Source organism: Oncorhynchus mykiss, chromosome 18, assembly GCF_013265735.2.
Source record: "Oncorhynchus mykiss isolate Arlee chromosome 18, USDA_OmykA_1.1, whole genome shotgun sequence".
In the NCBI taxonomy this organism is placed as follows: Eukaryota; Metazoa; Chordata; class Actinopteri; order Salmoniformes; family Salmonidae; genus Oncorhynchus; species Oncorhynchus mykiss.
The window spans coordinates 23,232,895-23,304,983 of NC_048582.1; the positions used below are offsets into that span (position 1 = coordinate 23,232,895).

At 41.4% G+C, this 72,089-nt stretch overlaps 2 protein-coding genes across 5 annotated transcripts; one reads left to right on the forward strand and one right to left on the reverse strand.

The window, feature by feature from the left end:
- Nucleotides 1-16,145: 16,145 nt before the first annotated feature.
- Nucleotides 16,146-32,193, reverse strand: LOC110495846 (zinc finger protein 664). 4 transcript variants are annotated; one of them, XM_021571316.2, is made up of 3 exons: nt 31,727-32,193; nt 23,870-26,817; nt 16,146-18,373 (listed from the first exon to the last, which is right to left on the reverse strand). In XM_021571316.2, exons 2-3 carry the CDS (start codon nt 24,060-24,062, stop codon nt 17,376-17,378), a joined length of 1,191 nt encoding a protein of 396 aa, XP_021426991.2. In that variant the 5' UTR covers nt 24,063-26,817; nt 31,727-32,193; the 3' UTR covers nt 16,146-17,375. The 4 variants fall into 3 exon arrangements, with proteins under 4 accessions (XP_021426991.2, XP_021426993.2, XP_021426992.2 ...); XM_021571317.2 differs by lacking the exon at nt 31,727-32,193 and adding an exon at nt 30,620-31,330; XM_036952287.1 differs by lacking the exons at nt 23,870-26,817; nt 31,727-32,193 and adding an exon at nt 19,426-19,477.
- A 3,787-nt stretch (nt 32,194-35,980) lies between these two features.
- LOC110495847 (gastrula zinc finger protein XlCGF46.1) lies at nt 35,981-41,038 on the forward strand. Its single transcript, XM_021571319.2, has 2 exons — nt 35,981-36,264; nt 39,574-41,038. Exons 1-2 carry the CDS (start codon nt 36,126-36,128, stop codon nt 40,875-40,877), a joined length of 1,443 nt encoding a protein of 480 aa, XP_021426994.2. The 5' UTR covers nt 35,981-36,125; the 3' UTR covers nt 40,878-41,038.
- The last annotated feature ends 31,051 nt before the right edge of the window (nt 41,039-72,089 follow it).

Below are 72,089 nucleotides of genomic sequence, written 5' to 3' on the forward strand. Positions count from 1 at the left end.
ATCTGGAGTCAATCTGACTTTTGGTTCATGAGAGTATTTTTAGCATTAGCATATGTGCTAACGTGCATCTAACAGTGTGGGCATATTTGAATGCAGCAACAATTGTTTTATCAAAACCATTAAACATGGATATAATGAGTCTAAATACAACATTTGGAGTGAATCTGAAGTGAGGTTCATGAGGAAATTATTTTGAGTTTTAGAGTTACATGCAAACAATGAGTTGTTACTCGTTTCCTTGTTTTTTTTATATATATCAGTAACAAATTCAGTGTGGTTCATGTTAGGTATGTCCATGATAGTTATGACAAGTTTCAAGTTCATAGATGACTGCGGAGTGGATTTACAGTGGTTTAAATGGGCACATAAAATTGGACTCAGACATCTTTTGACCAATCCCTTAGCTTTTCTCAAACTAAGTTAAGACATATACCATGGCCTCCCGAGTGGTGCAGTGGTCTAAGGCATTGCATAGCAGTGCTAGCTTTGCCGCTAGAGATTCTGGGTTCGAGTCCAGGCTCTGTCGCGGCCGGCCGCGACCGGGAGACACATGGGGAGGTGCACAATTGTCCCAGGGTTTGGGAAGGGTTTTGCCGGCAGGGATGTCCTTGTTCCATTGCGCACTAGCGACTCCTGTGGCGGGCCTGGCGCAGTGCACGCTGACACGGTCGACAGGTGTATGTTGTTTCCTCCGACACATTGGTGCGGCAGGCTTCTGGGTTAAGTAGGCATTGTGTCAAGAAGCGGCTTGGGTTGTGTTTTGGAGGACGCACGGCTCTCGACCTTCGTCTCTCCCGAGTCCGTACAGGAGTTGCAGTGATGAGACAAGACTGTAACTACCAATTGGATACCACGATATTGGAGACAAAAAGGGGTAAAAAAAAAGACATGTACCATTTCTTCAGTAAAAAGTCTGGGTTCTCTTCATTGCACACAACCCTGCATGGTGGAGATTTTCTGGGGTTCTGTCCCTTTCTCTCTCTATTTTATCTTTTTCTTTGGACTGACCAGGAGGCAGCAACAGTAACAGTGGCTTGACCTCGGCTGGCGCTGCCTTTCTGGTCAAGCGGGAAAAGGCAGAGAACACCTTAAGGACTGGGGAAGTGGAAGGGTAAGAGTGGCTTGACCATGACCCGACCTGACTCGCCAGTCCACTGACCACCCATAACCCCCCGGCATCCGGAACCAGCAACGGACCAGCTGCCTGAGGAGGAGACGACGGACTGCAAGCCTTGAGGCGAGTAGAGTGCTGCCAGGGTCAAGCCTTATTCTCTCTACCCTTGGCCTGCAGCCCTCCTCCCCTGCCGTTTTTTACCCATCTGCCCTCCTCAGGCCACCAACACCGACCAGACCAGGACCAGCTGACCGCCAACCACCCAGAGCAAACCAATCAGCATCTCTTCCAGAACCAGAAGAGCGGAGGAAGAACCAAAGACACCAACCTACGCCTGGAGTGAGCAGGCCACAGTAGAGTCCCCCCCCATTGACCTATGGGTCACAGGCTTCCAGGTGTGTCTGCCTGCTGTGAGGTCCTTCCTCCCTCTGCAGGATCACAGACCTCCCTAAACAACACCACCACCCACCTGAACAAGATGACCAGGATAACCCCAGGACTGATGTGCCACTACAACATGGTGAGGCTGATGCTAATCCCCAAGAGGAGACTGTAGAGTATGGAGCCAACAAACACCGGGGAGCAGCAACAACAACCGCCAGACCAGAAACCATGGATTTCAGCAGGGTAGTTCTCCAGTGAGGTATGGGATTTGTGCAGTCTTACCTGAACTGCCTGATGAAACCCCCAGGGCCACAGTAATCATTCAAAGCCCTGTAGTTACTAGAACAGTTTTGGTCTAAATTCAGTATAAAGACTCAGCACTGTTTAACAAACTCAGAGCCTTTCCGACACAGAATCCAAGGTACAGTGCCTTGCGAAAGTATTCGGCCCCCTTGAACTTTGCGACCTTTTGCCACATTTCAGGCTTCAAACATAAAGATATAAAACTGTATTTTTTTGTGAAGAATCAACAACAAGTGGGACACAATCATGACGTGGAACGACATTTATTGGATATTTCAAACTTTTTTAACAAATCAAAAACTGAAAAATTGGGCGTGCAAAATTATTCAGCCCCCTTAAGTTAATACTTTGTAGCGCCACCTTTTGCTGTGATTACAGCTGTAAGTCGCTTGGGGTATGTCTCTATCAGTTTTGCACATCGAGAGACTGAAATTTTTTCCCATTCCTCCTTGCAAAACAGCTCGAGCTCAGTGAGGTTGGATGGAGAGCATTTGTGAACAGCAGTTTTCAGTTCTTTCCACAGATTCTCGATTGGATTCAGGTCTGGACTTTGACTTGGCCATTCTAACACCTGGATATGTTTATTTTTTAACCATTCCATTGTAGATTTTGCTTTATGTTTTGGATCATTGTCTTGTTGGAAGACAAATCTCTGTCCCAGTCTCAGGTCTTTTGCAGACTCCATCAGGTTTTCTTCCAGAATGGTCCTGTATTTGGTCCATCCATCTTCCCATCAATTTTAACCATCTTCCCTGTCCCTGCTGAAGAAAAGCAGGCCCAAACCATGATGCTGCCACCACCATGTTTGACATTGGGGATGGTGTGTTCAGCTGTGTTGCTTTTACACCAAGCATAACGTTTTGCATTGTTGCCAAAAAGTTTAATTTTGGTTTCATCTGACCAGAGCAGCTTCTTCCACATGTGTGGTGTGTCTCCCAGGTGGCTTGTGGCAAACTTTAAACAACACTTTTTATGGATATCTTTAAGAAATGTCTTTCTTCTTGCCACTCTTCCATAAAGGCCAGATTTGTGCAACATACGACTGACTGATTGTTGTCCTGTGGACAGAGTCTCCCACCTCAGCTGTAGATCTCTGCAGTTCATCCAGAGTGATCATGGGCCTCTTGGCTGCATCTCTGATCAGTCTTCTCCTTGTATGAGCTGAAAGTTTAGAGGGTGACGGCCAGGTCTTGGAAGATTTGCAGTGGTCTGATACTCCTTCCATTTCAATATTATCGCTTGCACAGTGCTCCTTGGGATGTTTAAAGCTTGGGAAATCTTTTTGTATCCAAATCCGGCTTTAAACTTCTTCACAACAGTATCTCGGACCTGCCTGGTGTGTTCCTTGTTCTTCATGATGCTCTCTGCGCTTTTAACGGACCTCTGAGACTATCACAGTGCAGGTGCATTTATACGGAGACTTGATTACACACAGGTGGATTGTATTTATCATCATTAGTCATTTAGGTCAACATTGGATCATTCAGAGATCCTCACTGAACTTCTGGAGAGAGTTTGCTGCACTGAAAGTAAAGGGGCTGAATAATTTTGCACGCCCAAATTTTTAAGTTTTTGATTTGTTAAAAAAGTTTGAAATATCCAATAAATGTCGTTCCACTTCATGATTGTGTCCCACTTGTTGTTGATTCTTCACAAAAAATACAGTTTTATATCTTTATGTTTGAAGCCTGAAATGTGGCAAAAGGTCGCAAAGTTCAAGGGGGCCGAATACTTTCGCAAGGCACTGTAGTTACTGTACAGTTTCACAATGAATGCATCCAGGACTATGACATACAAGTTTGGTTAAGCAGGTTCGCCACCCTCAAGTCAGTGGCTAGGTGGGTCTTGGACGAAGACAACGATTGGACAGGGGCACGAAAATGGCTAGTAATGTTGAGACCGGATCCAACCAGAGTGGGCAGAGTCCCCAGCACCATAACGCTGGGAAACAACAGATGCTCCGTCCACTACTACGGCATGCCCAAACTGTGCAGGAACTGCGGCCAACTGGGCCATCTGGTCGCAGCCTGCCACCCCATCATCTGCAAGATCTGTAAAGACAATCATCCCACCTCAGACTGTACCCCCACACACCCCTGCAACCTGTGCGAGAAAGCGGGACACTTCTTCAGAACCCAGTTCCTATGCCAGCAGGAAAAGGGCATCGTCAGAACCCTCAGACTCAGCACCATCGACTACACTGTGCCCTATTCCTAGGACACCCCCGCCCACCAACCAGTGCCTTCAGAAAGAATTCAAACCACTTGATCTTTTCCACATTTTGTTACATTACAGCTGTATTCTAAAACGGATTAAATAAAACTATTTCCTTCAGCAATCTACACACAATACCCCATTAAAAAAAAAAACATTTGGAGTGAAAATGTATTCAAAATAAAAAACAGATACCTTATTTACATAAGTATTCAGACCCTCTTCTATTAGACTCGAAAATGAGCTCAGGTGCATCCTGCTTCCATTGATCATTCTTGAGATGTTTCTACAACTTTACTGGAGTCAATCTGTGGAAAATTAAATTGATTGGACATGTTTTGGAAAGGCACACACCTGCATGTCAGAGCGAAAACCAAGCCATTAAGTCAAAGGAATTGTCCGCAGAGCTCCGAGACAGGATTGTGTAGAGGCACAGATCTGAGGAAGGGTACCAAAAGATGTCTGCAGCATTGAAGGTCCCCAAGGTTCTTCTGACAGAGCTCTAGAGTTCCTCTGTAAGGATGGGAGAACCTTCCAGAAGGACAACCATCTCTGCAGCACTCCACCAATCATGCCTTTATGGTAGAGTGGCCAGACAGAAGACACTCCTCAGTAAAAGGCACATGACAGCCCGCTTGAAATTTGCCAAAAGGCATCTAAAGACTCTCAGACCATGAGAAACAAGATTCTCTGGTCTGATGAAACCAAGATTGAACTCTTTGGCCTGAATGCCAAGAGTCACATCTGGAGGAAACCTGGCACCATCCCTATAGTGATGCATGGTGGTGGCAGCATCATGCTGTGGGGATGCTTTCCAGTGGCAGGGAGACTAGTCAGGATTGAGACAAAGATGAACAGAGCAAAGTACAGAGAGATCCTTGATGAAAACCTGCTCCAGAGCACTCAGGACCTCAGACGAAGGTTCACCTTCCAACAGGACAACGACCCTAAGCACACAGGCAAGCAACGCAGGAGTGGCTTCGGGACAAGTCTCTGAATGTCCTTGAGTGGCCCAGCAAGAGCCCAGATTTGAACCTGATCTAACATCTCTGGAGAGACCTGAAAATAGCCGTGCACCAACATTCCCCATCCAACCTGACAAAGCTTGAGAGGATCTGCAGAAAAGAATGGGAGAAACTCCCCAAATACAGGTGTGCCAAGCTTGTAGTGTAATACCCAAGAAGACTTGATGCTGTATTCGCTGCCAAAAGTAAAGTGTCTGAATACTTATGTAAACGTGATATTTCAGTTTTTAAATTTTAATAAATTAGCAGAAATGTCTAAAACCTGTTTTTGCTTTGTCATTATGGGGTATTGTGTGTAGATTGATGAGGGAAATAAAACTATTTCATTAATTTTAGAATAAGGCTGTGACGTAACTAAATGTGGAAAAAGTCAAGGGGTCTGAATCATTTCCGAAGGCATTTTACAAGACGTGGAGAGATTTCGCTTTTAGGACAGGTATGCCCACAACTGGGCTGGCATCCTGGAAGTAGAAGGACATCATGGCCCACAGCCGCTCTAAGAACACCATCGCCCACCTGAGCCAGCTCAGCCGTAGATCTGCAACAGGTATGGTTAAACGTCAATCCCCACGGCATCACAAACAAACAGAAAGATATATCATGGATGGCAGTTCATGGTTGCCTACCCATTAGGGTATTAATGTATAGTCGGTACATACCATGTACAGAGAACTGCCCCCACGGATGCACTGACACTGAAAACATCTACCACCTGTTATTTGAGTGCACCGTGGCCAGGCGGCTATGGACCCTGTTTGTTCCCTCTGTCTCCCCCAACAGTTTGCTAACCCTACCTCGCTTGACGGCGAAGAACAATTAACTAGGAAGTTGGGGCACCAAGGAAAATCTTCAGATTACTAAGTAAAAAAAAATCCAACTAATAACTTTTCAGATATTTTAATATCTGATCAATTAGTCTTCTAATTAATGAATTATTATTTACCTCACGTTAGTCTCATTCCAAATTGTTGGTTATCTGCACAAACCCAGCCTTCACTATGAATCATCCATACATCAATTGTGTTAATCATTTATTTACTAATTAACTAAATAATCACAGAAATGCATGCATAAACAATCAAAGTAGATATGGTTACAAGGAAATGATAGGGGATGTGCCCTAGTGGGCTAAACCGATATGACGCTTGGTAGACAAAGGGACTGAGAAGGGCGCGAAAGACAAAAGTCACTTCACAGCTGATAATTATAATAATTGAAATGCTAATCCTTTGCACATGAACGCTCACTCATTCGGGAATAATTGCAATCAATATATATATTTACGCTCAGTGTGTCGTCATGATCTCTGTTGTTCATCTGAACTTCTCTTTGCATCCCTGGAGTCTTTTGTGGTTAGAATGGATATTTCAGAGTCCCATTCAGAAATGTTTTTATAGAATAAATTCTAGCTGCAGACTAGTAATTAGTATCAAAGATTTGCTCTTATTCTGTCGGTATCGATAGTCTGAGTTTAACCATTTCCACCAGTGTAGCCAATGCTCCGTGGTTTGGTCAGGAATTCAACAACCGAGGAATGCATTGTCTCTACTCAAACCTTAGCCCTCTTGGTAATCGAGGTACGCTTGGTCTCTACTCAAACCTTAGCCCTCTCGGTAATCGATGTACGCATGGTCTGAAGTGGGCTTCTCCAGATGGGGTTTATATTCGGAACAGCAGAAAAGGGCTGTCCCATGATGCCAGATCAATGTCTGTGCTCATGGGGCGGGCCAATGACTCAGTTAAACTTTAAAGGGAATTGGATTCTCTTTCATTAAACAGTTTAAAATCACATTACATAATTTCACAAATAGTTTAATCTTTACTTATTCATTTTATACAATAATAATATGCAAAACTCATAACGGAGACTCTTGTATAAACAGAGTTATGGTAATGTGGCTGTATTGTCTCATGAGGTCACAAACATTACACAAAGTGGATTCTCCACCGAAGTTTACACATTCTCCAAAACATGGAAATTGTTCAGTTCTCAAGTTCTGTGAGGTAGAAGTTCCTTTGTTCTACTGTGAACCCTCTCTCTATATTGCATGAGAGTCTCCTCCATGAATTTACGACCTGAGATAACAGAACCTAGGTGTAAGAGGGAGAGCGGGGGAAGGCACTTGCTATACCCAAAGAGGGCCACGTCATGACAGGGGGCTTAAACTGGACACTGCCTGGGGTCTCCAAATCACTAAGTCCGCCCCTGGGTGCCCCAGCGTACTACCAATATTATTAAGTTATTTCTCGTGTAGGCTACTACATCCGTTTTTTGTCTTGTATCGACAATGGTCTATTTCTGTGAGATCCATTTGAGGTCATGAGGATGGTTCATTAAAACTTCTTCAGGATCGGTGTCCCGTCTGTGGGACGGTTGACCAAACATAAGCTAATGTGTTTAGCATGAGGTTGTAAGAAACAAACAAAAAAAGATTCCAGGACATAGACATATCTGATATGGGCAGAAAGCTTAAATTCTTGTTAATCTAACTGCACTGTACAATTTACAATAGCTTTCCTAGTGAAATAATACCATGCTATTGTTTGAGGAGAGTGCACAATTATGAACTTGAAAATGTATGATTAAACCAATTAGGCACATTTGGGCAGTCTTGATACAACATTTTGAATATATATGCAATACTTCACTGGAACTCTGAAACTTTGCACATACAGTGCTACCATCTACTGGCCAAAGTCTAAATTGCACCTGGGCTAGAATAATTATGTCCTTTCTCTTGCATTTCAAAAATGGTAAAAAAATAAAAAATAAAAGTTATTTTTCTTCTTTGCATTATCTTTTACCAGATCTAATGTGTTACATTATCCTACATGCCTTTCACATTTTCACAAACTTCAAAGTGTTTCCTTTCTAATCGTATCACGAATATGCATATCCTTGCTTCAGGGCCGGAGCTACAGGCAGTTAGATTTGGGTATATCATTTTAGGCGAAAATTGAAAAAAAGGGTCCGATCCTTAAATTAAGGAGGCATTAGGAAAGGTAGAGTTAGTCAGAGTGTCCAGGAGTGGTTGTGTTTCAATTTTCAGTTTATCAAAAGAGCATAAGGAGAAGGCATTGTGGCTGTCTGTATAAATGATCAGGAAGTGGAGAGTTTGGATTTTCGGAGCAAAGCACCGATAAAAGCTCTGGAGTCTCATTGGACATTGTGACTAGTTATCTGACAAAGCAGATTCCAGGAGTGATTGGAGCAGATCGTCTAAACCATGTAGTAGACAATAGTGTAAACATACTTTAAAGTATTAGTTAAGTAGTTTTGGGGGGTATTTGTACTTTAATATTTATATTTATGACAACATTTACTTCACTATATTCCTAAATAAAATGATGTACTTTCTACTCCATACATTTTCACAGACAACCAAAAGTACTCATTACATTTTGAATGCTTAGCAGGAGATGAAAATATTCCATTTATGCACTTAAGAGAACATCCCTGGTCATCTCTACTGCCTCTGGTCTGGCAGACTCACTAAAAACAAGTCGCATTTGTAAATTATGTCTCAGTTTTGGAGTGTGCCCCTGGCTATCCATAAATTACAAAAACAAGAAAATAGTGCTATTTATACTTTTGCTACTTAAGTATATTTTAGCAATTACATTTACTTTTGATATTGAAGTATATTTAAAACAATACTTTTTAGACAAACTTTTACTTAAGTAATTTGCTATTATAGTATATTGACTTTTACTGAAGTATAACGATTGGGTACATTTTTTCCACCACTGGTAGTAGATGGAAAGGAGGAGGAAAGTCAATTCATAAGATTCAAAAGACAAAAGTCAACTCAAGATATGCAGTGAGAACGTTTGTGAATAAACCTTTGCAGTGTCTTAATTGAAAAAGTTATGGTCATGTATCAAGTGTGAGCCGACGGAAGCAGCGTTTCCATTCAACTGTCTTGTCGATAAAAACCGCTGTGCGTAATGACGTCACACAAACAATTTTCGCAAAACCTGGGTCTTTTCTCAACTAGATTATATCAACTCCTCCGTCCTCCTTTAGAAAAAGGTTAAAGGTAATCGGAGAGGCGTCGAGGACAGGGAAAATGGACTTGAATGACTCTGCAGAAGTCAGGGCATTCATACTTCTTGCGCTTCGTTGAACAGTGCAGAGCTATTGTGAAGGAAGTGAGTGTGTGTTCATACAGGACCTCCCGCCATCTAGTCATGGCAATGCGGAGCGACACGAAGCCCTCCACATCGTTACAACATTTGAGAGGTCCAGTGAGATGTGGTTCAGAGCTCAATTTGGCCTCTGCGTGCCTTCGTAGGCACCGCGTTTGTTTCGACCACATTTTCAGATCAAGCATACATTGGCTCATAGGCTCCTTTAGTCCATTATTGTGTTAATGTCTCCGGTCTCCCGCAATAGCCAGCATGGATAAAATGCATTAATTAACTAATATCTGCCAAATAATTAGCATGTTCCAACGTATCACCATTGTTTTAAAAACCATGACTTAATGGACAACTTTTAACATTTAAGATATTTTTAATACATGCTGTGTGAAACTTGCATCCAGCTAACCCGAAAAGCAAGGCCGAACAATTCAGGCATTCTTGAAAGTAAGGATAAGGCTGGTTCTGCAAATATTTTTTTTAATAGTTGAACAAAATATATATTTAGTATGCAGTAGGCATTTAGAATGAAATATGCACTGGAGCTTTATAGTTACGTGAAGACATCACGTGCCCTGCCTACCTTCTGCAAATATAATTTTTGAAAAACTCAGTTTCCATCATAATTTGTCGCAATAAAGAATGTTTGACAAAATAACAATCCACCCGACAATTGCCTCTAAGGAGCGTTTCCAAACAGCTGGAGTAATGAAGTGACACAAAAAAAGTTCTCAAAAAGCTAGAATGTCGAAAGAAAAATGTGATTAGTGTTTCCATGATCCATTTAGGCAAATTGTGCACTAATAGCCAACATTTGCAACAGCATGTATGCTTACACTATATGTACAAAAGTATGTGGACATCCATTCAAATTAGTGGGTACATAGCCACACCCATTGCTGACAGGTGTATAAAATCGCGCACACAGCCATACAATCTCCATAGAGAGCTCAGCGACTTTCAATGTGGCACCTTAATAGGATGCCACCTTTCCAACAAGTCAGTTTGTCAAATTTCTGCCCTACTGGAGAAACAACGGCTCAGCCACGAAGTGGTAGGCCACACAAGCTCACAGTATGGAACTGCAGAGTGCTGAAGCGCATAGCCCATAAAAATTATGTCCTCGGGTGCAACACTCACTACCAAGTATCAAACTGCCCCTGGAAGCAACCTCTGCACAAGAACTGTTCATCTGGAGCTTCATGAAATAGATTTCCACTCAATCCTAAAATCACCATGCGCAATGCCAAGCGTCGGCTGGAGTAGTGTAAAGCTCGCTGCCATTGGACTCTGGAGCAGTGGAAATGTGTTCTCTGTAGTGATGAATCACGCTTCACCAACTGGCAGTTCAACAGACAAATCTGGGTTTGGCAGATGCCAGGAGAACCCTAGCAGCGCCAATGCATAGTGCCAACTGTAAAGTTTGGTGGTGGAGGAATAATGGTCTGGGGCTGTGTTATCATGGTTTGAGTTAGACCCTAGTTCTAGTGAAAGGAAATCTTAACGGTACAGCATACAATGACATTCTAGACGATTCTGTGCTTCCAACTTTATTTGAACAGTTTGGGGAAGGCCCTTTCCTGTTTCAGCAAGACAATAACTCCATGCACAAAGCAAGGTCCATACAGAAACCGTTTGTCGAGATTGATGTGGAATAACTTGACTGGCCTGCACAGAGCCCTGACTTCAACCCCATCAAACACCTTTGGGATTAAGTGGAACGCCGACTGTGAGCCAGGCCCAACCTCACTAATGTTCTTGTAGCTGAATGGAAGCACGTCCCCGCAGCAATGTTCCAACATCTAGTGGAAAGCCTTCCCAGAGGAGTGGGGGCTGTTATAGCATAACAAATGGGGACCAACTCCATTTAATGCCCATGATTTTGGAATAAGATGTTCGAGGAGCGTGTCCAAATACTTTTGGCCATTTAGTGTATCTGCTTCATGTCTCAGGTAGCCTCAAGAGCGAGCATGGATAGAACGCAAGAATGTACTAATTTATAGTTAGATTAGTGATGACATCACTTGACCTTATTACCTTATTAGGCAATAATTTATTTGAAAAATGCCATTTCCATAATAATTTGTCGCAATAAAGTTAGACAAAAGAAATATCCACCCCTGTCGAACAGATACAATTTGTGTTTATCTTTTAAAAAAATACCCTATAGCTGTGTATTTTTTTGTGTGACATTGAGTTTGCCTAAAACTCACTTGATTATGGTGATTGTGATTATGGTGTCGTAAAAATCTTAGCTAATGGTTAGCAATTAGCATGTTTGACATTTCTTTGGAAATACTACTATTATCGGCTAGCCTATTTCATCGGCACATGGTCCCAAGTTAGTGGCCACCTTAATATTTTCTTAAATAACGAGATATATCCGTTTTAATTTAGTTAAAAAAGAGACATGAACCTCTTCTCTAAAGTGCTTCCTAGATCGCTGACTAGTTGGTTAGCTTTCCGGTAAAAACAATTACTGACCCGTTAACTTTTCATTGCATACCCTGCTGCTTCCCGTGGACTTGTAAAATGGGTTGTATGGATCCTGAATGCTGATTGGACGAGCAGCGTTCCAAGCCGTGCTATATTCGCAGACACAGGCACACCTTTGCCTGCTAACAGTTCCATCTGAATCCCTGCTCTTCCACTTCATGAGATCATGCTGCTGTCTAAATTATCTCTTGAATGTATCTCAACTCGCACGTTATTTCTCCTTGCTTCTAAGCTACCATTTGGTTTGTAACAGCGGGGGTTACTATAATGTTGCGTTCACGTGCTAGTCGGCACTAAGAAACTCAGAAATGTCTGACTTACTAACTAATTGTAGAAAGACGAGTTTCCCAATTGGGAAGTAACAGATTCAACCAATAGGAAGCTCTACGCAAAAAAAGTGTCAGTTTTAACTCTGAGGTTCCAGGTTTCTGAAAGCACGTGAACGCGGCATTTGCCTTGCTGTCTGACCTCGGAAAGGATGTTTCACTCTTGAATTGTGATTTCCCCTGTGCCAAAAACAAGTGATGTGTCCAGACGAGACATACATTTTTTTCTGAGCCAGGCGAAATCACGCATCAACATTATTATGGATATATCCAAGTAAATGCCAATAGAAAAAAAGCTAAAACAAACTAAAATGCGACTGACACGCACACGTCTGTAGCATTGACAACCTGACCAATATGTTGGTAATTGTTTTATAAAGCAATAAGGCATGCGAGTCAGTGCTATTTAATGACTACATAATATATATATATCGTTCTATATAATGACTGCTTCGGCGTGAGGCAGAACAACGCCATGTACCTATGACTATATTCATTTTATAGCACTGCCGCGTATGCCTTATTGCTTAATTAAAACATACTTCCTCACCCACTTTTTGTGTGTGCTGCAACCAAATGTCTCATTAGTTTTACAGATGAATCATATGTTTTGAAATAGATTTATGATATCAAAAATAGATGATGGTTTTTAAATGATTGAATTGGAATTTCAGTTGACTTCTGGAATTTACTGTCTTAAAGGGGCAATCTGCAATTGGTAAAAAAATATAAAAAAAACTTTCAAATTAATTATACACTGACTGCACAAAACATTAGGAACACCTAAATTATACACATTTTCATGACATAGATTGACCAGACAAATCCAGGTGAAAGTTATGATCCCTTATTGATTTGACTTGTTAAATCCACTTTATTCAGTGTAGATGAAGGGGAGGAGACAGGATAAAGGATTTTTAAGCCTTGAGACATTTGAGACATGGATTGTGTATGTGTGCAATTGAGGGTGACTGGGCAAGACAAAAGTTTTAAGTGCCTTTGAACTGGGTAGTAGGTTCCAGGGCTTTTCACGCTCAACAGTTTCCTGTGTGGACATCCAGCCAACTTGACACAACTGCGGTGGAATGCTTTCAACACCTTGTAGAGTTAATGCCCTTACGAATTGAGGTTGTTCTGAGGGCAAAGGGGGTGCAACTCAATATTATGAAAGTGTAACGGATGTGAAACTGCTAGCTAGTTAGCGGTGGTGTGCGCTAAATAGCGTTTCTATCGGTGACGTCACTTGCTCTGAGACCTTGAAGTAGTGGTTCCCCTTGCTCTGCAAGGGCCGCGGCTTTTGTGGAGTGATGGGTCGATGCTTCGAGGGTGACTGTTGTTGATGTGTGCAGAGGGTCCCTGGTTCGGGCGAGGGGACGGTCTAAAGTTATACTGTTACAAAAGCATTTCTAATGTTTTATACCCATTGAATCTTGAAGAATATAACTAACCCTAATATAATGCATCATAAGCTTACTTCAACTGTCGTACCCCATCAGACCCCATAAGCTTGTTTTACCACAGAGTTTCTAAATAATGTGATTGTTATCAAAACTATAGCCTTAAAACATGGTTAAAACTATCATTTTTAATGAGCCCCATCCCTCAGCTCTAAACCAAAACAATGACGGGGTGTCGGCTTTGTTATTGTTTGAACTGCAGATTGCCCCTTTTAATTGGAATTCGCCCCAACCCTGATGTGTAAAGACTGTATAACCTATACTCCTCATCTCCTTCCCTCCAGACTTCCTGCAGCTCTCTCCTGCTGTCTCTGAAGAGGAGGTTCTCCCTGGGCACTGTGTGCAGGAGCGGAGCCTTCGTCTAAGACAGGAGAACACTGAGCCCACACAGATTCAAGAGGAGGAAGTCGGGACCAGTCAGGAGGAAGAACCGCTTCAAGAACTCTTTGATACCAAATAATCCATATTCGCTCCTCCCTGTGTGACAAGTGAATGTGATCAGGAGGACCCACTTCAGTCCTTGATTCCTCCTCAAATCCAGACTGTGGAGAACGGAGTGTGTGACCCTAAACAAGTGAATCTCACACCTTTTGGTACTGTGACTCCGCTTAAGGCTCTCAGCATTCCCGGTGACCCTCCAAATAATCAAAACAATGCATCCAGCCACAGCACAGCCGAAAGCAGTGACTCAATAGGACTCGACAGCAGCCCAACATTAGATCCCAGCCCACCATTTGATCACAACTCACATTGGAGAAACACTGTTCCAAACCCAGCAACACAGCTATAAAAACTCTCCGGTGCTGTGACTGTGGTGAAACGTTTTCTCTAAAATCTGACCTGCAGATGCTTGTGACTCTTGCCAAGAAGAGACCCAGTGAATGCCAATTCTACCTGTAAACTGAAGGCCCATGTCAGACTGTGTCTCAATGGGAACCTGCACCTGCCCCTTTTGTGGCAAGACCTTCAAACTCAAAGTAGATCTTTCCAAGCACATGATGATTCACACAGGAGAGAAACGATTTAGCTGTAGTGTCTGTGGGAAAAGCTTCTATCAGAAGGGGCATCTATCAGAAGCGGCATTTATGGGTATTCTGAACGCTTTAATTATATGCTACGACATTTCCTGTTTCCTACTATTTGTTTTCTGTCAAATGTTATTCGCCGCTATATAGGTAGTGACCGTCAGTATTAACCACACTTATTTAACCCTTTTAGTGTTAGTTCCCTTTAGTTGGTACATTACATTTCGTATAATTCCTTTTATTGTTTTAGTTTAGCCTACCTTAATATGTTTCCTCTGTAAACTCTGTCACGTTCTTGTGGTTTTTACTGAGGGTCGCTAGTAATAGTGGATGTTATTTAATGAAGGCCTCGTATAAATCGGGAAAACAATAATGGAGTGCAGACCTAATCGTTATAGTTTGAACTTTACATGCAGCGCACGACTTAGTTCCATGATCAGTGCGGGCAATCAGGGTTAATTTATATCCTACTAATGTACACACCATAGTTTTATTTTATGCATAAAAGCTCTCCAACCCTATTTTTTTTCCCATTGAAGTAACCTAGGATTCATGAATACTTACTTTACCATAAATGTGTAATATCAGAGGGTTTTAATCTACCCATGGGATCTGAAACAGACAAATATTCCTTTGTTTTCATGGCTATCTTTCATTGATCTCCATATTCTGAACGCATTCTCTGTAGGCTAGATTAGTCCTCTGCTGATGAAATTCAAATTAAAAAGGTACACATTATTTAAAGGGATCGCTTTAGATACATGAACAGACATTTTTATTTAGAACACATTACATGATCAATTCAGTCTGCCACTCAGTGGGTGTGCTTTCTGGGGTTGAACAAAATGTATTCAGTGCACGCAAGGGAGCCACACCCACAAATCTCATTGCTCACCTACATAAGGTTAGTCTGAATACCAACTACTGAGATGTGCATAGCAAAGGCCTACATTTTTTAGGTGAATCGGCCCCTAAGTGAATCAAGTTTGATTTGAATTATGTAATTATTAAACAGTACAGAGTACAGTAGGGCAGGGTTTGGACAACTCACGGCTCTGGTTCCAATTCTGTTTTCACATTATTAAAAACAGGGATTCCGGTTTGTTTTGGAACTTCTCTCAGGGTGATTAGAGAATCAAAATGATGTTATTGATACATTGAAAATACATACTTTCCAGATAATAGTGCCTTTCTTCTGTCCAAGACTATTTCTCATTCATTTTGACCTAATGCTGTTCATTCATGATATTGATTGAATCTTTTGGGAAGTAAATCACCAAGTCAGCCTTCTTCCACCTCAAAAACATATCACGACTGAGACACTCTCTTACTGACCCCACTGCTGAAATCCCCATTCACGCCTTTGTTTTATCCCTCCTGGACTACTGCAACACCATTTTCTACAGACTCCTTGCCAAAACACGGGACAGATTTCAAAACTCTGAACACCCGAGTCTGCTCCCCTGGCATTGGCCTCCCCATCATCCCTCATTCCAGGCTCTGCTTCATGGGTGACCATGCTGTTAGAAGTGCAGCCCCCCCCCCCCCACACACACACATTCAAGTTCACACAGGCTTTACTGTTGTAGCTTTTATTTCCTGTCTAGTTCACTTCAAATGATTAGTCTGTCCTTATGTTGTGTTGTTTACTTTTTTAAACTTGCTGATTCTCTCTTTATGCAACTAATCAGTTACATTACCAGCAAAAATATTGTAATCAGATACTTCTGAAAAACTGGATGACTTTTAAATTAAGAACTGTGGCGTGTCTCCACTCAACAGGTAGAAGTTACAACATGTGCCTCAATCTTCTGTGATGGCCTTCCCCCACACAGGACACAGTCATGTTTCTCTCCATGTGTACTCTTAAGCCCATGATACAGTAGCAACATTACCTCAACAAATTCCAAGTGTATCATGGCCTTGAAGGCTCCAATGAAGATGTCAATGTGAAAAGAGACAAGTCAGGTGGTGGTCATCATGTTCAGAAAACGTATTTAATGGCGCAAACAGTAGGCCTACTGGGAGATCGCTCTGCAAAGTCAGCAACCTCTTCAAGATACAACTGCTAAAATGGCAAATGGCTAAAAGGCAAATTATTCTTCTGAGTGACAAGAACAGTAATTCTGAATGAGACATACATGCATCATCATAGACGATGGGTGATATTTAACAATGAAGCACACAAAATGGTTTCTGGAAGAGACGGGCTACACAATTAACCACAAGTTCTGATCTCAGTGGAAAAATAGTTTCACACTTAATGAAAGTTACTGCCAATACAGAATGGAAAATGACAGGTTAAGCAGAACATCTTTGTTTCAAGGATCCAATTCCTTTGTTCCAAGGCATTTTTTGAATTGTTATATACTACTGCACGGTTGGAGCTAGGAACAAAAGCATTTTGCTACAATCGCAAGAACATCTACTAAATATGTGTATGTGACCAATACAATTTGATTTGAATAGAGATCAGGCTTCAGGGCTACCAGAGTAAAGGTCAATCAAGTGTGTCCTCGGGTGAACCTTTAGGCTTTGAAGGTTGTTCTTCGCTGTGTGTTCTCTGATGACTATTCAATGCACTTCTGGCACTAAAGCATTTTCTACAGAAAACGTGTAATGTGTGAATGTCTCATACGCAGTGTCAAATAAAAGGCAGTTGTGAACGATTTGCCAGTTATGGTATTAATTTGGTTCCTCCCCTCTGTCTCCCCAGACTATTCAGATTGGAATGAGTGAACCATTTACAACAATCCTGACAGCAAAATAGTTTATTGCTCATCTGATTATCTTAATGTGCACTCATATACATATATACATTGTGCATATGAATATGACTGTCATATGTGACTGCCAGTAATTAAAGATCTGATTATCTTAAAGAACAATTATCTGATTTTCCTCGTGTGAATCCTCATATGCGCTGTCAGATTACCTTTATGACGAATATATTTGCCACAATAATGACAGTTACAAGATGTCTCTGTGTGATTCCTCATGTGATAACTTAGAGAAGTCTGCTGATTATAACATTTTCCACAGAACTGGCAGCGATATGGTTTCTCCCCTGTGTGAATCCTCCTGTGAATATTCAGATCCATACATTTATAAAAACATTTGCCACAATCGTGGCAGCGATGCGATTTCTTCTCTGTGTGCGACCTCCTATGATAATTCAGGGACCCAGTGTTAGAAAAATATTTGCCACATTCACCACAGCAATAAAGTTTCTCCCCTGTGCGATCCTTCAACGTGGTCAAGGAGGGTTCGAAACGGTCAGACTGAGTGAATATTTTGCCACAATTCACCCTTGTGTGAATCCTCATATGAGAATTCAGATATCCCCACTGAGCAAAACATTTGCCACATTCATCACAGCGAAACTGATTACCTCTGGAGTGTATCATGATCCTATGAGAATTCAGTTTTCCCATCTGAGTGAAACATTCACCACAATCACTACAGCAAAATGATTTCTCTTCTGTGTGACGCCTCCTTTGCACTGGTGATTTCAGATCCATTGATTTTCTCCTCTTGGAGCTGATAAAGCTTTTTCTATTTTCTGTCGGTGTCCTCCTCGATTTGGGCTGGGGCCAAGAGCCACGGGTTGGCTTTGAATAATCCACTCCCTTAGGTTTTGTTCTGTCTTTGTACTCTTCACTTTGGGTTTGTGTGGACTGAGTTGAGTACTGATCATAATCACTTTTCACCCAGGCAGGAGTGAATACAGAGTCTTCCTCCTCCTGGATGATACTGAATTCCCCCTGTTCCTCTTTAATCTGTATGGGGTTCCAGTCATCTTGCCCCAGATCGGGGCTCCACTCTTGTTCAAAGTGCTGCTGCTCAGGGGGAAACTCCACTTCAGAGACAATGAACTGCTCAAAATCTGAAGGGAAAGACAAAAGAAGAGTTAGAATTCATAAGCTGATGAGATAAGGGGTCGTTGCATCTTATGTCAGGCAGCGCTTCATCCTCAACTGACAGTGTAGATAAATTCTGACATAAAACAATGGGGTTCCTGTTGAAGTACAAGTTCAGCCTTTCACAATGTAATATTAGTTGGTTCTTCACCTTGAAAGTAGTCTATGGGCCAGGGGAGTCTTTAAACAGCCACTACGAATGTTGGCAAACTTCAGCCACAACTAGAAAAACATCTATGGAAGTGATAAGCAACTGTGCAATGTCAAATCAAATTAAGGCTGACCCCAATTAATGGACTGGTCGATTGTTTGGTCGTTAGGCTGTTGGTCGACCGAGATTGTTTTAGTTGAGCAGTAATAAATGTATATTTGCGCCAATCTCTGTGAACTAATCCATTGCGGCAGCCTAGACTAAAAGCCGATTTAAGCTTGATTCTAAAATGTGGTCGGAGGCTCCATATGGAGGGTGTGACAGAGGCATGCAGAGGCCAAATCAATCTCTGTACCGCATCGCCATGCGCCTCCCAAGTTTTGTAACAATGCGGAGGTCTCTGTATAGCTCCACATTGACATGATTGGTTGACAGTAGGTGGGGGCGGTACATCCTGTATAAACACAAACTCACGTCCTTTATCTCTGCACTGCTCTGGGAAACGCAAGAAGAATGAATGCCCTGACTTCTGCTGAGGCCATATCACCATAAATGATGCATGGCCAATGCATACGTCAGATTGAACATGCGCCCAGACCAGAATGCGCCCTCTCCTGCCAATTTGGGCACAGTCATTGTTTCATAGCTTAGTGTGAATAGTTTGCTTTTGATTGTTAGTGTATATCAATTCCCCATTACATACACTACCGGTCAAAAGTTTTAGAACACCTACTCGTTCAAAGGTTTTTCTTTATTTTTTACATTGTAGAATAATAGTGAAGACATCAAAACTATGAAATAACACATACGGAATCACGTAGTAACCAAATCAAAGTGTTAAATCAACTTAAAAATTGCTTTTCCAACCGTCTTGAAGGAGTTCCCACATATGTTGAGCACTTTTCCTTCACTCTGCGGTCTGACTCATCCCAAACCATCTCCATTTGGTTGAGGTCAGGGAATTGTGGAGGCCAGGTCATCTGATGCAGCACTCCATCACTCCCCTTCTTGGTCAAATAGCCCTTACACAGCCTGGAGGTGTGTTGGGTCATTGTCCTGTTGAAAAACAAATGATAGTCCCACTAAGCCCGAACCAGTTGGGATGGCGTATCGCTGCAGAATGCTGTGGTAGCCATGCTGGTTAAGTGTGAATTCTAAATAAATCACAGACAGTGTCACCAGCAAAGCACTCCCACACCATAACACCACCTCCTCCATGCTTTACGGTGGGAAATACACATGCGGAGATCATCCGTTCACCTACACAAAGACAGCGGTTGGAACCAAAAATCTCCAATTTGGACTCCAGACCAAAGGACACATTTCCACCGGTCTAATGTCCATTGCTCATGTTTCTTGGCCCAAGCAAGTCTCTTCTTATTGATGTGTTTTAGTAGTGGTTTCTTTGCAGCAATTTGACCATGAAAGCCTGATTCACACAGTCTTCTCTGAACAGTTGATGTTGAGATGTGTCTGTTACTTGAACACTGGAGCATTTATTTGGGCTGCAATTTCTAAGGCTGGTAACTCTAATGAACTTATCCTCTGCAGCAGAGGTAACTGTGTCTTCCAATCCTGTGGCGGTCCTCATGAGAGCCGGTTTCATCATAGCACTTGATGGTTTTTGCGACTGCACTTGAAGAAACTTTCCAAAGTTCTTGTAATGTTCCGTATTGACTGACCTGCACGTCTTAAAGTAATGCTGAACTGTCGTTTCTCTTTGCTTATTTGAGCTGTTCTTGCCATAATATGTCCGTAGCCCTATTTGGTAAAAGACCATCTTCTATATACCACCCCTACCTTGTCACAACACAATTGACTCAAACGTATTAAGGAAAGAAATTCCACAAATTAACTTTTAAGAAGGCTCACCTGTTAATTGAAATGCATTCCAGGTGACAAACCTCATGAATCCGGTTGAGAGAATGCCAAGAGTGTGCAAAGCTGCCATCAAGGCAAAGGGAGGCTACTTTGAAGAGTCTCAAATATAAAATATACTTTGATTTATTTAACACTTTTTTGGTTCCTACGTGATTCCATTGTTCTGATGTCTTCCCTATTATCCCACAATGTAGAAAATAGTAAAACATTAAGAAAAGCCCTTGAATGAGTAGGTGTTCTAAAACATTTGACCGGTAGTATATAAATCACCAATAGTACATTTACCATTAATTCTTATAATTACTCATCTACAAATGATTGTTACTTTGGTTATGGTCATTTATTTTAATGCATTTAATATTATTCATCCAGTCTTCCTGTTCTCATCATCAGAGTGGACACATTGTTTGCAGTGTGCAACCTACACTACACTTGTGAGAAACAAGTTTTGGTTTAATTCCATTTGAGTTCTGTCAATTTAGTGAGTCATTGTGTTTTATTTGGAGTGCTGCTGTCAATGTTGAGTAAGAATGCGCATGCTGAGAAGTAGTTCTGTAGGCTACCTGGCCTGCGAGCAAATGTAGGCCATTTGGAGGTCTGATAGTATTTCTGATTGGCTTAATGCACCATCACTAATGACCTGTGGAGCTTCTCAAAGTAATGTTTTCTTCACCTCAAACAGCAAGCAAACACAGTCTGTTCTTACATCCATTGAGAATTACAAAATCTTCCAGCTCTCTTTCGATAACCAACTGGGAAAATGTCATGCTCTGATCCTGTGGAAACCTCATAAAAATAGGCTTCTTATTAGTGCTTGACTTGGACTGAAATAGGTTCCAGTACTCATTTTGGGTCATGATACTGCTTATATTTAGGTGCAGGAGCTCCACAATACTTTTGAGCTAATATTCTATAAGAGGAACAGGAGCTCAAGCAGTAGAACATTTGAGGTATTGGTACTCAGCTCTGGTGAGCTCCTGCCAAAGTCAAGCACTGCTTCTTATCCCTTGTGCAAATAGCCTACAGCTGTGTCTGTCCCGAGCTCACTATATTTTATACAATGTTACAAGTATGCTTGCACAAGCCTCCAGCTGGACCCAAGTTAATATAATGGTTCAAGTTTATTGCAGACAGGCAAAACGTAGCCAGTGTAATTCATTTCATATTTATTTTTAAAATCAGGGTATTTTCAACCTGTAGGCTGCAATAGTTTTTCCTTTGTTGGCTTTATGTAGGCTATTTTTACATAGTTGGCAATGGAAGTTACTTTTTAGGTTTATCATTTTCATTTAGATAGAATTTAGTTGTCATGTAGTTAATGATTAAGATATGAAGATGTTATTTTAAATTCAATTAAACGGTTTCATGAAAATGTGCATATCAAAAACATAACTGGCACGCAGATCCGCAGAAATGGTAAGATAAATTGGCAGTCCACATGAGAAAGGTTGCCGACTCCTTGTGTAGCCTATTACCAACAACTTCAAGAGAGTTATGGCAAAATCTGCAAAAGCCAGCAGGAGCTGACAGGGAATAGTTGCGTCAGGTTAAAGTTTTTTCTTCTGGTTATCTAGATCTCTGACACCCTCTTGGGGCATCAAACTGTGAGCTTAAAGCAACCGTTGACTTTATTAAAACACATGAGGTGTGTCTATATATAGAAAAATATATACTTTTAAAAATGTTGAGCAATGATTTGTCAAAAAACATAACTTTTGGTCAACCAAGATTTTTTTTGTCAGGGACAGCCCTAAATCAAATAATTGTGTTGATTTCAGTTGATTTGGCTATTAACTGGAAAGGTGCTTTAATAAGACAGGCATATTCTGCCCGATATTTGCCTCTATCCCTTTAAGTTAGTAAGGAGGAAACTGGCACCTTTTGCAGCCTGAATGGAGGATGTTTAATGTAAATCACTGGTAGCAGGGAAATTAGTGTGTTAGCCAAAGTACAATGTCTATTCAAACGATAGCGGGAACGTCAAAAGACAGAAACAGCGATTACTAGCGGCTGTTCAGGCTAGAAATGATGCAGAGGCAGGCTGCTAGTGGAGTCATGGCAGAGGGGAAGAGGTGAAGTGAGAGGTTTTACTCCACCCCAAATCTGTCCAAATTAAGCAGGTCATTAATTATTAAGTGAGGAGTTTTTGCATGGGGGGAAATTAGTGTTGAATTTAGTCAATATAAAAATGTTTTGCCATTTTGATAAATTAGGCTTTTCGTAACACTTAGGTTATTACAAGTGTACCACAGGAGGCTGGTGAGGGGAGGACGGCTAATAATAATGGCTGGAGGGGAGTAAATAGAATGATATCAAACATATCTTGATCATTTTCCATTGATTACTAGTAGCCAGTCCTCCCAAAGTATGGTGCTACTGATATAAATATGATGCACAGACATCCTGGTAAATTTGAGGAAAAAACATTTTATATCGTAGTTGTCCCTGTTGAAATTGGAGACTTCAATGCATATTCTGAGGATAGCATAGCATCTCATTCTCCATTGAATGCAGTCCGTTGACTTCAAACCCCCTCGTCAAATATTCCAAAAATTATTAAAAATAACGAGATATATCTACCAATCCAAAGAGAGGAACAGCCAGGCGCTTGACAGCCCGCCGTTCTGCTCTGTGGACATCAAATCCAAATGTTAGGGAGAAGACAAGCATCTCCTCATACAGTTTATATGGGGCGTTTTCATTACGGAAACCGTTCACCGTTCTAAAAACCAAATGAAAGCAAACAGAGCAAACGAGAGTTTCTAATTGAAAAATTCTGGTAGGTCCCTCCCCATTTAATTCGCTTCTGTTTAATAACTGTTTTGCAACAGAATAGCGCGTAATGAAGATTCGTATTTGGTGTGGTTTATCGCCGGTTGGCATCCAACGTCATGGTGCATTACCGTCATCTACTGCACTGGAGAAACTAAAACCTATCTGCCAGCTCCGTTGCTCTTAAAAAATATATATATTTTAGACTATATCTAATGACGTTCTACGCAATATACGCGTTAAACTAATTTCCTGTATCCCTTCCTCACTCATTCGAGATCTCTGCCTCTCTTCCCCTCTGATTCTGCAATACATGCTCCACTGTCTGTGTCAGTCATAAACCCCGCCTTTTCTACAATTTGTATTCTTAAAATCTGATTTTAAACCTAACCACAATGCTAACCTTATACATAACCTTTAATACCAAAAACAAATGTTTGTTTTCATTACATTTTACGATAGAGCCGAGTATGGCTGTGGTAACTAGTGACAACCCCTGGTCATGTGTAACTGCAACTCAACATGGCTGCCGAGTTTGCTAGCTGTAGGCACATCAAAGGTTTTATAGCCACGTTACCTAAGCTAGCTTCCTGCTGCATTGAATTAAATTCCCAACATTGCAAATGTTTATAAAATGAATACGGAGAAAGTAACAAACCTGCTCTATACAACTTTATCTCAGGTTTCAGGATGACGTCAAGCAGCCCCTGTAGACGGCCGTTGTCCTCTTTCGATAGATTAACGTTGTCCTGGTACTCCGATATCGTTTTTGCAACGGCTCTGAATATCTCATCTGCAGCGCCTGTACATCGTTGGTTAAAAATCATTCTCAACAACTCCAATTTAGACATTTTGTCCCCAGAGAATGCCAATGGCTGGCTAGCGTGTGTTGTGTTCCGTCACCGGTGAAGCCAACAGTAATGAAGAACTTCCGGGGCAAGGTTTTTTTTTATCCTTCAAAGTAAGAGTAATGTAACATGAAACTGTAAAATGAATAACCAAGGCAAAAATTATATTATACTAGTTATAAAACACATGGATCGCTTGAAGTAATTGTGATATGTTTTTTTTAAAAACAGGGTTCCCACTCTTTTCAAGAAATCATTCAATAACTTTTCCATAAAATGTTTTATCATAACTTCAAAAGGAAGAAAGTACTCAATAGTGGGTAAAAAGTGACCATCCAAAGTACAAACTTATTTTTATGCTCTCTAGAGAACAAGATGTTACTTAGTTTTCAGTACTAATTTTAGGTCAATAAAGTTTTTCTGCAATACAATGAAGGCAGACTGAAGTTCAGATAGAGCCTGGTCAACAGGGTGGAGGCAATAGCATACACAACAGTATCATTGGCATACAAGTGCAGGTTACAATTTTTTACAAACAATTTGATATTGTTAATATAAAAAGTACAGGACCCAGAATCAACCCGAAGGACACCTTTTCCTAATATCCAGAAAACCTGATTTAACACCATCAGGAGATATACATTAAGTTATATCTGTCAAGTAACTTTTAAACCAGTTACATGCAGCCTGGTCTAGGTCAATTGAAAGCCTCTGTATTAGCAGTGAGTGATTAACAGTACTGAAAGCCTTTGACAGGTTAATGAAGAGGGCAGCACAATGTTGCCTTTCATCTATACAGCTAACCACATCATTTATAACTAGGGATGGAGCAGAGATAGGGCTATGACCTGGTCTAAAACCCGACTGATGTACATTTAGAAAACATTTCAAAGATAAAGTTCTTAGCTGAGAATTAATCAAGTATTCTAATATTTTAGCAAGGCAAGAAAGTTTAGAAATAGGCCAATAAGTATTTAGGTCACAAGGGTCACCATCTTAGTGAAGGGGGAGTACATGGGCCGCCTTCCAAACTTTAGGGGTAGTACCAGATATATAATCGTCAGGTTAAAAATATGGGTTAATAATACAGCAATCAGGGGGGCAGTGAGCTGCAGCAAAAATGTATCAAGAATATCAGTCACAGGTTGTTTTTTTTAAAACATCAATGTTAAGAAAAGGCATCTAGCACGTCACAGATAGTAAATTGTTGAAATGAAAACAAAAAGATTCACTAGAAGTTGACAGGTTAACCATCGTGTCAGCTAGAGGCTGTAGTGGACTAAATTGCCAGTCCACTACAGAGTCAGTTTTCCTTGAATTGGCCCAGGTCCGACTTCTAATCTGAAAGAGCTAAACTGAAAGCCAAGGGTTGGATCTATCTTTGACTTTGAATAGTTTAAAAAGGGGTGTGTGTGTATCTGCCAGAGGAGTACAGTTGCAAGAAAAAGTATGTGAACCCTTTGGAATTACCTGGATCTTCCTCGAAGTCACAACAGTAGACAAACACAATGTGCTTAAACTAATAACACAAATTGTATTTTTTCTTGTCTATATTGAATATATTATTCTAAACATTCACGGTATAAGTTGGAAAAAGTATGTGAACCACTAGGCTAATGACTTCTCCAAAAGCTAATTGGAGTCAGGACTCAGCTAGTCCAATCAATGAGACGAGATTTGAGATGTTGGTTAAAGCTGCCCTGAAATAAATAAAATACTCACAAAATGTGAGTTTGCTATTCACATGAAGCGTTGCCTGAAGTGAACCATGCCTCAAACAAAAGAGATCTCAGAAGACCTAAGATTATGAAATATTTGCCAGTCATAGTAGCATGTGGTTCCTCACCTCGGTCTCCTCATATTCTAACAATTAGAGAAACATTTACAACAATCCTGACAGCAATATACTTTAAAAATGGCTCATGTGATTATCGGCAGTGGTGAAAGATCTGCTACTATAGCGACAAGGTGATTTTCCTCGTGTGAATCCTCATATGCGCTGTCAGATTACCTTTATGACGAAAATATTTGCCACAATAATGACAGCTGTAAGATTTCTCTGTGTGAATCCTAATGTGAGACCTCAGATTACTAGGACGAGCAAAACATTTGCCACAGACCTGGCAGCAAAGCGGTTTTTCCCCTGTGTGAATCCTCATATGAAGTGTCAGATCACCAACTCGAAAGAAACATTTGCCACAATCATGACAGCGATGAGGTTTCTCCCCTGTGTGAGTCTTTATGTGATAGTTCAGATACCCAACTTGAGTAAAACATTTGCCACATTCACCACAGCGATGCGGTTTCTCTCCTGTGTGAGCCTTCCTATGAGCATCCAGTTCTCCCATCTGAGTGAAACGTTCCCCACAATCACTACAGCAAAATGGTTGCACTTCTGTGTGTCTCCTTTCCACTGGTGATTTCAGATCCATGGATTTTCTACCCTTTGAGCTTTGTCCTTTTTCTGTCCATGAATCATCTTCCTTAGGTTCTCTTTTGATCTGTTCAGTCGAGTCCATTCTGTCTTTTTCACTTTGGGTTTGTGAGGACTGAGTTGAGTACTGATCATAGTCACTTTTCACCCAGGCAGGAGTGAATACAGTGTCTTCCTCCTCCTGGATGATACTGAATTCCCCCTGTTCCTCTTTAATCTGTATGGGGTTCCAGTCATCTTTCCCCAGACTGGGGATCCACTCCTGCTTACAATGCTGCTGCTCGGGGGGAAACTCCACTTCAGAGACAAAGAACTGCTGAAAATCTGAAGGGAAGGAGAAAGGATGAGTTAGAACTGAAATGCTGATTAGCTGGTTTTAGCAACGCTAGTATTTACACACCAGCAAGTCTAGGAATTAGATGAAAATAAATAAATAGAAGTCTGCCAGAGGACAAATTTTTTTTTTAAAATCAATTTAAACGTACTCTGTCGATTGTCTGTAGGCTTGACCCTTATGCATCTAATAGAACATAAATTAAACAGACTTTCCAAGAATGAGTCTGTTGTAGACACACTTCCTCTTCACTTAACTCGTGTAAAAATAAAAGTCCTTTACCTGCACCATACCTGCACAAAAAAAGCAAGAAGTTGTGGGGAACCTTTATTTTGACATGAGGTAAGCAGAGAGGAACTGACCTCGCTGAGGAACTGCATCGGTCTACAACAGATCTATGTTTGGAAATTCTGTTTAATTATACAGTACCAGTCAAAGAGTTTTTCTTAATCGTTTACTATTTTCTACATTGCAGAATAATTGTGGAGACATCAAAACTATGAAATAACATATGGAATCATGTAGGAACCAAAACAGTGTTAAACATAAGGTAGTCACCTGGAATGCATTTAAATGAACTTCTTATGGGCAGGTGGGACGGTAGTGTAGAGCGCAAGATTCAAACGACAGTATTATAAATATTTAAATTTCATAAAATCACAAGTGTAATACATCAAAATAAAGCTTAACTTCTTGTTAATCCAGCCACTGTGTCAGATTTCAAAAAGGCTTTACAGCGAAAGCAAACCATGTGATTATCTGAGGACAGCACCCCGCATACAAAGACAATGGAGTGGAAACACTACAGCCGAAATGGGAGCCACCTAGAAAACTGCAATTTCCGGCTCATTTTTCCAAAAACTGCAGTTCCTAGGGCTTCCACTGATGTCAACAATCTGGGAGGACCTGTGATAGCCATTGAAAATAGGGGTAGACTGATGTTTTTTTTGGGGGGGGGGGATTATACTGTGTTATACTCACAGACATAATTTTAACAGTTTTAGAAACTTTAGATTGTTTTCTATCCAAATTACATGCATATCCTAGCTTCAGGCAGTTTACTTTGGGCACGCTTTTCATCCGGACGTCAAAATACTGCCCCCTACCCAAGAAAGGTTAACAGGTGTGCCTTGTTAAGTTAAGATGGAAAGAAATTCCACAAGTTAATGCATTTGAGCCAATCAGTTGTGTTGTGACAAGGTAGAGCTGGTATACAGAAGATAGCCATATTTGGTAAAAGACCAAGTCCATAATATGGGAAGAACAGCTCAAATAAGCAAAGCGAAATGACAGCCCATCATTACTTTAAGACATGCAGGTCAGTCAATATGGAACATTTCAAGAAGTATAAAAGTGCAGACTCAGAAAACGTCAAGCGCTATGATGAAACTGGCTCTCATGAGGACCGCCACAGGAAAGGAAGACTCATGCTGCTGCAGTTACCAGCCTCAGAAATTGCAGCCCAAATACATGCTTCAGAGTTCAAGTAACTGACACATCTCAAAATCAACTGTTTAGAGGAGACTGCGTGAATCAGACCTTCATGGTCAAATTGCTGCAAAGAAACCACTACTAAAGGACACCAATAAGAACAAGAGACTAGCGTGGGCCAAGACACACAATCCATGGACATTAAACCGGTGGAAATCTGTAATTTGGTCTCATGAGTCCAAATTTGAGATTTTTGGTTCCAACCGCCGTGTCTTTGTGAGACGCAAAGTAGTTGAACGGATGATCTCCACATGTGTGGTTCCCACCTTGAGGGCATGGAGGAGGTGTGATGTTGTGGGGGTACTTTGCTGGTGACACTGTCAGTGATTTAAAAGTAGAAGTCCATCCTTAACCAGCATGATTACCACAGCATTCAGCAGCAATAGGCCATCCCACACCCCCAGGCTGTGTAAGGGCTATTTGACCAAGAAGAAGAGTGATGGAGTGCTGCATCAGATAACCTGAATGCCATGCCAAGGGTGTGCAAAGCTGTCATCAAGGCAAAGGGTGGCTACTTTGAAGAATCTCAAAATAAGAATCTTGAAACTACATTTCGATTTGTTTAACACTTTTTTGGGGTTACTACATGACTCCATATGTGTTATTTCACAGTTTGGATGTCTTCACTATTATTCAGCAATGTAGAAAATAGTGAAAAATAAAGAAAAACCCTTGAATGAATAGGTGTGTCCAAACTTTAGACTGGTACTGTACATTCCATTAAATAAAAATCAATTTATTCCTCCATGCATAAGGACCAAGCCTACAGACAAGTGACAGAAAAAGTAGAAGTTGAATTTTATTTCATTTATGGCTTCTGGTGGACTACTCAGCTTTTTAGCAAGTTAATTTCCATCAACGTGTAAATACTAGCGCTGCTAGCACAGCTACACACTGATTAGATAGCGCATATAAGCACCTATCTGACATAACAGGGTCTAGGATAGGATAGCCCATGATTTTCTTTACAAGATAGCCCATAGGAGAGTTCAGGATTTTGCACTTATGTGTACTGTTGTCGATTGACCAAAACAGTTGTTGAAGTGTAGATTAATGGGCAATCATTTTACCAGCAGTCGCAATCTGACTTGACTGATTATAATGGAAACAGTATAGCTCAATACTGGTATAAACACCACCAATGGTCCATAAAAAATAAAAAAAACTCTGATCAGCTGCTCGATTAAGTTCTGGATCCACACATGTTAATTAAGAGAAAATATGAAGATGCTAGAACAAGGAGCGGATCATTTATTCTATTCAGATGTAAAATTATTGATATCGACTGGATTTGTGACGCAAATTCTTTAATTTCTCTCGCTATATGAAACCTGCAGTATTGATCGTAGAGTTAGAATCCTAGAGCGGACAAAGCCCAAACCCCCGATCAAACCCCGGATCAAACTACAGACATTTCCAGTCAAATATCAGGAAGGAGGTTTGCCTGACGACTCATCCTGAATTTAATTCCACTGCTCTATCGACAGCGCCATACATTCAGTCAAACTGTCACCAGGAGCCCACGAAGTTGGAAATCCCAAACAGTTGACTACATTCAGCCACAATCATTCTTTATGATCCAGACTCATCGTGGAGGAGAAATGTTAGTGGGCTTGGACTTGGCCGAAACGATGTGGATGAGTAGTCAGGCTAGCGGGAGGTAGGATGCTGCTGATTAACAGCAGTCTACACTTGAGGGGCTGTAGTGCACAAGGCCCACAAACAGCTGCCACAGTGGGTCTGCAACTGTATGCTGCAGGCAGCATTATTCAATTAAATACATCCGGAGTGAGAATAACAGATTTCTGTTTATAGTCAAATAAATTCATTATTGTATTTAGTTCAAACTATGTAAAGACATTCAAACATTGTTTAGCATTATGATTCCATTATTTGTATGCATCAGTTTCAAGACAGGACTTTTCATTGGAAGGTCGAACATCCTATATCACCATCTTTACCCATCGGTCATAGTGTAACAGTATAACTTTAGACCGTCCCCTCGCCCATACCCGGGCGCGAACCAAATCAACAACAGTCACCCACGAAGCATCGTTACCCATCGCTCCACAAAAGCCGCGGCCCTTGCAGAGCAAGGGGAACCACTACTTCAAGGTCTCAGAGCAAGTGACGTCACCGATTGAAACGCTATTTAGCGCGCACCGCTAACTAAGCTAGCCGTTTCACATCCGTTACAATAGCGCTAGCGGCCCATTGGCAGCTTGCAAGTCATAGTTCATGGTTCCCACCCCAATTGCAACATGTCCCATTTTCATCACTTTTAAAAAACATCACACAAACTTTTCCACAACTTGAACATCTCGGCTTTTCCCCTTCAGCAGACACTTGAAACATGTCCAAAAGCTTGACAATGATCACAGTGCATTGGTCTTGGAACAAACACTCTGACTGTAGTTTATATTTCCCAACTGCATTTGAGTAGGGAGAGACTCCACATATAAAAAAAATATTAAAAAGAATGGAGGATACTCGTCTCTTTTTCTTCATTCACCACACGATTCATCCGACGAGCATCAATCACTCTAGGAATATTTTTCATCTGTGCAACATCGACTCCCCACGAACCGCCAGATATTACCCCCTTCGGTGTCTCTTCGGGAACAGGACACTTCAAACTTCTAAAAATTGGGTGAGATGCAACCCACTTTCCTTCTTATCCTCAGAATAAAAAAATAATAATCTAAACAAGCCTGCCTCCCGTGATCCTCATAGCCTTCAATTTACTTACAGCACTCTCTCCACCAGTTTGGTTATATCAAATGGATTCGTCAAAATTGATAATCCAAATCAGCTGCTCCTCATTAACAAAACATACTCCTACAAGATAAAAGGACATTCTCATCACTGTTTGCAACTTTGGTCCGTTTTCTATTCTTTTGGACAATATTCCAATTCTCCTTGAGTCCCCCGCCATTATATTCACGCTCCACATCAGCGTTTGCTTCTGCCATCTTTTCGCTGTCAGGGTGAACAGTTACTTCAGGAATACCCTTCAAAAACAACTAGTCGGCCATAGTTATGACAGCTACGCAAAAAGTTGGCATTAACTACCTTGATCTACGTGCGTGTGGGTGGAGTTGGATTTTGTCTTTAGGAGATCTTATACATTTTGATCTATGAGATAATATCCGTCAGTTAACATTACCTTTGAATTCTTTGTGCTTGTATTTATTAAATGAACGCTTCAAACTTCACAAAATGTTACATTAGCTGATGAAGACTTTCTCAAAACGTATAAAATCTCTTAAAGTACTTTACACCACTGCCATTACTATTGTTCTCTATTGGGAGTACGAGTACAGCGCTACAAGTTGACCATTACTTGGTTTACAATGATTCACGTTAGCTCAAAGGCTGACAACAGCCCGTTACAAATTGGTAGCCAACCTTCGTCATCGTGAGTGTCGTCAGCATCATCTTCATTGTCCGCGGGGGAATTGCCCGAAATACTGTTATTTATCGGTGAGCCGCTGCTGACAGGCGTCTGACCTTCTTTGCAACTCACCGACCCGTAACTCGACTCAGCCAGGCTGAGTTGCTTCTGTAGTATTTTGATTTGCTCTTTGCTTTGAGAGACTTCTGCACGTAATGCTCCACAACAATCTTCTACTAATTTACAAATCTCTGTAACCGCAGCGGAGGCTAGTATGTCCATGATGACAGAGTGTATCCGTTGATGCAAAACACGCATTTCCGACATTTTAAACCCTTTGCTTTTGTGAAACCGGTGACAAATACTACTATGAAGATTAAAAACGTCCAACAAAGTTATTTTTTTGCCAGCTTGTTCAAGAAATAGTCATATTTGTAAGAATTTCTGGTTTAATGTCATCAATATTCCGCCATCATTGATAACTGTGTCCTTCCTTACGACCACATCCGGGTCGAGTTAAGATGGCTAGAAAGCGCCACCTACCGCGTGGAGACTAGAATGCGCATTACCCTGAGAACTCCTTGAGCGCTTAACGTTGTATTTGGGGCATTCTCATACTGTGGGAGTTATTCCTATGCTTTGTAGAATCATTGTTTAGTATTGAGAAAACCATAGTGTTTATCATGCTATCAACTTGAAGAAAGGATCTAGCACTGGAGTAGTCTTAACCTCAGACAAACTATGTGAGTTTGTTTTAGTCTCAAGATTATGTGCAAAGCAAAATGCAGAAATCCCAGAGAAGCATAGGCAAAACCTGCACAATTCCTTCAGAGGCCCAAATTCCTGTGCGATTCCTGTGGGTCTTTCCTTGTTTTCCTAGTTAACCATCCTAATATCCATTTATCATTCATCCTAATATCCATTCATCATCCTAATATCCATTCATCATTCATCCTACAATATCCTTTCATGTATCAAACTGCAATAATAAAACTGTTTTAATGGCAACCACCACGATAGCCCCAACTCAAACCAGAAATCAGTTACATTAAGATACAGTCCTTTACCACCACAACTCTGATCATTTTTGTTTTACAATGAGCCATGACTAGAATACAGTAAAACAGTATGTCAACACTATTAAAGTGACCCTTGTTCAATGACTCTATGTACATAGGGTGAAGCAGTCTCCAAGGTGCAGGATAGAAAACCGGGTGGTATCCGGCTAGTGACTAAGGTTCAGGGCAGGGTACTGGGCAGAGGGCAGCTAGTGTTGACTTTTACAGTCTGACTGTCTGGAGATTGAAGCTGTACTGTCTCCTCCTTCCAGATGGTAGCAGGAGGAACAGGTGGCTGAGGTCCTTTATGATCTTCTTGGCCTTCCTCTGACACATGGTGCTGTCGATGTCTTGGAAGGCAGGCAGTGTGCCTTCGACAGCACCACCCTCTGGAGAGCCATGCGGTTGCAGACGGTGCAATTGCTGTACCAGGTGGTGAGACAGGCCGACAGGATACAGTATACTCTCAATGGTGCGTCTGTAGATTCTGGATGCCAGATGACCTGGCCTCCTTAATCACCCAACCTCAACACAATTGAGATGGTTTGGGATGAGTTGGATTGCAGAGTGAAGGAAAAGCAGCAAACAAGTGCTCAGCATATGTGGGAACTCCTTCAAGACGGTTGGAAAAGCAATCCAGGTGAAGCTGGTTGAGAGAATGCCAAGAGTGTGCAAAGCTGTCATCAATGCAAAGGGTGGCTGCTTTGAAGAATCTCAAATATAAAATATATTTTGATTTGTTTAACACTTTTTTGGATACCACATTATTCCATATGTGTTATTTCATATTTTTGATGTCTTTACTGTTATTCTACAATGTAGAAAAATAGTAAAAATATAGAAAAACCCTTGAATGAGTAGGTGTGTTCAAACTTTTGACTGGTACTGTAAGTATTCTTACATAGGTATTTCTCTTGTCCAGGTGGGATAGGGCGGTGTGCAGTGCAATAACCTCATCTGTAGATCTGTTGGGGCGATTTGTAGTGGGTCAATGTTGTTGGGTAAGGTGGTGATGATATGATCCTTAACTAGCCTCTCAAAGCTCTTCATGAAGACTTAAGTGAGTGCTACGGAGCGATAGTCATGTAGGTCAGTTACCTTCGCTCTCTTGGGTACAGGAACAATGGTGGATGCCTTGACGCAAGTGGGGACAACGGATTGGGATATTAGAGATTTAATATGTCCGTAAACATCCAGCCACCTGGTCTGCACATGTTCTGAGTACGCAAATTGGGATGCCATCTGGGCCGGCAGCCTTGCAAGGGTTAACACGCTTAAATAACTTACTTGCTTCCATTCAGCCACAAGATTATTAGTGAGGTCAGGCACTGATGTTAGGCTTGGCTCGCAGTCGGCGTTCCAATTCATCCCAAAGATGTTCGATGGGTTTGAGGTCAGAGTTCTGTGCAGGCCACTCAAGTTCTTCCACACCGATCTTGACAAACCATTTCTGTTTAGTCCTTGCTTTGTGCATGGGGGAATTGTCACGCTGTTGACTGAGGCAGTTCTAGCAGGGCAGAAATTTGATGAACGAACTTGTTGGAAAGGTGGCATCCTATTATTGTCCCAAGTTGAAAGTCACTGAGCTCTTCAGTAAGGCCATTCTACTGCCAATGTTTGTCGATGGAGATTGCATGGATGTGTGCTCGATTTTATACACCTCTCAGCAACAGAAGTTGCTGAAATAGCCGAATCCACTAATTTGAAGGGGTGTCCACATACTTTTGTGGAAATATAGTGTATACCTCATGTTTGAGCAGTTGAATTGCGACTTCACTTTGTCCCTTTACTGTCGCTTTGCCTCTTTGATTGCCTTACGTAAGTCAGAGCTAGTCTGTTTGTACAGTATATGTCCATGTTCCCAGTCACCCTGCCATGGTTAAATGCGGTGGTTCTTGCTTTCAGTTTTGCTCGAATGCTACCACCTATCCATAGTTTTTGGTTTGGATAAGTTCTAATTGTCACAGTGGGAACAACATCTTCTATGCACTTGCTGATTAACCTAGTCACAGAGTCAGTGTATATTTCAATACTATTCTCAGAGGTGGCCAGAAGGCCGTTTAAGCATGGGCAGCGCCATTGAGGGCTTCCGCCATGCTTCCTTCATTTTAAAGTAGTCAAAGTACTCAACTGAGTGGGTATTCCTATGGGTAGTAGCCTCAATGGCACTGCCCATGCTGTCACAGATGCCATAATGGCACAGATAAAGATGAGTTCTCTATCTATCTCTATGGTTGTTTGACATTCATTTGAATGCAACAAGAGTTATAAGGCACTTACAGGTCACATTTCTTTAATCCTTCAAAATAAGATGTCCTGTAAACTGTGTAAAATGAATAATACAGGCAAAAATTATGGAACATATGCACAATAAAGTATACAAGCTTTATAGCTTTACTAACACATGGATCTCATTAAGTAATGATGTGATATATTTAGTATTGATGGCAATGAAGCAAAAGTGACATTTAGGTTCCTAAAGGAAGAAAAATAAATGTATTATTTTTATGTATGTAGCTAGATATATTATAAGCAGTATATGTTATTACTTCCATAAAACATGATCATGTTCCTCATGGTGAATATAATAAATATCAATATCGTGTTCAAATGAGGACCACTTTGGAAACAAGCATTTTAATTAATACTATTGAGTGACATCCTCTGGGTCCACATTGTACATTTTGTTGTATATGTCTGTTACCCCAAATAAATAAATACATGTTGGAGATGCAGTGTTCTGGCCCAAACAGGAATAAATCAAGTAAGTTAGACTTCAGTCCCCCATGAAATAACACCATATATATATTCTACAGACCCTAGTGAGTAATCCCAAACACACTTTTATTTTGGCACCTAGAATGTTTTTTTTCTCTGTAAACCAATATGTGATTTATAGGTGTGTTGTGTATTGCATTTGGACCAATGGAGAGGGTGGAATAGAAAGTGTTGCTGGGCACATAGACCTCAGTCCCTCATGAAATAACACCATATATACAGTACTGGTACTTTAGATTTTACAGACCCTAGTGGGTGATCCCAACCCCACTTCTACTTTGGCACCTAGAATAGTTTTTTCTCTATAAGCCAATATGTATTTCATGTATACAGTGTATTGCATTGGGGACATTTATTTGACCTTGGAATAATGGTTTAAAAACCCAAATGTAATGCAAATGGACATTTCTGAACTTCCGTGACCCGGAAATACTTGTTTTATTGTTGCTGGCGAGTCGCTTGTAGCGTTGATTTAGTAAATCATCATTGGAGCGGATTTTGTTTTGTTTGTGATCAACATCATTTTTACGTGGACAAAGCCATATTCGTTGAATCCTCAACTCTCAAACAATTGAAAATGTCTCAACTACAGTTGCTGCGTGAGTTTTTAAATGAGCGTGTAATGGCTGCTGCTGTCGACATTTTTGGGGCAGTTGAGAAAACGGTAGCTGAGTACCAAGAGGAAAATGATCGTCTACGGAGACTGCTGCGGATAGGTTCGTATGTACAACACGACCGTGTTTAGAAATGTATTATTTTCAACAGTGTTATTAAGCCGCCAATGTTTTGTGATTATTGGTGTCGTAAACATGTTAGCTAACTGGTTAACGTTAGCATTTAGCATGTTTGACATTTCTTTGGAAATACTAGTTACTATTATCGGGTATTTTGATGTGGTTTAGCAAAATTTAAAATCTAATCGGCATTTGGTCCCCAGTTAGTGGCCACCTTATTATATCAATTTAATTGTGTTTAAAAAATAGACTTAAACTCAGCAAAAAAAGAAACATCCTCTCACTGTCAACTGCGTTTATTTTCAGCAAACTTAACGTGTAAATATTTGTATGAACATAAGATTGAACAACTGAGACAAACTGAACAAGTTCCACAGACATGTGACTAACAGAAATTGAATAATGTGTCCCTTAACAAAGGGGGGGGGGGGATAGTAAAATCAAAAGTAACAGTCAGTATCTGGTGTGGCCACCAGCTGCATTAAGTACTGCAGTGCATCTCCTCCTCATGGACTGCACCAGATTTGCCAGTTTTTGCTGTGAGATGTTACCCCACTTTTCCACCAAGGCACCTGCAAGTTCCCGGACATTTATGGTGGGAAGGGCCCTAGCCCCACTCCCCGATCCAACGTGCTCAATGGGATTGAGATCTGGGCTCTTCGCTGGCCATGGCAGAACACTAACATTCCTGTCTTGCAGGAAATCACGCACAGAACGAGCAGTATGGCTGGTGGCATTGTCATGCTGGAGGGTCATGTCAGGATGAGTCTGCAGGAAGCGCACCACTTGAGGGAGGAGGATGTCGTCCCTGTAACGCACAGCGTTGAGATTGCCTGCAATGACAACAAGCTTAGTCCGATGATGCTGTGATACACCATGACGGACACTCCACCTCAAACGATTCCGCTCCAGAGTACAGGCCTCGGTGTAATGCTCATTCCTTCGACGATAAACGCAAATCTGACCATCACCCATGGTGAGACAAAACCGTGACTCGTCAGTGTAGAGCACTTTTTGCCAATCCTGTCTGGTCCAGCGACGGTGGGTTTGTGCCCATAGGTGACGTTGTTGCCGGTGATGTCTGGTGAGGACCTGCCGTATAACAGGCCTACAAGCCCTCAGTCCAGCCTCTCTCAGCCTATTGGGAACAGTCTGAGCACTGATGGAAGGATTGTGTGTCCTTGGTGTAACTCGGGCAGTTGTTGCCATCCTGTACCTGTCCCGCAGGTGTGATGTTTGGATGTACCGATCCTGTGCAGGTGTTGTTACACATGGACTGCCACTGCGAGGATGATCAGCCCGTCCTGTCTCCCTGTAGCGCTGTCTTAGGCGTCTCACAGTACGGACATTGCAATTTATTGCCCTGGCCACATCTGCAGTCCTCATGTCTTCTTGCAGCATACCTAAGGCACGTTCACACAGGGAGCCTGGGCATCTTTCTTTTGGTGTTTTTCAGAGTCAATAGAAAGGCCTCTCTTGGGTTCTAAGTTTTCATAACTGTGACCTTAATTGCCTACCGTCTGTAAGCTGTTAGTGTCTTGTTCATTAATTGTAACAGGTGCCTGTTCATTAATTGTTTATGGTTCATTGACAAGCATGGGAAACAGTGTTTAAACCTTTTACAATGAAGATCTGTGAAGTTATTTGGATTTTTAGAATTATCTTTGAAAGACGGGGTCCTAATAATGGCTTATTTTACTTATTTACCGATGTAGATACTAGTTTAATGCTAAAATATATATGAATAACAGACATTAAATAAAACATTAATTTCAGTGATGTGCACTTGTAATCTCAGTGAAGGAAAAACACGACATGGGATGAATAAATATATAGATATTAGATTCATAAATACATACATAAAAGCAAACAAAACAACAACTAAATCTCAACCTCCATCCCTATATTGTCACACATATCGCATTAAAAGTCCAGCTCCACCACCCCCTCTGGGTCCCACAGCACACAACAGCAGTGGGTGCAGTGCTGGCAGAAGTCACAGCACACACATGGCACCTCTGACACACGCTCCTGAGGGGAGCTTGCAGGTGGATCACGCTCCCGCAGCGGGCACAGCAGATAGTGTTTTCAGCTACTTGTATTTGAAAAACAAAGTCAAATTGATGAACGTAGAGGTATTACAACAACAATAGTATATGATACAACCCGAGAGACGATTATGAAGTACCTGAGGGTGGTGCTATAGGTGGCGTGACAATTTTATTTTCTCGTTAGTGTCTTGGCAAGAACCAAAACGCGGATCGGCTTTAAAACTTTTTCATGAAAACCGACCTAATGTAAACAACATGTTAGAAACAAACGCATCATTATATTTTCATCCAGGTTCACATTTCTGTATTTTCCAAGCTATAGCACACAATATTTTACATACAACAGGTTGTTAAAGGACCAAAGTATTTTTGTCTGCTTCGTGTTTTGTTTTTTTGCCATGGAAAAAACAGCCCTATTAGGCAGAGCATGTTTCATGAAAAGCATTTAACTTTTTCTTTACATCAATACCTCTAGAGGAAGCTGCAGGGGTTTCTGAAGGAGGTGGAAACTGGTGCTATAGATATATAAATGTAAAAAATAGTGTTTAAACATAGCAGTCTATAAAACACAGGCATAAGAGTAACTATTTAATAATTTAACATGTTTACCTCTAGAGGTGGTGGTTTACTAGCATGGAGAAAAACTGACTGTCACAAAAACCTGGAAGTGATTTGAATTTATAATAAATAAATAAATATAAATGGACAAACTTTTGAAATAAATCGCTTTCTCTTTGGTTTATCGAGAAGTAATTGGAAATAGATTCTAGATTTTCGATCATTTGAATTGGAATTTCAAATTACTTCTTGAATTTACTGACTTAAAGGGTCAATCTGCAATTGGTACATCATTTTTTTGAAACCTTTTAAAATGAATAATATACCTATGGATTCTTGAATATAATTTATGGATGTCTTGTATCCCAACAGAACCCCAAATATATAAGCTTGTTTTATTACAGTGTTTCTAAACAATGTAATTGTAAACGAACACTTTATAGCCTCAACATGTTTAGAACTGTCATTTTGATATTATAACTGGTCAGTCCTTACACCCATAGCTCTGTCTTCGAATTTGAGAGTGGTTCCATTTAGCAAGCCTCATCCCTTTACCAAAACAGTGGCGGGGTACTTGCTTTGTTATTGTTGGAACTGCAGATTGCTCCTTTCAATTCAAATTCACTGTAACCCTGATGTCTAAAGACTGGATAATCTTAGCCCCCCCTCTCATTCCCTACAGATTCCTTGCAGCTCTCTCTAGCTGTCTCTGAAGAGGAGGTTCTCCCTGAGAATCAGAATTGTGAGCAGGAGTGGAGCTTCAGTCTGGGACAGGAGAACACTGAAGCCACACAGATTAAAGAGGAAGAGGAGCAAATCAGTCAGGAGGAAGAACGGCTTCAAGAGCTCTTTGATACCAAAAATGCCACTTTCACTCCTGCCTGTGTGACAAGTAAATGTGATCAGGTGGACCCCTTGACTCCTCAAATCCAGACTTTGGAGAACCGAGAGTGTGACCCGAAACAAGTGAATCTCACACCTTTTGGTACTGTGACTCAGCTAAAAGCTCTCAACATTCCATGTGACCCTCCAAATAATCAAAACAATGCATCCAGCCACAGCACAGCCGAAAGCAGTGACCCAATAGGACTCGACAGCAGCCCAACATTAGATCCCAGCCCACCATTGACTCACAACCCACCATTTAAGAAACACAGATCCAAACCCAGCAACACAGCTATAAAAACTCTCCGCTGCTGTGACTGTGGTGAAACATTTGCTCTAAAAGCTGACCTGCAGATGCATGTGACTCTCGCCAAGAAGCAACCCCGTGAATGCCAATTCTGCAAAAATTTCTACAGATCTACCTGTAAACTTTTGGCCCATGTCAGACTGTGTCACGATGGGAAAACCAGCACCTGCCCCTATTTTGGAAAGACCTTCAAACTAGAAGGAGATCTGTCCAAGCACATGATTCACACAGGAGAGAAACGATTTAGCTGTGGTGACTGTGGGAAGAGCTTTAATCGCAAGGGGAATCTAACCCAACACATACTGACTCACACAGGGGAGAAATCATTTAGTTGTGGTGACTGTGGGAAAAGCTTCAGTCTCAAGAGGAACCTAACCGAACATGTTCGGACTCACACAGGAGAGAAACCATTTAGCTGTAGTGACTGTGGGAAGAGCTTCAAACAGAAGGGACACCTAACCATGCATAAACTGACTCACACAGGAGAGAAACCATTTAGCTGTGGTGACTGTGGGAAGAGTTTCAATCGCAAGCAGCCCCTAAACATGCATAAACTGACTCACACAGGAGAGAAACCATTTAGCTGTGATGACTGTGGGAAAAGTTTTAATTTGAAGGACTCCCTAAAGAAACACAAATTTACTCACACAGGAGAGAAACCCTTTAGTTGTGGTGACTGTGGGAAAAGCTTCTATCAGAAGGGGCACCTGAACGTGCACAAACGGACTCATACTGATTCACACGAGAGAAACCATTTAGCTGTGGGAAAAGCTTTAGTGTCAAGGGGAACCTAACCATGCACAAACTGACTGCTGCTCTGGCTAGGATTCCGTCGTAAGTAGAGGTCAGCCGATTATGATTTTTCAACGCCGATACCGATAATTGGAGGACCAAAAAAAGCTGTTGCCGATTAAAAAATTAAAAAATAGTTTATTTTATTTTTTTACATTTATTTGTAATAATGACAATTACAACAATACTGAATGAACACTTATTTTCACTTAATATAATAGATCAATAAAATCAATTTAGCCTCAAATAAATAAGGAAGCATGTTCAATTTGGTTTAAATGATGCAAAAACAAAGTGTGGAGAAGAAAGTAAAAGTGCAATATGTGCCATGTAAGAAAGCTAACGTTTAAGTTCCTTGCTCAGAACATATGAAAGCTGGTGCTTCCTTTTAACATGAGTCTTCAATATTCCCAGGTAAGAAGTTTTAGGTTGTAGTTATTATAGGAATTATAGGACTATTTCTCTCTATACCATTTGTATTTCATTAACCTTTGACTATTGGATGTTCTTTTAGGCACTTTAGTATTGCCAGTGTAACAGTATAGCTTCCGTCCCTCTCCTCGCCCCTACCTGGGCTCGAACCAGGAACACAACGACAACAGCCATCCTCGAAGCAGCGTTACCCATGCAGAGCAAGGGGAATAACTACTCCAAGTCTCAGAGCGAGTGACGTTTGAAACGCTATTAGCGAGCACCCCGCTAACTAGCTAGCCATTTCACATTGGTTACAGCAGCCTAATCTCGGGAGTTGATAGGCTTGAAGTCATAAACAGCTGCTGGTAAAACGCACGAAAGTGCTGTTTGAATGAATGCTTACGAGCCTGCTGCTGCCTACCATCGCTCAGTCAGACTGCTATATCAAATCATAGACTTAGTTAACATAATAACACACAGAAATACGAGCCTTAGGTCATTAATATAGCCGAATCTGGAAACTATCATCTCGAAAACAAGACGTTTATTCTTTCAGTAAAATATGGAACCGTTCCGTATTTTATCTAACGAGTGGCATCCATAAGTCTAAACATTCCTGTTGCTTTGCACAACCTTCAATGTTATGTCATAATTACGTAAAATTCTGGCAAATTAGTTCGCAATGAGCCAGGCTGCCCAAACGGTTGCATATACCCTGACTCTGCGTGCATTGAACGCAAGAGAAGTGACACAATTTCACCTGGTTAATATTGCCTGCTAACCTGGATTTCTTTTAGCTAAATATGCAGGTTTAAAAATATAGACCTCTGTGTATTGATTTTAAGAAAGGCATTGATGTTTATGGTTAGGTACACATTGGAGCAACGACAGTCCTTTTTCACAAATACGCACCGCATCGATTATATGCAATGCAGGACACGCTAGATTAACTAGTAATATCATCAACCATGTGTAGTTAACTAGTGATTATGATTAATTGATAAGTTTAATGCTAGCTAGCAACTTACCTTGGCTTACTGCATTCGCATAACAGGCAGTTTCCTCGTGGAGTGCAATGTAATCAGGTGGTTAGAGCGTTGGACTAGTCAACTGTAAGGTTGCAAGATTGAATCCCCTGAGCTGACAAGGTAAAAATCTGTCGTTCTGCCCCTGAACAAGGCAGTTAACCCACCGTTCCTAGGCCGTCATTGAAAATAAGAATGTGTTCTTAACTGACTTGCCTAGTCAAATAAAGATGAAATAAAGGTGTAAAAAAATGTATAATAATAATAATCGGCCAAATCGGTGTCCAAAAACACTGATTTCCGATTGTTATGAAAACTTGAAATCGGCCCTAATTAATCGGTCGACCTCTAGTCGCAAGGTTCAGCTGCTGAAACATATGAATAAAGTCCACAAGGAAAGAGAACAGGACTAAAACAGAAATACAATTGGGAGAGCTCTTCTGTTGACATTTATTTGGATTACAATTGTCCTTGAGGCAGAACTGAGCAATTTCCTCTAGATGGGCCTTCTGCAAAGTCAGAATTTGCTATATTGTAAAAATGTATGAAAACAAAAATGTAAGGTTAGCTTTAAAATCAGATTTTATGACTTTGTGGCTGTGCCAGCTGGTGACCACTCTGCAGAGCTGCCTCCAGAATAAGATACATGATGGAAAAATATGAAAATGTAAAAGTCAGGGTTTGGTCACAGAAAGGAAAGTAAACTCTGCATAATACATGCTCTAGATGTGTGATAGATGTACTTTTGTAAAATGTTCTATGGGGCTAATGAGAGCGAATAATTCGAAACAAAACAAATTGTTTTAAATGGGCTGTGTAAATACACTTTACAGGCACCATAATTGCTTCCTGTGGGCATATACTATTAAAACAAAGCTGACTATGGAGAGTTTTACACATACACTTTTCACAGTAGCTAATATAAAGATAAAAAGAAAGATAAAGATCTAATATAAAGGGAGCTTGTCCATTCACCATTTTACTGCTTCCAAATATAATGTTTTATACACAGTACCAGTCAAAAGTCTGGACACACCTACTCATTCCAGGGTTTTGCTTTATTTTTTACTATTTTCTACATTGTAGAATAATAGTGAAGACATCAAAACTATGAAATAACACATGGAATCATGTAGTAACCAAAAAAGTGATAAACAGATCAAAATATATTTGAGTTTCTTCAAAGTACCCACCCTTTGCCTTGATGACAGCTTTGCACAATGTTGGCATTCTCTCAACCAGCTTCATGAGGTAGTCTCCTGTAATGCATTTCAATTAACAGGTGTGCCTTGTTAAAAGTGAATTTGTGGAATTTCTTTCCTTAATGCGTTTGAGCCAATCAGTTGTGTTGTGACAAGGTAGTGGTGGTATACAGAAGATAGCCCTATTTGGTAAAATACCAAATCCATATTATGGCAAGAACAGCTCAAATAAGCAAAGAGAAATGACAGTCCATCATTACTTAAAGGCATGAAGGTTAGTCAATGCAGAAAATGTCAAGAACTTTGAAAGTTTCTTCAAGTGCAGTCGCAAAAACCATCAAGCGCTATTATGAAACCATCTCTCATGAGGACCGCCACAGGAAAGGAAGATCCAGAGTTACCTCTGCTGCAGGTGATAAGTTCATGAGAGTAACCAGCCTCTGAAATTGCAGCCCAAATAAATGCTTCAGACACATCTCAACATAAACTGTTCAGAGGAGACTGCATAAATCAGGCCTTCATGGTTGAATTGCTGCAAAGAAACCACTACTAATAGACACCAATAAGAAGAGACTTGCCTGAAACATGAGCAATGGACATTAGATCGGTGGACATCTGTCCTTTGGTCTGATGAAACCAAATTTGAGATTTTTGGTTCCAACTGCTGTATCTTTGTGAGACGCAGAGTAGGTGAAAGGATGATCTCGACATGTGTGGTTCCCACCGAAAAGCATGGAGGAGGTGTGATGGTGCTTTTCTGGTGACACTGTCTGTGATTTATTTAGATATCCATATGTGTTGTTTCATAGTTTATGTCTTCACTATTATTCTACAATGTAGAAAATAGTACAAATAAAGAAAAACCCTTGAATGAGTATGTAAGACTATTTTAAGATGATACACAATGCAGAGGACTAGAGGTCAATAGGGAATTAACGATCAATGGAAATAGTTGTTTTTCAGTTCAACATCTGGTTAGATTCTGGTAAGATCTCATTGGTCTGAATTGTCTATACATTGAGCCTGAAACAGGATACTTGTTATTTGGCCATTGGCCCAATTTGTACTGCAAGGAATTCTAATTGGTCAACCACAGACTAGGGTTGGGGGTTATAAATGACATCCTGTCCCTTTTGTTCTGTGGAGAGTCACTGAGGACAGGGAAGAATGATCATCTATTTCTCGGCATAACAACCATGATTTGTTCTCTTTGAATAAACCTATTTTTCCTCCCTCCCCCTGATTTGCTTTGGGGTCTGTGTTATTGAAGAGTAACATCAACTGCTAACAAGTAGGTGTCCAAACTTTTGACTGGCACTGTACAAATTGGAAACATCTTACAGATCAGATCGCATTCACACTTCTCCAGAAGTGTAATCATTCCAATAAGTTTGCTTGTATGTTGTTTACTTTGGTTTTAATAGATCTTTTTTTTTTTAACAACAACAAAATACATGTAAAATGTAATGATATCATAAAATCGGCAGCATAAAAAAAAAGACGTGACGCATGTTGCTGTTGAACCAGCCTTCGTTATAGTAGGCCTATGGTAAAGGGAGCCTAGAGTAAAGGAGGGCTTGGGCTTTAAAAATGTTAAACGGAAAATAAACAATTGTTGCAGGAAAATACCTTCTAAACACGAGGTTCACATCTCTAGTTTCACGATGGGCATGGAATAGATCATATAGGCGTTTTCATGCAAGTCCAAAGCATGGCTAAAATAACGTAGGCCTGCCTACAATACATAGCTAAAACGGGAATGCCAGCTCACTATTTTGCTCCTCTGAAATGAGATATTTTAATAAAGCTTTGGTGACGTAAGATTGATTTTCCCAGCGGACACATGAGCAAAACACTTTATCGGAGGTCTAGCCTACTTGGTTACATTGGGCAGGACAAAAAAGAAACAGACTTCACTCAGCGGAGGGGTTTTAACCAAATAAAACAAAATGGGGGAAAAAAACATGATTTATGTTTCTAAATACGAAGTATACGCAAATCAACAAATATCATATTGTTCCATGTGCATTTGGAAACTATACAGACCCCTTGTACTTTTTTCACATTTAGTTACGTTTCAGCCTTATTCTAAAATTGATTACATCGTTTTTTTCATTCTCCTCAATCTACACACTATCCCATAATGACAAAGCAAAAACAAGATTTTAGAATTTTTGTCAAATGTATTAAAAATAAATAAAAACATTTCACATTTACATATGTATTCAGACCCTTTACTCAGTACTTTATTGAAGCACCTTTGGCAGCGATTACAGCCTAGAGTATTCTTGGGTGTGACGCTACAAGCTTGGCACACCTGTATTTGGGAAGTTTCCCCCCATTCTTTGAAGATCCTCTCAAGCTCTGTCAGTTTGAATTGGGAGCGTCGCTGCACAGCTATTTTCAGGTCTCCAGAGATGTTCGATCTGGTTCAAGTCCGGGCTCTGGCTGGGTCACTCAAGGGCATTGAGACTTGTCCCGAAGCCACTCCTGCATTGTCTTGGCTATGTGTTTATGGTCATTGTCCTGTTGGAAGGTGAACCTTTGCCCCAGTCTGAGGTCCTGAGCGCTCTGGAGCAGGTTTTCATCAAGGATCTCTCTGTACTTTGCACCGTTCATCTTTCCCTCGATCCTGACTAGTCTCCCAGTCCCTGCCGCTGAAAAACATCCACTCCCTGCCACTACCATGCATCACCGTAAGGATGGGATGGTGGCCTCCCGGGTGGCGCGGGAGGCCACCCAGTGGTTAAGGGCGCTGTACTGCAGCGCCAGCTGTGCCATCAGAGTCCCTGGGTTCGCGCCCAGGCTCTGTCGTAACCGGCCGCGACCGGGAGGTCCGTGGGGCGACGCACAATTGGCCTAGCATCGTCCGGGTTAGTGAGGGCTTGGTCGGTAGGGATGTCCTTGTCTCATCGCGCACCAGCGACTCCGGTGGCGGGCCGGGCGCAGTGCGCGCTAACCAAGGTTGCCAGGTGCACGGTGTAGCCTCCGACACATTGGTGCGGCTGGCTTCCGGGTTGGATGCGCGCTGTGTTAAGAAGCAGTGCGGCTGCAGTACAGCGCCCTTAACCACTGCGCCACCATCCCATCCTTACGGTGATGACATTCAACCTTCGTCTCTCCCAAGCCCGTACAGGAGTTGTAGCGATGAGACAAGATAGTAGCTACTACAACAATTGGATACCACGAAATTGGGGAGAAAAAGGGGTAAAAATTCAAAAATAAGAATCTGTTTCTTAACTGACTTGCCTAGTTAAATAAAAATGGCACCATTCTCCGTGCACTCTAATTTTATAAACTGGTAAGAGATATTGATCAGAGCGTTTTATGATTGCTGAAGACAACTCAAAGCAACTCAACTTGAATGGTATTTCTGCCCCTTTCCCACAAAGTATGGAATGCTGGAGGAATTATAATTGTATGCTCTTATAACTTACAGGACTACTATTAATGTACACTATTTTCCCTATTCTAATTACATTGTACAATGCTTCAAACATTACCATTTGAAGAACTGAATGTGGTAACTTTTTTAGAATGACCCATTGTTTTCTTTTGTGCATAAAGGCTCTGCAACTATTTTTCCTTGACGTAGCCTAGGATTCAGCCGTTCACTGCGCTCCTCTGACACTGGCCTCCTGCACCCATACACTCCCACCCGTTCACTGCGCTCCTCTGACACTGGCCTCCTGCACTCATACACTCCCACCCGTTCACTGCGCTCCTCTGACACTGGCCTCCCAACCATCCCTCGTACCAGACTTTGCTCCATGGAAGACTGACCGTGCATTTAGTAGTGCAGCCCCCAATTCGGCAACTCCCTTCCTCTCCATCTCAGAACCTCACAATCCATACACACATTCAAGCCCACACTAAAGACACACAGGCTTAACTGTTGTCTTAGCTTTTATTTCCTGTCTAGTTTAAATAGTTAGTTATTTTCTTATGTTTTGTGTACTTTTATACACTTACTTATTTTAATGTGTGATTTTTTTTATTTTTTATCCCTTTTTAAAAATGTGTTGATTCTCGCTATGGGCTCTATTCAATCCCTCTCGCTGAAGCGTTACAGATTGTATGATAGACATTTAAAGGTAATTTCTGATTTGAGCCGACATCTGCAGTGTTTACCCTGAATGCAGTCGCCGCGAATGCGGGAACATTACCTTTAAATTTCAATCACGCCGTAACGCTGAACTTCCGCAATAAGGATCAAATTGCAGCCCTATTTTAAAGTGACTTTGGGTGTCTTGAAAAGTGCTTAAAATACAAATGATGATTATTATGTAATGATTTACAGTCGACTCCTGTTAAGTGCATTTTGTATAAGTGCAAACTCGGGGCTCTATTCAATCCGTATCGTGGAAGTTCAGCGTAACAGGGCGATTGAAATGTAAAGGCAATGTTAGCTGAGACTGCGTTCACTGTAAATGCTGTATATGTCAGCTCAGTCAGAAATGACCTTTTAAAAGTATACCGCTTAATCTGTAAGACTTCAGCAATGCAGATTGAATAGAGCCCTCTGTGTCAAGTGCGTTACACCGTTTTACCAGTCCCAATTCAATGACCTTCTATGTTATTGATATCTGCATTCCCTGATTTAGCACACACTGTCACTTCAGTTTTTCAGGAGTCACCTGTGTTACAATGGGCTTGTTTGTGTGGAAAGGCCGAATCATCCGACTGCAGCCGAAAGTCGGACACTGATGTGGTTTCCAACAGCAAGGCTCAGTGTAACATGGCAGTGTTTCCATAAACATGTCTCCAAACCCCCATATCACACACTCAAACTGTAAATATACTGAACGTGTGTACACTATCATCAATTGAGGAGAGGGTGCTTCAAATAACACGTTCATTTGTTCACATCTACTGTATACATATGAATCGCAGCAAAGCTGCCTTCTGTTTCAGTCACGTCTTTCATCCCACTCGTGTGGGTCAAACAAAAACACTCTAATCATTGGTTGACAAATAATGCTTTCCACAATGCAGGCGATGATGGTGAGGAGCACCTGCAGAAAATTGAAGTCGACTGCAGTCGAAACGTCATGACACGGTTGTTGTAAAGTTCCTGTAGGCACAAGTCGGATCCTTTTTGTCCCCGAAGTGCAACACACTTTAAAAGGTTTGACAAAAGGTGACCCGCTCGAACATGCCCAATGTTTTGTCTTTCAATTAAGTTCATGCAAGAAATGATCATTCTAGATCACCTTATTATAACTCTTTCCCACATGTAGTTATCCCCATTATCTCTGGTCTGTACCGTTTATAGTGCATGGGGACCAGAGGAGGCTGGTGGGAGGAGCTCTAGGAAGACTGTCTCATTGTAATGGCTGGAATGGAGCTGATGGAATGGTACCAAACACAAACCTATAGAAACCACATGTCTGACTCCGTTCCATGAATTCCATTCCAGCCATTACAATGAGACAATCCTATATAGCTCCTCCAACCAATCTCCTCTGATGGGAACGCTGTGGTGTGTTTGTGGTCTTACCACCTACTGATACAAACAGAAAAAGAACACAATCTGTAGTGAAACTGGCAGTTATAGAAGATGACTATACAACATAATCAAGTTTAAAAAACTATGAACAATAGTAACTGTATTTGAAGTATTACAAATAGCCAAAGGCATACAGTATATTATTCACCCAAGATCCGGGTCTCCATTCACAGGTGGAAGTTACAAAATGTGCCTCTTAATCTTCTGTCTGATGCCCTTCTCCCACACAGGGCATAGTTTCATGGTGGGGCTACACAATGTTCTGATCTCAGTGGAAAAATAGTTTTACAGAATGGAAAATGACAGGTTATGTAGAATATGCCCTGATTATGACCTTTAATGGAGAGCGAGCCTCAAGGCTACCAGAGTAAAGGTCAATCAAGTGTTTCCTTAGGTGAGCCGTTGGGCTTTCGGGCTTTGTTTTGAAGCATTCATTTGACTTGTACGATTCCTCCTCTGTGTGTTCTCCGGTGACTATTTAATGCACTTCTGGCACTAAAGCATTTTCTACAGAAAACGTGTAATGTGTGAATGTCTCATACGCAGTGTCAAATAAAAGGCAATTGTGAACGATTTGCCAGTCATGGTATTTAATGTGGTTCCTCCCCTCCGTCTCCTCAGACGATTCAGATTGGAAGGAGTGAAAGAAACGATATTTCTATTTAACACGTGATTACCTCCAGTGCTACATAAGATCCCCCCCCCCCCCCCTGTGTGAATCATATTGTGATACTTCAGAGAACTAACCTGAGCAAAACATTTGCCACAGACCTGTCAGCAATATGATTTCTCCCCTGTGTGAATCCTCCTATGACTATTCAGATAACAAACTCGAAAGAAACATGTGATAGTTAAGATATCCAGCTTGGGGAGAGAAAAAACATTTGCCACATTCACCACAGCGATGTCGATTCTCTCATGAGTGTATCATGATCCTATGAGAATTCATAGGCAACGCTTGATTTCTGAGTTGCATACATGAAGTGTAGCCATTGTTCCCTCCCTTTTTTTGGGTTGGGGGGGGGGGGATTTCAGTCTGCCTAATGTAAACTTGAACGTTGTGAAAATTCTGAGTTTACTGTGAACACTGAGGCTGTATCCACTTTAAGTTATTGTTTTAACAGTGGTCAAGTAGGCTGCTGTGGCTATTTGATTGTAATGTAGGCCTACCAGAGTGGTCTACCATCAAAAACAACAGAGAAAATACATCCCATAACATTTTAACACGGAAATAGCTGGTCGATCATTCAGCCTACAGTAGCAGACAATGTGTGGTGTTCAATGTAGGCCTATATTCCATTAGACTATTGAAAAAAACATGCAGGTCTTGACATTAACCTGTTTCTCCACTAGTCCTTCAGACAAGGTGGCTTAAAAATGTTGTGTTGTTTGATGCAAGAAACCACTTTCCAAATAAAATGCATCATTATTCCCATACCATTATTACAGAGAGTCAGACAAATGATGCTACCCTTTGGCTACTTGTTGTCTACTTAGCTTATTCAAGCCGGTCTCAAAATGTAACACTGCCCCTTTAAGACAAAAAAAAATCTCTGTACCTTTTTATCTTTTCAACCTAAAGATGACAACAAATCAGTTTTTGACAATCACAAAATGATTTATCAATGTGGATAATGTAGCTAGTTTGACCATATTGTCAATGTTAAGCAAGCTAGCTAACTTTTATTATTGGCAACGTTTGCTAGCTTATCTAGCTAGCTAAAATCGCATTGGTTGAAGAATTGTACCGACTTCAAAATCACCTGAAAACAATCATGTTGGACAAGCAATCCAGTGACTCACCAAAGTGTGTCTGGACTCAGAGCATAGGACTGGGTAATGTCCAGATTGCATAATTGCGGCAGTGCAAGAAAGACACAGAAATAAAATATCTTCAGGCCACCAATGGAATATGCCACACTAGCAACACTCCTCAATGACTGTCCTCTGGGTCATGTCTAGAAATGATGCAGCTAATGGAAAAGAGATGTCAAAAGTTGCATGTTTGAGTTCGTCAGGGAGATTTTTTTTCCATTTTTACTAGATCAGCAAGTTCTCTTAACTTGTCACTTCTGACATTAGCGGCATCCCATCTATCCAAAGCCTGTCCTATTGGCTGGAGTCCTGAACTAGGGGTAAAGGGAATATAAACACCGTTCGCCTCTGCACATGTATTATTGTTTTTGTTTCGTTTATAAGACGGAGCCGAATAGCATCATGGTAATAAATAAAAAAAACGCAATACATAGGCTACTGTACTGTATTAATGCGCATGTAATTATGTGCAATGATTTCCGAGGGGGGGAGGGGCGTTCGCTGTTTGGAGTAATGTTTTTGTTGTAATATCGCGAACTGACGTAACAGTTTTACCATTACTGATTCCAGCTTTAAGTTGCCCTGTGCCACCATGATCCATCTCAACCTATTCCTTCCCAACCTTCAATCTCTCTCTATCTCTCTCTCAATTCAATGTCTTTATTGGCATGGGAAATATATGTTAACGTTGCCAAAGCAAGTGAAGTAGACAAACAAAAGTTTATTATCGCTCTCTCTCTTGCGCTCTGTAACTCGTGGCACTTACCTCTCCTTGCCACTTGGAGCCGCAATGGTAGAAGACAGCACATACAGTGTGGATATGAAACTAGTACACAAATCAAATTTTATTGGTCACATACACATGGTTAGCAGATGTTAATGCGAGTGTTGCGAAATGCTTGTGCTTCTAGTTCCGACCGTGCAGTAATATCTAACAAGTAATCTAACAATTTCACAACAACAACCTTATACACACAAGTGTAAAGGAATGATTAAGAATATGTACATATAAATATGTGGATGAGCGATGGCTGAACTGCATTGGAAAGATGCAGTAGATGGTATAGAGTACATTATATAAAGTTGCATTGTTTAAGTGACTAGTGATACATTTATTACATCCAATTATGAATTATTAAAGTGGCTAGAGATTGAGTCTGTATGTTGGCCGCAGCCACTCAATGTTAGTGACGGCTGTTTAACAGTCTGATGGCCTTGAGATAGAAGCTGTTTCAGTCTCTCGGTCCCAGCTTTGATGCACCTGTACTGACCTCGCCTTCTGGATGATAGCGAGGTGAACAGGCAGTGGCTCGGGTTGTTGTCGTCCTTGATGATCTTTTTGGCCTTCCTGTGACATCGGATGGTGTAGGTGTCTTGGAGGGCAGGTAGTTTGCCCCCGGTGATGCGTTGTGCAGACCTCACTACCCTCTGGAGAGGCTTACGGTTGTGGGCAGAGCAATTGCCGTACCAGGCGGTGATACAGCCCGACAGGATACTCTCGATTGTGCATCTGTAAAAGTTTGAGTGTTTTTGGTGACAAGCCAAAAACAGTGGTAAAGAAATTGCCCAATTGTCATACTGGAGTAAAAGTAAAGATACCTTCATAGAAAATCATTCAAGTAAAAGTGAAAGTCACCTAGTAAAATGCTACTTGAGTAAAAGTCTAAAAGTATTTGGTTTTAAATATACTTAAGTATCAAAAGTAATTATTTTTTAGCAATTACATTTAAGTACAAAAGTAAAAGTATAAATGATTTCAAATTCCTTATATTAAGAAAACCAGACGGCACTATTTTCTTGTTTTTTTTATTTACGGATAGCCAGAGGCACACCAACACTCAGACATCATTTACAAATGAACATGTGTTGTTTAGTGAGTCTGCCAGATCAGAGGCAGTAGGAATGACAAGTGATGTTCTTTTCTTGATAAGTGCGTGAATTGGACCATTTCCTGTCCTGCTAAGCATTCAAAATGTAACAATTATTTGTGGGTGTCAGGGAAAATGTATGGAGTAAAAATGGCATCATTTTCTTTAGGGATGGAGTGAAGTAAAGTAGTCAAAAATAAAGTTAAGTGCAGATACCCCCAAAAAACAACTTTAATAGTACTTTAAAGTATTTTTTTCACCACTGCTAGTACACTTCTTCACACAACAGTCACACACATCCCTTTGTGTATGGAAAACTTACTTCATGATTCTTCTAATGTACTTATAATGGAGTAAGTCTTTCCCTAGGCACCCAAGCCATTCCAGAGTGTGCGTCCTGACACAAAGCACTTCTCTATTAAACTAACTTTGCTCACCCAGCTGTCGGACTGTGTCAGTGGAGACAGAGGACAGCATTAATGAAAGCAGGAGGTTTGGAAAAGTGTGTTAACACTGCATTGAAAGAGCTGCCATTGACAGAGGCAGACAGGTAAGTTCCAAATGGAAACCCACTCCTTACATAGTGCACTAGTTTTGACCAGAGCCCTCTAGCCCCTAATCAAAGGTAGTGCACTGTGTAGGGAATAGGGTGACTTTTAGTATGCAACCAAAGTGAAATAGCACTTCCTGTCTGACAGCTCTCCGTTAGTGGAGGGTTCTCTCAAGTGGAGTGTAAGGGCGGGTACATCCCCTGGGATGCCACTGGTCTAGCTCTGTTTCTTCTGGAGAGAGAGGGATGCCACTGGTCTAGCTCTGTTTTTTCTGGAGAGAGCGGGAGCCACTGGTCTAGCTCTTTCTTCTGGAGAGAGAGGGATGCCACTGGTCTAGCTCTGTTTCTTCTGGAGACTGAGAGCGAGCCACTGGTCTAGCTCTGTTTCTTCTGGAGAGAGAGGGAGCCACTGGTCTAGCTCTGTTTCTTCTGGAGAGAGAGGGAGCCACTGGTCTAGCTCTGTTTCTTCTGGAGAGAGAGGGAGCCACTGGTCTAGCTCTGTTTCTTCTGGAGAGAGAGGGAGCCACTGTGATTATGCAGGCAGCCCAATTCTGATATTTTTTCAACCAGTTGGTCTTTTGAACAATCACATAAAAATTCTCACCACTTGGACATTTAATTCACAACCTCTCGGTTGCTAGCAACCTGAATGTATGCCACTGGATCTGTGGGTATGATAAAAAAAAATAAAAGTTTAGAACCAATAGGCATTCTGTCATTTGTCCCTGTAAGGGAAACCTTTTGAAGAACCCTCTGGTTCCAGATAGAACCAATACCAGGTTAGGTTAGGATATTTCAGATATGCTTTAGGCACACACTGTTAAAGATTATCTGTAATTTGACGGTAAGTTACCGTCTACTGTGCATTTTCCAGTAACTTAATGGCTGTTGGTCACTGGGAAATTCCTGTTTAATTTTCAATAACTTACTGTCAGCTGGTTGCCATGTAGTAATACAACATTAGAGCAATTTCCAGGCAACACACTCCCATTAGGTTACGGTGAAATGCAAAGGACGCTCTTAAATATCATATGCTTTTACAACAATTGCAGAACTGACAGTGTTAAAAGAGGTGCTTAACTTCTGACAACAACCATCAACCACTTAAACTGGTACAACACTTCCACTGACAGTTGGCACATATACACATATATTAGATTACACCCCCAAATATGATAATGAGCCCCACTGGTTCATTGCCCCCACCTAAATTTCAAAGCAGATGATTGTACCTTTTATTAAAAGTATTGGGTAGAAAAAAATGTACCATTACACTAGATTATCCACACATGTACCCTAAAAGGAACTGACCAGTTCCATGAATTCCTATGTGTTCCTACCGTATGTGTACCTTTGACCTTTTTGAACCACAGGGAACAACACTGTACCCTAACTGTACCCTAATTTTGAAAGTACCTGGTGACACTGCTAACACATTTATGTCATTCCACCCAAAAGCTTGCAAGTTCAAATCCCCAAAGCATCTATGCACACTTTGCATCAAATGTCCCCGAGCACTGCTATTTTTTATGTTGGTGTTGTCAGATAATCAGAAAATTATTTAATTGATTCAGGCCAACTTTTAGCAGAGAGCATAAATTTATTTTTGCCATTAAATCTGTGATCAATCTCTGTCATGCCACAGATTTGGTGGTGTAGCAGGAAATTATTTTCATTCGTATGCAGGCGGTTTTGGGTTCAAATCCCAAGTGAGGTATAGACTAGTAATCAGCATTCAGCAGCATACTGTCATCTTACAGCAATAAGACCTTATTTCAGCTAAAAAAAAAAACAGTAACTTGTAGTTGTTTCCTTGACTTTCCCTGACAAAGAACCCCTTTTTTGTTTGTTTTGTGTATGCTGGTCCAGCATGCTCTAGCTCAGGGATGTGAAACTCCAGTCCTCAGGGGCCTGATTGGTGTCACACTTTTGCCCCAACTAATCCACCTTGTTCCAATAATGAACTAATCATGATCTTCAGTTTAGAATGAAATGAGTTTAATCAGCTGTGTTTGCTAGGGATGGGGAAAGGTGTGACACCACTCCGGTCCCCTGAGGACTGGAGTCGTGCATCCCTGGTCAAGCTGTTCTGCAAAACCACACCCATCATTATCATATTTCCCAGCATGGTCTATCGCAGTTTGATTATTTAGAATTGTTTGTTTCAACATCTGTGTTTTTGCGTGTACATTGATTGATTCATGAATCAATTAATTTATCTAATGCTACACAAAGATGAAATACATTTGACTAAACTAATCCAATCGTTTAGTTGGACGTATTGCACTTATTGGTTCTTCCAGTTTAGATGGCTTAGCTAGTCTCATTCATCTATTTTACACTGGCAGTCATTCTGAATGCAGATTGTGGGTGAAGATAACATTCCAATTGTTGGACATTGCCACTCAGGCTGGATTCCAATGGAAATTAGATATCACTTTGGAAGTCAGCATAAGGTGACTTGATGCTGGTTTTTTGGGTAACCAATTTATGTTGGTCACCAGCAAAAATACAGCAAAGACTGGTCACCATTGAAAACAAAAATGAAGGCTGGTTTATGCTGTTTTTTTTTTTTTCATCAGGGTTGACCAAGCTACATATAGGCTATTATGGGGATGGGCCACTCAGACTGCAGGCTGCTAGTTGGGAAACTAGAGTAATGGAAGCAGCATCTCTCCCTCCCTGGGCTGTTGATATAGAAGTAGGAAGACAGGAAGGAGAACTAGAGAGTCTATATGCCTGGCAAGGGCACATCTGGCTCGAAGTTAATAAGGCATGAAACACCTATCTCTGAATGGCTTCTGGAAATTACCGTTATGTCTTCACATATGAAGGGACACTGAAGAGAATCACGGTCCATGTTTTTTAAGCAGAGTGTAGCTTCACTTTAGAAAAAAAAATGTAATTTGAGGACAAGGACATTTTGAACATGACAGGAAAAATCATTGCCGCTGTCACACCATTATTCCTTTCTCCAGTGTGGTGCAGATTTTGTAATCTTGTACAGGCCTCTCTGTATTGTGTTCACAATGGATTCTGTCCTCATCCTCGTTAGCCACTCACTTTCTAAAGAACCTGAGGAGAAAGTACATTGATTTCTAAGCATGATGGGAGAAAATGCTCCATGGTTCCCTGGCTGGCCTGAGATGTAATTTGAGCTCAGATTTATTTTTCCACCAAATGACTTTCAGAAAACAGCCAAGATGCCATTCATCTGATTACCACTAACCTAGTTCCAGGAAAGCTATACATAATTAACACTAGAAGCTTATCACCTAAAATGGATCAATTGAAAGTGTGGGTTCACAGCTCCAATCCAGATGTGTTGGTCATTACTGAGACGTAGTAAAGGAAGAGTGTTTTGAATACTGATGTTAACCTTTCTGGTTATAACCTTTATCGGCAAGACAGATCTTCCAAAGGTGATGGAGTGGCAATCTTTTTACCAAGGATCACCTTCATGCACGGTTGTCTCCACCAAGTCTGTCTCTGAACAATTTGATTTGCTGGTTTTAAGCATTCAACTTTTAAATAGCTCTTTGTTGACTGTTGCTGGGTGCTATCATCCTCCATCAGCACAGGCCTGTACCCTACCTGCCCTAAGCTCTCTCCTGGCCCCTTACACTAAGTCTGAATTTGTCCTGCTTGGTGACTTAAACTGGGACATTCTAAACCACCTGACTTAAGTCCTAAAGCAATGGGACTCCCTAAATCTTTCTCAGATTATTACAAATCCCACAAGGTATGACTCAAAACACCCAGAAAAGGCTACTCTCCTCTGTTATCCTCAAAAATAATCCTGATAGGTATCAGTCTGGTGTTTTCTGTAATGACCATAGTGATCACTGTTTTACAGCCTGTGTTCGTAATGGCTGCTCAGTGAAATGATCTGTCTTGGTTTGTCATAGACGCTTGCTAAAAAACTTTAATGAGCAAGCTGTCCTTCATGAACTGGCCTCTGTAAAATGATATAGAATCAGCTTGATCCCCTCTGTCGAAGATGCTTGGATCTTCTTTTTTGAGATTTTCAGTGGTATTGCTAACAAACACACCCCCATAAACAAAATTTGAATTAAAAACAGGTTCAGCCTCTGGTTTGACCGTGATCTTGCAGAGTTACTCCACCTCAAGAATTGCATTTGGCGAAAGGCTCGGCACACACATACTCAGGCTGACTGGCTATCATTCAGACAAATGAGAAATAAGTGCACTCAGGCTATCCGGAAGGCCAAAGTTAGTCACTTTAAGGAGCAGTTCTCTCTCTGTGGGTCTAACCCCAAGAAGTTCTGGAAAATGGTTAAAGATCTGGAGAATAAACCCTCCTTCTCACAGCTGGCCATGTCCCTTAATGTTGATGATGTGGTTGTTACTGACAAGAAGCACATGACTGAGCTCTTTAATCACCACTTCATTAAGTCAGGATTCCTATTTGACTCAGCCATTGCCTCCTTGCCTGTCCAACATTTCCTCATCTTCCACCCCTTCTAATGCGACTATCCCCGATGCGTCTCCCTCTTTTTCCTCTGCCCCGCTACAAAGTTTCTCCCTGCAGGCAGTCACTGAGTCCGAGGTGCTAAAGGAGCTCCTTAAACTTGACCCCAAAAACACAATAACAATAACGAGGCTATGTACAGGGGGCACCGGTACTGAGTAAGTGTGCGGGGGTACCGGCTAGTTGACGTAATCTGTATATGTAGGTGGGGGTGAAGTGAGTACCCCCAAGTGTCTTGGGGGTAGAAGCTGTTGAAGAGCCTTTTGGTCTTAGACTTGGCGCTCCGGCACCGCTTGCCGGGCGATAGCAGAAAAAACAGTCTCTAATTTAGGTGATCCAGTTGCAGAGGGAGGTGTTTAGTCCCAGAGTCCTCATGAGCTTCGTGGGCACTATGGTGTTGAATGCTGAGCTGTAGTCAATGAATAGCATTCTCACATAGGTGTTCCTTTTGTCCAGGTGAGAAAGGGCAGTGTGGAGTTCGACTGAGATTGCGTCATCTGTGGATCTGTTGGGGTGGTATGCGAATTGGAGTGTATCTAGGGTATCCGGGAGGACGCTGTTGATGTGAGCCATGACCAGCCTTTCAAAGCACTTCATGGCTACCGACGTGAGTGCCACGGGGCGGTAATCCTTTAGGCAGGTGGTCTGCTTGAAACATAACATAGTTATTACAGACTCGGTCAGGGAGAGGTTGAAAATGTCAGTGAAGACACTTGACAGTTGGTCCACGCATGCTTTGAGTACACGTCCTGGTAATCCGTTTGGCCCAGCGGCTTTGTGAATGTTGACCTGTTTAAAGGTTTTGTTCACATCGTCTACCGAGAGCGTTATCACACAGTAATCCAGAACAGCTGGTTCTCTCGTGCATGCTTCAGTAATGTTTTCCTCGAAGTGAGCATAAATGGCATTTAGCTCGTCTGTTAGGCTCGCGTCACTGGGTAGTTTGCGTCTGGGTTTCCCTTTTTAACTTCCCTACTTAAATAAATGTTCAATAAAAAAAAAAAAAAATAGAAGTGGAGGCTTTCTCCTTCAGGAAACCTACTCGAGAAATCTTAAAATATCTAATTTTTCATAACCTGTAGGTAGGAAAGAAGGAAGGACGGGCTGGGGTCTGAACAGAGTTCAGAGATTCTGCTCTTTTCTATAACATGTAGTGAAGACAATATATGGTCTTCACTTGGCATGTAGATTTCTCACTTACGGTATGCACAAATTGCGACATGAGGAGAGGAATGAGCAGGGAAAATGCAAATTCAATACTGTAGTATTTTCTGTTGTTAAAAAAGTGTAGTGTTTTTGCAGACTGTAGTGTTTTTGCAGACATTGTAGTATTTGCTACGGTGTTTTCACTATAGTATTCTACAGTATGCTACAACATTCTATAGTAAGTACTACACATGATTGAGGGATAACACAGTGTGTAGTATAGTATACTACAGTTTACTATAGAATTCTATAGTAAGTTCTGTAATATTCTATAGTAAACTGTAGTATTCTTTCATGTGGGTACTCAGAGTGAGTCTGTCTCAGAGTGAGAAAAAAGCAGTGTCATAATTTCCAGAGATGTTATGAGTGGTTGTGCATTCTGATTAGGGTGTATGGCAGGTAAGATGCCTTTCTGTTGTAACACGCAAGTACTATTGCATGCAAACAGCCTGACTCCCATACAGTCTTGAGTGTGACCCATCACCACAGCAATTAAAACCTGCCTGCGGGCTTCTGGATCAGGTTTGCTAACCACCACCAGTCAATCTGTAAACTGAGTTATAGAATTGGTCCAAGCCACAAGGCTCCTTTAAGAAGCTCTAGTCCTGAAGTCTGATCTAGTTGGCCAGTCATAAATAAAAACATAACCACCAGCCACTACCATGTCAAAGCAGGTATGAACTCAGACTTAGCCTATAACTATCTCTTTTAAAATAACAGAGTCAGAATCTAATCTATCAGTAGGGATCTCGAGTTACTTCTCATTAACTGTATGTGTGTGTCTCCAATTACTTCTTGTCATGGAACTCCCAGCAGTTACCCTGCATGGACCGAAAACCAAATTATGCCCCTACTCACTGTCGTCTCCAGTAATCCCACCTAGCCTCTCCCTGTTAGTGGTTATCTGACCGTGTGGCTGCAGCTCCTTTCAACAAAACACTTCCTTCCTCTATCTGCCAGGACCTTCAGGCCTGAAGCACCACAATATTTTTCAAAATAACTGAAGGATGTTTTCTGTCTATTACAATGTCAATGTGTAGTCTACACACAAGAAGATTGCACTTTTTTGATTTTTTTTTCAAAGTAAAAAATATTTTGAGTTTTAACTTGCCTCGCGATCCCTCAACTATTATCAGGCAGCGTGTATTACACTGGGGTGAAACCCCCGATTATAGGCTACTTATTGACTTGTCTCTGTTACAGTACCCTGTGTGTCGACTGGTACACGGTGTAAGCCGAGGATCTGTGCCTTTTAAAAGGGTGAGAGATCATTGCGGTCATATCACCTGATTGCATTAGAAGACGAGCGTGTTTCGTGATCAAACCACAGGCCTAATGGGGTGTGCCTAATGTGCTCTCCAGTGGCGTCTACTGTGGTTGTGGAGCTTTCAGTGGTTTTGAGAGAGATTCTAAAGCCACCTTATTACACACACACACACACACACACACACAATAATCGTCATCATCATCAGCTTTCATCTCAATAACAGTCTGAAAAGCTACACAAATGTGTTGTTGCACGAAAATAGGATAGACTATTGATAGTGTGACAAGTCAATAAATGGTTCGAGCGTTAGACTCCAACCACAGCCGATGTTGCCTTTCACAATGTGTGTGGAATTATACAGGGCTTATAGAGAGAGCGAGAGAAAAAGGGACTGCGTCAAATAATGGTTATGTTGGAGAGGATGGAGGCAGGCCCAATGCTTGGAGTGAGTCCATATTTCTCACAGCCTTTGTCAGTGGTGAAACGAGTTAAAGCACTTTCATGCAACTCAGCATGTACTGTCTCTGTCTAAATCTGATCCACAAAAGTAGGGCAGGATTTATATGGCAGAATGCACAAAGCCCCGGTGATAGATTCACTGCGAAGAATTCAATGGATAAAGATAAATGCTGCGGATGTCAATTCAACAGACAAAGCTATTACAGCTTAGGCAGGGAATTACGCCAGTGACATGATTGGTTAACAAAAAGTTGGAAACGGCTGTTTTTTTGTCGTCTAAAGGTGCAATCAGTGTTAGTGTGACAACGTCAAGTAAAATATAATTTGACATTTCTGCGTTTGGATTCCAAAATATTTACAATGGGGCAACATGTACATGTTCAGATAGTCATATGAATGTACTGAAAGTGCCTTTCATACAAAACACACATGTTAAGTCGAAGCACCCTTGAGACAATTGAGTCCTGGTGGAGAAGCCTGGCCACTCAGCATCTACTAGTATGTGTCACCACATTACGATGTACAGAACAGAGATAGCGGGGTGATGTTTGGTGTAATTATGGTAATGCTGCGTGACTCAAGTACCCCTAATAGATGGGCACTAAGAGTTCTCTGTGTTCCAGACACAGATGATCATTCTGCCAAACACGTTCCTGCTGAATCAACCCTCGTTATGAGCAAACACGTGTCTAGGACAGGAGCATCCTGACTGCAGAGTACAGTCAATCTCAGAGAGGCAGATTTTAACTTTAGTTACTGCTCCTGTGTTTCAGCCACTAGCTGAGTGCTGATCTCTGAGTGAGTGAGTGAGTGAGTGAGTGAGTGAGCTGACACACTATAACCTGGCTATTCCCTGTCCCCCACTGGAAAGTCTGGCTCCAGGAAGAGAGAGCACATGTGATGAAGTCATCCTCCTCATCTGTTCCCACAGTCAGAGCTCCTAGTCTCGACCCTAACCAGCCTCTCTGGGGTCTATCCTGTAACCGTTCACTGGGTTAATCAACAACTCAGCTTGCCAAAGTTTCAGACATATTACAAACATGCAGCTTCCAAATTGAAGTATTGTCACAGTAAACATGTTGCACTCAGGATAACACCATATCTGCATATTTTGTGCTTGGCTCTACAATTGTCTACCATGGTTTATTGAAGTATAGAAATATCATCTGTATCTCAATCCCACCACATAGAGTAGCCTGAGAAACCAACATGAAGTGAAAGGGTTAACAACATAGCGAGATTCTTCCTCGCATTCCTCTCTCTCTCTCTCTCTCTCTCTCTCTCTCTCTCTCTACCTCTGTTTAACCCTTCCACTACCTTGATCACACGATTCTTCCACGTCCTTCAACGTCCTATAGATAGACTCAGAGGAGAGGAGGGGGAGGGGGATATCTATATGCAGTGCGTGGAGAAAACCAATACATCATTCGCACCTCTTTAAGAGGTCAATGCTCAATTTGCAGATGAAATGGAGTGATTTAGTTCCCGTGGTGGAGAGAGTGAGGGAATTGGAAGGCACAGTGCTTTGAATTCAGAGGGGGGGCGAGCAGACGTGAGGAGAGAGGTAGCAGAGAATGGATGCTTTCCATTATATAGAATGTTCAAGGACATTACAGTTCCAAATTGTTGAAGCCATGTCGTAGTGCTACAGTATGTGAAACAGGAGAGTGGATCACTGAGCTAAGAGTGTATTACTATCTCATATAGGAACACAATATATTGTATTACCAACTTTTAAGGCACCTTGAGGTTTGTGTTGTGGAGATTGAATTCTGGACTTGATTTGATTCTATTTTCAGCACGGTAATTGTTTTCTCCCACTTGCTACAGTACCTCGAAGCCGTTTCCTTCGGATGCTCGTTTCTGTCTGTGCTGTTGTTCACGTCTTTTAATCAAATGAAACTTTATTCGTCACATGCGCCGAATACAACAAGTGTAGACTTTATCGTGAAGTGCTTACTAACAAGCCCTTAACCAACAGTGCAGTTCAAGAAGAGTTAAGAAAATATTTACCAAGTAGACTAAAATAAAAAGTAATAATAAAAAATAACACAATAAGAATAACGAGGTTATATACAGGGGGCACCGGTGCCGAGTCAGTGTGCGGGGGTGCAGGTTAGTGGTTAGTGGATAATCTGTACATGTAGGTGGGGGGCGAAGTGTACATGTATCAATGTAAAGGTGGCGATTTTATTAATTGTTCAGCAGTTTTATGGCTTGGGGGTAGAAGCTGTGGAGGAGCCTTTTGGTCCTAGACTTGTTCCTGGACTGTGGCTTAGAGTGCTAAATGAATGCAATGCAAATGTACAATACTCTGATTGTGCCTTATCCTTCTTCGTCTGGCAGTTTTGTGGGCCTTTCATGACGATGTGTATTACACTAGCTGCCATCTTTTCGTTAAGTGGATTATTTATATACTGTATATACAGTGTACATACACTACCGGTCAAACATTTTAGAACAACTACTCATTCAAGTGCTTTTCTTTATTTTTACTATTTTCTACATTGTAGAATAATAGAGAAGACATCAAAATTATGAAATAACACATATGGAATCATGTAGTAACCCCCCAAAAAAAGGGTTAAACAAATCTAAATAAATTATACCCCCACACCATAACACCTCCTCCTCCATGCTTTACGTTGCGGAGTTCGTTGCGGAGTTCCACAAATTTCCACCGGTCTAATGTCCATTGCTCATGTTTCTTGGCCCAAGCAAGTCTCTTGTGGCTTCTTTGCAGCAATTTGACAATGAAGGCCTGATTCACACAGTCTCCTCTGAACTGTTGATGTTGAGATGTGTCTGTTACTTGAACTCTGTGAAGCATTTATTTGGGCTGCATTTCTGAGGCTGGTAACTCTAATGAACTTATCCTCTGCAGCAGAGGTAACTCTGGGTCTTCCATTCCTGTGGCGGTCCTCATGAGAGCCAGTTTCATCATAGCGCTTGATGGTTTTTGCGACTGCACTTTCAAACTTTCAAATTTCTTTACATTTTCCATATTGACTAACCTTCATGTCTTAAAGTCATGATGGATTATCTTTGCTTATTTGAGCTGTTCTTGCCATAATATGGATTTGGCCTATCTTCTGTATACCCCCCCCCCCCCCCCAACTGATTGGCTCAAATGCATTAAGAAGGAAATATATTCCATAAGTTAATTTTTAAGAAGGCACACTTGTTAATTGCATTCCATGATGCTGGTTGAGAGAATGCCAAGAGTGTGCAAAGCTGTCATCAAGGCAAAAGGTGGCTGCTTTGAAGAATCTCAAATATACAATTTGTTTAACTCTTTTTTTGGTTACTACATGATTCCATACGTGTTATTTCATAGTTTTGATGTCCTCACTATTATTCTACAAATTGTGATAATAAAGAAAACCCCTTTAATGAGTAGGTGTTCTAGAACGTTGGACCGGCAGTGTATATATACTGTATATATAAAGGATGTCTCTTTTCTCCAAAATTCCTATGGAATCCTTTACCCACGTGTGTTTGAAATGAACGACAGAGTGAGTGTCAACTCTGTCAGTCTGAAGTTAATTCAGTCAGAATTAGATTATTCTCTAATTGAAGAGTTCCATGTTCCACCCGACAGGGAATGGAATTGACCCCAACTTTGGTGGATAGGCTACTACCATCCTTCCTGGGTATGGTTGTGGTGCTGGGAGATGGTCCACTTGAACATAAAGTCCATTTGTTTAGATACATATTTCTTAATATCTAAGATGGTAGTCTATTCTGGAGAGTGTGTTTCTGACTGTCCTATGTCACGCTTTCATGTTATTTTCATGTTCATCCACCAGCTTATCTCAACTCAAGCTGTTCGCTCAACAGAGCGGAGATATTAAATCACAATCTCCCAATTACTTTGCTGTGAAACTAAGGAAACCTATCCTTTTGAGGGAGAAATTTGAGTTTTTTTTTTCTATGGTTCTGAGTGGCTACTCTTCTGTCTGAAGCTATACAACTGGCATGGTGTCTGACCTTCAGTGCCAAACACCCCCGCCGAGGCCTGGCTGACAGAGAGAGAAAGTGTTTATAGAGGGATCTGTGTGTCACTCGATACTGTCTCTCTCTCTCTCTCTCGCCTTCTACCCCCTCCCAATACTGAGAGAGACATTAGAAGTCGCTTTCTCCATCTCTCCGGTTCCAATACCGAGACACAGATGAAGCATCTCTCACTCTCTTCCTGTCTCTCGTCTCCCCTTCTGTCTCTCAAAACCACAGAGACACACAGACGTGATCTCTGACTCAGACTGTAAATCAATAGAAGCCGTTTATAATCTCAGTCTCTGACGGTCGATATATTGCATTCATTTGAGGTTGGCAGCTACTATCAGTCCGTCTGGCACTCTGACACCAGCCGGTTGCAAGACACAGCAGGGCTTCTTGGCCACTTACATACTCCGAGAAGGCCCTCAGTCCTGTGTTATTACACAATCACCATTTCTTCAGATCTCTAGTGAGTGAGCTTGGAGGAGAAGGAGGAGCCTGTTGTCAATTTCCGATAATAAGCAGTTAATAGGTTCTAGCCTAGAAACAGTGTTGGGGAACCGTCTCTGAAAACATAGTTTATCAAGCTACCAATGACTTCACACTGGAAGAAGTTAAGCTACACCAAAGCTACCCTTGAGAAGAATATACAAAACTACTTTGTGATTTTTTTTATATCGAAATCTGAAACTTCATAGACTACAAATTGCAAGAAAACAGATCGCTCTGCAGTCAGAATGTGTAATGTAGCCTGTTAGACACAAAAACTATATTTCAATTGAGAATTAGGTGGGTCTGCTCCTGAAAAAGAAAGGAAATTCTTGCCAGCTTAATAATTTAAAAAATGTATATTTTAGCAAAAAAAAGTTGTGTGTTGTTCCATTAATTAGCTACACCGCTACATGGCAAAACAAAGTTAACTACTAAAACACTACCGAGACTTTAGTTCAACTACCATCAAGCTACTTTAAAATGTACTTCAATTACTAGTTAAACTACATGTAGTACACACCACAAGAATTCCCCTAACTTCCTTTTGTTCATGGAATCCAAACTATGATATCAATCTGCAACACAGACAGACTGTAGAGTACTCTGCATGTAACCCTATCACCAACCCCTTTCCTTTATCCACTCTTCCCCCCCCCCCCCCCCCCCCCCCGCCTGCCTGAGATTCTGGGAATATCCACTCTACTTCCTGGAGGTCACATCAAAGCCATCTAATCAGATCTATTATCCCCATGTTGATCTTCACCCCCTGGACATGCAGAGGAATCACAGGAAAACACGTGGAATGTTTACCACAGTTGTCTATTCCTACCTGGGTACTCGGCGTGAAAGCTTTTTGATGTGAGTTTTGTCTTCCATCTCTCATAAATATCCTTATTATGACCAAGAGGCAGACTGTAATCAATCCATTTACATTCTCCCATCATCACCACTCTGAAGTACAAAGAGAAGGATGTGGAGACACAAACAGGTTGTTTCCCTATATACGCTTGCCAGGCTGGTCTGTTCTCCTACAGAGAAGACGTTGGTTCAATATTGAGTAATGAATATCTCTGTCCTCCAAACAAGATGGCAGGTGTTTGGCAGGAAATCAGCTCCTACTGTGTCTCCATTGGAGCATTCGTTCACTCCTTTTACACATATTTACTAGTCTCTCTAGAGACAGACAGGTTGCCTCCCTCAATATTCCATTGTTCTGGCCATTGCCTAGCTCACAATGCTCCGAGGTCTGGGACATCCGAGACTACATATTTACCAGTCCCTTAAACCCTTCCTCATCCAGCTTGCTCTGTACATTCAGACTCTGTATAGCTCTTATCTATGGCAGAATACAGGTGACTATCAGAGCATACAGTAAGTTATTGTAAAGTAGAACTTACTTCACTCTGCCCTTCCACTGTAGGTTAACAAACCCATTGAGATATAGTAATAAGGCCATAGTCCATTTTGTGAGGATCAACACACCCAGAGGGTTCGTGACTGAGCTAACGTCTCAGGGCAGCCAAGTTGACTTTTTTTGTCTCCTACTGCAATTTGAACGCTTCCTGTTTATTCCAGATGCTCGGCCAGTCACACAACCTGACTCAGTTCATTCCTACTGAACCTCCTCTCCTCTTTCACAATCCCACCAGCTGTCACTTCCTGTCTTGTCACAGAGACAGGGACTAACTGCAATCTGTCCCTGCATATCTGCGCGTACTGCACTGTACAGCTTGTATGGTGGAATAAACATCACATTAAAACAGGAAGGAAAATCATCCGCAGCCAATTTTCTTTGTTGATCTCCAGTTTGTAAATCTATGCTGCAGAGGCGAAAGACAAAGGATTAGACTTTGCCGTCATCATGTGTGTGTTGGGAAGATAGGCTTACATGTTTGAGGGAAGGAGTCGTTCTGTTTGACATCCTCGTCTTCTGTTAGCAAAGAGGATTGAATCAATTTGAGTGTTGCCTAGTAAGTAAACCATGACTTGCTGTGATGTTTGTGCGTCAGCAGCATACAAGACAGACAGCACTGTGTATAGAGGGCAATGTGTGTGTGTATGAGTTGCATTTCTGAATGAATGGATTATAATGAAGGAATGCATGAAGGAATGACAAATCGCCATTTGGCAACCCATCCCTTATGGGATTAATTGACATTAAAAAAAAAACATTACAATAATTCAATGTGATAATACAGTGATAGTTCTTCTTCTGGTGTTCTCTGCAGTGAGTTTTTGCATAAACAAATATTTGTATATAATGTATGTGCACACGCTCGTGCACGCGCGACTGCATAATTGCTTCACCTAACAATGCAATTCCATTTCAGAAATGTACAGCGACACTCCTTTCTACTCATGTATATTCTGAGCTGCAGCACACAGGGGGCGGCAGCAGAAGCCCCACCTCAGTCAGCAGACTGAGCATCGAATATATTTGACTGAATGAAATGCCCCATTTAGAGTTGGTGGAGAGTGTGTGAGGGTGTGTGTTTTTGAGAGAGAAGACTGGTGTCTTACTACTTACTCTTACTCAAAATGTTTCCACCTGATGAAACACCACATTTTAGTCTTGGTTGTCAACATGATCTAATCATTGGACCGATTATTAGTCGCCATCCAGTCCTGCAGCTTTCTTTTATTTGACAGGTGCACAAAGAAACAATAGTCGCCCTTTTATTCACAGGAGCTTTTTTTCCTGGAATTTGTGTGCTGACAGAAAATACAACAATATGTCACTTACGAGGGCTCTCTGAGAGACAGCGGGAGATGAGAAGGCATTATCATAGTAGTAGGGTTTAAAATACATCTGGAGAAGTAGTGCAAAAGTAGGCACACACACACACACACACACACACACACACACACACACACACACACAAAGCTCCCACCCACTAAACTAATGGGCCCGGAGAGCTTTCAGACTGCGATGGAGAGAGAAACTTCTCTTCCGCAGCCCTTGTTGTGGGTGAGAGACAGCTGGAGAGTACTGGGCACCATGCTAAGCTCAGTTCTGACCCATTTGGAGGAGGACGGCTGGGCGCCCTGGAGGGACGGATGAATACGGGTCACAGGTAATTGGCAGAGTAGACTGGAGAGCTGAAGGGTGTAATTTTCTGCCTCCCAAAGCAAAGAAGAGATGGAAGGATGGCTCGGATGATGTGAGATTTTGTGTTCTGTTCCTCACATTCCTGCCTGATGCGAGAGGGAGTGAGAGTGAGAGTGAGAGTGAGTGAGTGAGTGAGTGAGTGAGAGAGTGAGAGAGAGAGAAGCTTAAAGAAGATGAAAGAGGAGAGAGAACGCTGCAGAGAGCAGAGCTACATGAAAATATGAAAATTGTTGGAGGGGGTAGATGAGGGATGATGACAGCTTACTACATGACACATTGGCATGGTACACCCTTCTGAGTGAGGAATGGGCTCTGGATTCGGCCCACCAGCCAAACAGAAGGCTTATACATCTGATGACCATCCTTCAGAATCATGATGAAGGGTGGAAAGATTTTTCATGTCTGAATGATACACGATGGGACCTCTTCTGTTTAGACTTGCTCTTCAAGCGCAAAACACACAAAAATAAAAAACAGTGCTGTCAACAATTCAAAATGTCATCGAGTTAATTGCAGGATTTGCTGATAATCGCAAATTCAGAATATGCTCAAATTGAACTGTAATTTAAAAAGGGACAATCCGCATTTTCTACATCCATTTTAAGAATGATAAAGAATGATGTACCCATTGCCTCATGAGCTTAGTTCAACTGTTGTAGAACATCAGAACCCAAATTCTAAGCTTATTTTTACTCCAATGTTTCGAAACAAGTACATTTAAACAAACACTGTATAGCGTCAAAGCATGCTTATGGATGGTCAGTACTTGACTCCATAGCTCTGTCTATAATTTGATAGTGGTTACATTTCTCCAGGCTTTACAAGAATATTGAAGTCTTGATTCTGTCCAAAGTAACAGTAAGCAAAATCTGGTAAATTCATAAAGCATACTTTCTATAACCTCAATGGCAACTTGTGTTGACAGCGCATTGTTGTATTTAGCTGTATAGATGATGTATTTGGACGTTAGCAGTGTATTTTGAGAGCTTTCAGACAAGGCAAATTATTAGTGAGAAAAAAAGTGCAAAAAATTATAAAAACTCTGGCAGCACTAATAAAAGCACAATCAAGAATCTTCATAAAAGGCATCCAGTAGAAATAAATTCATCTACCGATATGAATATAATTTTATATTAACAGTATCAGTCAAAAGGTTTGGACATACAGTGCCTTGCGAAAGTATTCGGCCCCCTTGAACTTTGCGACCTTTTGCCACATTTCAGGCTTCAAACATAAAGATATAAAACTGTATTTTTTTGTGAAGAATCAACAACAAGTGGGACACAATCATGAAGTGGAACGACATTTATTGGATATTTCAAACTTTTTTAACAATTCAAAAACTGAAAAATTGGGCGTGCAAAATTATTCAGCCCCCTTAAGTTAATACTTTGTAGCGTCACCTTTTGCTGCGATTACAGCTGTAAGTCGCTTGGGGTATGTCTATCAGTTTTGCACATTGAGAGACTGAAATATTTTCCCATTCCTCCTTGCAAAACAGCTCGAGCTCAGTGAGGTTGGATGGAGAGCATTTGTGAACAGCAGTTTTCAGTTCTTTCCACAGATTCTCGATTGGATTCAGGTCTGGACTTTGACTTGGCCATTCTAACACCTGGATATGTTTATTTTTTAACCATTCCATTGTAGATTTTGCTTTATGTTTTGGATCATTGTCTTGTTGGAAGACAAATCTCCGTCCCAGTCTCAGGTCTTTTGCAGACTCCATCAGGTTTTCTTCCAGAATGGTCCTGTATTTGGCTCCATCCATCTTCCCATCAATTTTAACCATCTTCCCTGTCCCTGCTGAAGAAAAGCAGGCCCAAACCATGATGCTGCCACCACCATGTTTGACAGTGGGGATGGTGTGTTCAGCTGTGTTGCTTTTACGCCAAACATAACGTTTTGCATTGTTGCCAAAAAGTTCCATTTTGGTTTCATCTGACCAGAGCACCTTCTTCCACGTTTGGTGTGTCTCCCAGGTTGCTTGTGGCAAACTTTAAACGACACTTTTTATGGATATCTTTAAGAAATGGCTTTCTTCTTGCCACTCTTCCATAAAGGCCAGATTTGTGCAATATATGACTGATTGTTGTCCTATGGACAGAGTCTCCCACCTCAGCTGTAGATCTCTGCAGTTCATCCAGAGTGATCATGGGCCTCTTGACTGCATCTCTGATCAGTCTTCTCCTTGTATGAGCTGAAAGTTTAGAGGGACGGCCAGGTCTTGGTAGATTTGCAGTGGTCTGATACGCCTTCCATTTCAATATTATCGCTTGCACAGTGCTCCTTGGGATGTTTAAAGCTTGGGAAATCTTTTTGTATCCAAATCCGGCTTTAAACTTCTTCACAACAGTATCTCGGACCTGCCTGGTGTGTTCCTTGTTCTTCATGATGCTCTCTGCGCTTTTAACGGACCTCTGAGACTATCACAGTGCAGGTGCATTTATACGGAGACTTGATTACACACAGGTGGATTGTATTTATCATCATTAGTCATTTAGGTCAACATTGGATCATTCAGAGATCCTCACTGAACTTCTGGAGAGAGTTTGCTGCACTGAAAGTAAAAGGGGCTGAATAATTTTGCACGCCCAATTTTTCAGTTTTTGATTTGTTAAAAAAGTTTGAAATATCCAATAAATGTCGTTCCACTTCATGATTGTGTCCCACTTGTTGTTGATTCTTCACAAAAAAATACAGTTTTATATCTTTATGTTTGAAGCCTGAAATGTGGCAAAAGGTCGCAAAGTTCAAGGGGGCCGAATACTTTCGCAAGGCACTGTACCTACTCATTCAAGATTTGTTCTTTATTTTTGACTATTTTCTACATTGTAGAATAATAGCAAAGACATGAAATAATACATATGGAATCATGTAGTAACCACAAAAGTGTTAAACAAATCAAAATATATTTGAGATTCTTCAAAGTAGCCACCCTTTGCACAATCTTGGCATTCTCTGAACGAGTTTCACCTGGAATGCTGTTCCAAAAGTCTGGAACGAGTTCCCACATGTGCTGAGCACTTGTTGGCTGCTTTTCCTTCACTCTGTGGGGCAACTCATCCCAAACCATCTTAATTGGGTTGTGGTCGGGTGATTGTAGAGGCCAGGTCATCTGATGCAGCACTCCATCACTCTCCATCTTGGTCAAATAGCCCTTACACAGCCTGGAGGTGTGTTTTGGTCATTGTCCTGGTGAAATCCAAATGATTGTCCCACTAAGTGCGAACCAGATGGGATGGCGTATCATTGAAGAATGCTGTGGTAGCCATGCTGGTTGTGTGCCTTGAACTCTAAATAAATCACTGACAAGTGTCACCAGCAAAGCACCCCCACACCATCACACCTCCTCCATGCTTCACGGTGGGACCATACATGCAGAGATCATCCGTTCACCTACTCTGCTTCTCCTCAGTCCAACGGCTAGTCGGAGCGAGCCAATCAAGGCCTAGAGACACCACTTCGCTGCCTCTTCGCCAACCCCACCACCTGGAGCCAGCAACTTGTGTGGGTTGAATACGCACACAACACGCTCCCCTGCTCTGCCACCGGGCTCTCGCCTTTCGAGTGTTCCCTGGGTTATCAGCCCGCGCTCTTCCCTGAGCATAAGGAAGAGGACGGCATACCCAAGGCCCAGGTGTTTGTCCGCCGCTGTAACTGGAAGAGAGCCCAGTTGGCTCTTCTCAAGACTACCTCCAGGTGTCGGCGACAAGTGGACCGCCACCGGACCCCGGCTACCCGGTATCGTCTCGGGCATAGGGTAGGGTTGTCCATCTGAGATCTGCCCCTCCGGCACCATCCCACTTA

Bases quoted from the DNA above. Each gene is read 5' to 3' on its own strand.
- LOC110495847 (XM_021571319.2), top strand. From the start codon at position 36,126: ATGTCTCAACTACAGTTGCTGCGTGAGTTTTTAAATGAGCGTGTAATG. The intron at 36,265-39,573 runs GTTCGTATGTAC...CATTCCCTACAG, and splicing joins ACGGAGACTGCTGCGGATAG to ATTCCTTGCAGCTCTCTCTA.
- LOC110495846 (XM_021571316.2), bottom strand. From the start codon at position 24,062: ATGTCTAAATTGGAGTTGTTGAGAATGATTTTTAACCAACGATGTACA. The intron at 18,374-23,869 runs GTTTGTTACTTT...CTTTCCCTTCAG, and splicing joins GATAAAGTTGTATAGAGCAG to ATTTTGAGCAGTTCATTGTC.